The sequence below is a fragment of the Macrobrachium rosenbergii genome, chromosome 11, assembly GCF_040412425.1.
Source record: "Macrobrachium rosenbergii isolate ZJJX-2024 chromosome 11, ASM4041242v1, whole genome shotgun sequence".
Taxonomy (NCBI): Eukaryota; Metazoa; Arthropoda; class Malacostraca; order Decapoda; family Palaemonidae; genus Macrobrachium; species Macrobrachium rosenbergii.
Window position 1 is genome coordinate 21281318 of NC_089751.1, and position 65817 is coordinate 21347134.

The 65817-nt window shown below is 38.1% G+C and overlaps 1 protein-coding gene across 1 annotated transcript; it reads left to right on the forward strand.

Annotated features, from left to right (window-relative positions):
- Nucleotides 1-29116: 29116 nt before the first annotated feature.
- LOC136843222 (pantetheinase-like) lies at nucleotides 29117-49104 on the forward strand. Its single transcript, XM_067111301.1, has 6 exons — nucleotides 29117-29471; nucleotides 31553-31705; nucleotides 43250-43452; nucleotides 44242-44347; nucleotides 46651-46762; nucleotides 47944-49104. Exons 1-6 carry the CDS (start codon nucleotides 29154-29156, stop codon nucleotides 48429-48431), a joined length of 1380 nt encoding a protein of 459 aa, XP_066967402.1. The 5' UTR covers nucleotides 29117-29153; the 3' UTR covers nucleotides 48432-49104.
- Nucleotides 49105-65817: the final 16713 nt, after the last annotated feature.

Sequence of the window (65817 nt, forward strand, 5' to 3'; positions counted from 1 at the left end):
ATCACCCTCAACACTACACTGTACAGAGAATGGACAGGGTACTGTATGCTGAACACATTATAAGTAATTTAGAATAAAAAGGATAATCATGTATAGGTACAGTTCTGCATGTATAAATGGTCATTCCCCAGTCTAGGCTACTTTTCCTCAAACCCTGACCTAATGTTGTACTGTAAATCTGGGTATTCACCTGCTACATATCTGTGTATTGGATCACTGTGTATCAGGGTGGATGAGCAAATATTACATTGTTGAGCTTTAGTGTAATATAAAGATATGCAATGGGCTTGATTAGTCATTCATCAGTTTGTTGTTATGTATAAGATCAGAGGGATGGTGCGGTACATGCTGAGTCAGTGTGGATGCAAAGCAAAGAAACTGTGAGGTCCAGTTGTAATTGTGTGTCCTCTGTTTTGATGTCGCTATACTGTACAGTGATGATATGGAGAAGTTTGTCAAGTTTGTTGCACAGTATTGTACTAGTGATTGATAAACAATCATGATATGATACTTAGATATGCAATCAGTTTAAGCACAGCTCTTCTTTATACAGGTGTCATATTCGAACACCTGTGGCCGAGTTACCAGTCTAGATTACTACTACTACATTTACTATGGCTCCATTGAGCATCACAGCTCATGGTGTGCTCATAGCTTGTGCTGTTTAACACACCTCTCCCTCTTACATCATCTCAGCATTTTCTTTAATTCAAAATTCAAAGTATCTCTGATCCCTCTGTCTCCAAAGACTTCTGTCTTAGGCACTTTCTTCCAAAAGCCCCTGATGCACTGAGATACTTCATTTATGAAAGCTACGGTTTATGTACTTGGAATAATTCAAATTACTTTAAACTTGGTATTTTGCATTAGTGTACACCACACTTCAGAGTATTGGAGTTGTGCAAAAGAGGTCTATTATTGCTTTTTTGGGGGGGGAATTCAGCTATCATTTATTTTTAAAGAGGGGTTATTCAATGTCTTTTTCTACTTGTATGGGTATAAATTAAGTTAGAATGCCCTATTCAGGACCTCCACTTTGTAACTGAACAACAAGTATACCCAAGGATCCTTTTCAAGAAGCAGCAATGAAAGCTGTTGTTGATGTGCATAAATGGGCCATCTCTCTACACCAGGGGTCAATAACCCACGGCCCGCAGGCCACATCTGGCCTGTGAGGGATTTCAGTCTAGCCTGCCATCTTAACACCTGGACACTAATTATCTAACATTTGTTACATAGTTTAGGGAGTTAAGCAATCCTTATGGTACATTTGATATCAAGACCCTCCTCCAAGACACTGCGTAGCTGTCTAGCCCGCTCTCTCCAAATGGTTGCCGACCCCTGCTCTAGACCATAAAGGGAGCAGGATAACATACAAGCTATTGTAAACATGAGCTATTGTTTTATTATGAATATTCTGTTGAATCAAACTCTGACATAACCCAAAAACTGTTGCATTACAAGTTTGGGAATATATTTCTTCATCCAAAAAATAGTTTGAGGAGTATAATGCCTTATTCAGGATCTCCACTTTGTCAGTCTGTGATACCAGTCTATCACAAGGATCTGGTTCATGAAGCAGCAATGGAAACTTATGTCTCTTAAGTTGCTGGGCATAAATGGGCCATCCTTCTATACCATAAAGCTAGCAGGATAGCATAAAAGCATTATAAACACTGAACTTTGTTTCATTGTGAACACTCTGGTAAACTCTTTGACAAACTAAGGTTTGAGAAGAGAGTGGAACCAGGATTGTATTTGAATGCAGCAGCCACAAAAATGAGCAAATCGCATGAATCATCCTGTGTAAATAGAGTACTGTACAATATGAAATTTGAATGAAGTACAACACCTAGCAGGAGATATGGTACCTCACAAGATTCTTTCTTAGCCAATCACTCGCTGGTGCCCTCACTGATAGAGGCTACTGCATTCTGGAACTTTGCTATCTGAACCTTGTAAACTTAGAACTCTTGTTATATCCTCCCAGCATTTAAGTGATAGCAGCCATGCTCCAAGGTGATATAAGAAATTCCCTTCCAAGCTGCAGCCCAGAAGAAAATTGCCAACCTAAGCCAGTATCTATTAGTATTTTCCATAGACTATTCCTCACATTTAAACAAGTCAAACACCTTCATCATCATGTAACACCACCATCACTGCATCCTGAAGTGTCCTTTTGTAATGCCTGTCTGCTACTACTATTATTATTAGCCAAGGTGCACCCCTAGGTGGAATGCAACAAACCCAAGGGAGTAGGATAAGCAGTCCTGTTTGGCAAAAAGAAATAGGGGTAAAGAATAAACTGTAAAAGAACAAATAAAAAAAAAGTTAAAATAAATAACAAGACACAAAAGTAAGATAAAACCAGGGATTCAAATGCATTATTTGGGAAGATAACTCCAAATTTTGGTCACAGCTGGAAGATTATAGATACAACATCGTAATGTTGCTCAGCTGTTATCATGCTGTTGTTATGGTTAAGTGCACAGCATGAATACCACTTCACTATTTATTCTTCTACTGCATGTTGGAAAACGCAGTATAATCTTTCAGATATTGATAGAGATTACAATTTTTCAAAGAAATGTAGTATTAGTATTCAGAGACTAGGGGTTTATCACTATCCATATACACTATAGCAAAAAGACATTTATTATAGGTAAATTATTACACAACTAGTAATCTTTATTTTTTATGGAATCTACATTCCATTTATTTGTGCATATAAAATAGTACTGTACTAACTAACTCATAAGGTCAACTGATCTGAAGTAACTTAATTTGTACTATAGCCTGGCTATGAGCCAGGTAATAAGCATTTTATATAATTATTAAAATTATAGCTGATTATTGTAAATATGTAATTTTATGCAAACTGATTGTTGACTGTTTTGTAGTCCATGTGCATTAATGTTGTTGTGCTGTGTAAGGCTTTGCTATATTCTTATTTTTAACATTTATGATACTTTAAATGCTATCTAGTCTATAACAGTGGTAATGTTCTTATAAAATGTTCTGAGACATTGCTTTTAATTTTAGAATTTATATTGAAGGGCTTTCTTGTTGGTTACTGTCAAAAGGATAGCAATGATCTAAGAACTGTTTTTCTATTTGTACTTTAAGTGTTTTCCTTTAGAATTTAAGTGCAGTGTGTCCATGCTGGAGACAGATCTCATATTTCACTTGGGCATGACCAAATCAATGGTGCCTAATGCCCTAAAAGAACACATTAATTGTGCTTAATTTTCTACACATGGAAGACTGACAAACAAAGATCAGATAATGCTCTCTCAAAAAGTACTTATTATCATAAGGGAAACTCACTATCTTGAAACATATTTTTCCTCATTCAAGGTTTGGCTCACATAGTGAGTAGAACTCATTAACAACCTTAGCTCTTACTTTCTTATTGTTAAAGCTGGAATAGTGATTTGAGTTATGGCAATGGGAAGAAATTAAAGTGTTAGTACACCTGTAGTAGTTGAGAACTGTGCGGAGTGAGTGATGAAAAGCAGTACTGTTTATTTATTTTTTGGGGTAGGTGTTATGTAATTATTAACACAACTGTACTTTTATATTTAATAATCTTTATGTAATAGTTTTTAATCATGCATAGGTTACTTGGTGATAAGGATACCCATTTTTTTTTTTACAGAGTGGCCAGTCCTGTGATAGTTGAGAATGTTAATTCAAGTGTTCTTGTTACATTATTTTATTAATAGTAATTTCAAACTACATATTGCTTTACTGCAGTTGGCAGTGTTAAATAATATTTGTTTACTTGATTACAGTTGTACTCAAAATTCTATATTTACAAGTTGTTTTCTGTAGAGATAATATAGGTTTACAATATTTAAAGACATTCTGTTCACTGTTGTGAGAAAAGTATTGGATAAGGTAAGACAATAGGACATTTAACATCTGAGATTATTTTTATTATTATTCGTACTGTTACACACACGTATGAAACAAGCCTCCAGATTTTCCAAAGTCTCTAGCCCTCTCAGCAGAGGTGGAGGCAATGATAGCAAAAGGTGCTTGAGAAGTTGCAATGACTAGTCTCCAAGGTTTTACAATCTTTCCTTCCTGGTGGAGAAGGTTACTGGTAGCTGGAGACTGGTCATCCATCTTGAGTAGAACGAGTTTGTCTTACAGACTGGTTTTAGGATGGAAACAGCATGTTCTGTGTAAGATTCTATCAGAGGGGACAACTTCATGCTTTGATAGGCCTCCAGTACAAATACTTTCAAGTACCTGTCCACCAGACCTCCTGGAAATACCTCCACTTTGTCTGCAGTGGGACAGTCTACCTGTTCAAAGCCCTGTGCTTTGGACTGGAAACAACCCTTCAGGTGTTCGTCCAGCTGTTCACTTGTAGGGTATATGTTTGCTGCAATACCTGAGTGATTGATTGGTTCTGTAGCCCTCCAAGGCACAGTTGCTTTAAAACAGAGACCACCTCTTTTCATTTTGTCATGAACATGGGATTGTTGTAAACTGGGAGAAGTCAAATCGTATTTCCAGCTTCAGGCAAAGTACCTGGGAATGCTCATAGAAATGGCAGCTGTGAGAGCCTCTCCTTCTGAACTGCGAGCAAGTTTAGGGAGTTATTAGTGCAGTTAGCAGTTCCTTCTCAACAGGAACAGCCAACTCGGCCACCTGCCATTGTTGGAGAAACTTGTTCTGCATGGGGTATCTACCTGCACTCGTTTCACTGGCAACTGAAGCAGCACTGGTCAGCACCAACCTTGCTTGGCTGAGACAATCTGGATGCCTCTACCTGTGCATTGTTCAGCCTGATTCATCAGATGATCAACAGGATCTTGATCACCCTGTGTGTCTCAGGATGCCCCACTTGACACTCCAATGGCCACATGCTGAGTGGTTCTCTGATCTGCTGACCCTATTGGTCATGGTGCTGAGAGATATAACTACTTGGCCCACTCTCTTTTGTCAGCCACACATACAGAGGTACCACCAGCAAGTTCATTCCTTCCAGTTTCATGAGTGGGAGATATCTGGGTACCTCTAGCATTCTTCTTTGAAAATGTACCAAGGAAAGTGAGCCATCTTGTGAGACTGGTGTAGCAGAAGGGTTCTCTCTCTTGTCAGAACATCTGTTCAGCAGATTGCAGACTTCCTCGTTTACCTTTGCTGAAACAAGATCCCCTGTTCTCTGTGAGAAAAGGCTATCACTTTGTCTAGAACCAGGTAATCAGACTGATTGGGTTAGATCTCTTTGTCAGTTGAGTTATCTATGCTCATGAGAAATTTTAAGCAGTCTTGTTCTCTTAAGGAGCTTCTTGCTCCCCTAGCATCAGTTAAACCCTTAATTTATAGGGATTGGCAAAATGATGGGACAAATATACCCCCTCAAAACAAACTAAAACAAATTAAGAATAAAGTTAAAAGTGGCATTCTTCTACCCAAAAGCAAAGAGTTAATGAGGTTATTTTAACAAGACTCAGAATAGGACACTCCAGACATGGTCATCTGATGTCAACTCCGCACACAAACCCAATAACTTGTGAAAGATGTAACATCCCAATAACAATCAAACATATCTTGATTGACTGTCCCAGATGGCATCATGAAAGAAATACTTATTTACAAAATAAATAAAAAAAGGATATTCTAGCAGAAGGTAATAACTTTTCAATTAACAAAATAAATAAAAAAAGGATATTCTAGCAGAAGGTAATAACTTTTCAATTAATAATATCATTCTCTTCTTAAATAAAATTAAATTGATAAGTAAAATATAATCTTCCCCTTTTTTCCCTCCATTTTTTTTCTTTCCCTCTTAATTTTTTTTTAATTCCCCCCTTTTTTTTATTATTTATTTATTTATTTAACCACTTAATTTTTTATGTACTCTTTCCCCCCTTTTTTTTCCCAGCCCGAGAAGAACCCTAAAAGAGTTCAGAGGTCTGGTTAAACAAATCATTTATAACTAACTAACCCAGTGAGATTTGACTCTTGTTCTCTGCAGCCTAACTCAGGTACCATATTAGCCTTTGGGGGAATTCTTGGACCAAGGGCTCACATTCAAGACTGTCTTCTTACCAGCTTTAGCCTCAGCTAAGTGTATTTGGAAGTTACATTGTTTATCCCATCTAGTCAGGCACTTGAAGGACACAGGGAGATCATCAAAATATTGAAGAGCCTGCCCAGACAACATAAGGTCTTAGGCATTTGTTTAAATGACTGGAATTTTTGATAGTTGAAAATGGTCTCAAATCATACACCTTCAGACAGAAAGGATGGAAATCCCAATATCAGACAAGTTTATAATGGTATCAAACCTCAAGAATGAAGAAGAGAACAACCTTATATCCTGTGCAGTAGAGCTCTGAAAATCCTCTAATGGTGACAGGAAAGGAACAACCAATCTCCGTTTTCTTGCAGGGTTGAAGGGGTATTATGACAATGCCCAGTAGAAAATTTCAGATAATACCTTCTTAGTGGTAATTGCATCTCAAAGTACAGACAACATGGTGGTCAGTCTAATGTTATCGAGTGTCATACCTCAAATCAGACACCCTGGTTTATTACTCATTACTGGGAAAATGTAGTGTGTGTGTGTGTCTTTTGTTCACACTCGTTCTACCTATCATCAATAGTCTTACCATTCAGAGGTCTCAAAGTATGATAGTAGCACTGTGTTAGTATCAGTAGGAATGCTCCCTAGATCATCTATTGAGGCTTTCCAGACACCTCTGGGATTCTGCCATACTCAATAGGACATAATCAATGTGCCTCAACCAGGCTAACAGACAAAGGAGAATGTCTTCTCTTAACTACTGACAGTTCCATTTTACTCTTGGTGTCAGCATTCACCACCTATGTGAAGAGTCCTGAAAATCAAAGGATATAACTTGGTTTCCTTACATTTTGGTGGTATGTTCATGAGCTTAGACAGATGATTGCCTCACTTTTTTTTATGATCTTATCCTACAGTAGTGTTTCTAGCCTTTACATCTGACTATAAGATCAGTGACCTGCTTACAACAGGGTTGGTCATTTACTTAATACTTACTTGCAAGTACTGTCACCAAATCCCAGATAAAAGTGAGTGGGTCACAGCTCTATTTGGCTTTGTAGCAGAGGACAAGGATGATATCCTTATAGGCTTAATAAGGTGCTACAGAAATAACTGAGGAGGAATTTTGGAACATACTTGTCTTATAACAATTAAATAAGTCATTGCTAATAATAAAGAATTTATGGCTGATAACAGTCATTCATTCACTTTTAATGACTACCAATAATTCATGGCTATATCAGCCTACAATTCACAGCTGATAAATCATATGGGGCAGAGCTGGTTTAAGGCTCATATGATTCATGAGAATACCTCCAAGAATATATCTTCCTTATTCCCAAAGAAAAGGATCTTAAGGGCTTATAACTTGGTTAAAGAGCTAGACCATATTTTGCTATGATGTTCACAGGATTTTTTTTCTTATGTCAGTTCATACCTAATATCATAGTTTGTTGTTGTTGTCATCCTGTCACCCCTCACTTAAAGGTGTCACTCTTAAATTCATGGCTGCATTTAAATTTTGGCCAGTAATTGTCATTAAATAGGAAATTAGCCAACTTTACCTTTCCTTTCTTGAGTCCATTGGCAATAACTCATAATGGTCCTGGTAATTAAGAGTAGGAGTACCCTCAAGTGAATCTGTATTTTTTATCACCAGTTCAGATGAGTTCGAATATTCGCAGGCAACTATTGGAGGTGCTGTAAGTCTTTTAAAGTTTTATTTACATGTTACCAATATTGTAAGTCACCAGTCAGACAAGTGATCTGAAGTGGCACTATCATTACAGCCCTCTAAATAGTGATTCAACTTTTAAGGCATGCTAGTAAGTTTACTCAACTTCCAAAGGCATGTTAGTAAATTTGATACAAAAAAATTTCGTGACTTTCATGTTCCATAAATACTGTGCAGACCTCTTAACTGGATTGCTTTGAGCCCAGCAATATATAGGATATGACTACTGAAGCTTGTAAAGCCACTGAATGAGGAAGACTCAGAAGGTAATACACAAGGATCCCATATTGATATAAGTACTAACCTGAGAGAGCAGCTCCATTCTTTTATTTCTAAAGCAAGAACTTGTCACCAAGATTATTTTCTTTAAATATATTAAACAATGCTCTTGAGTAAAATATGAGATGTGTGTGTGTGTGTACTGAGCATTAAAATTATTGTACTTCTTGTACATTCGGTGAGATGGAATTAGATAATAAGAAAATGCCTAGACTGGTTTTGACAATTTTTTTTTATTTTACACAATAAGCTTGAGTAAAATAAGAGATTTGTATTTACTCATTTTTAAAATTACTGTATATTTTGTATATATGGCAGGATGGAACTGTAGATAAGGAAATGCCTTGAATGGTTTGGATATTTGTTATATGCATTGTCAAGAACTGAAGTTCATTCTTGCAGAGACGCTATTAGTTTTCTGTGAATCCTGCAAATATTGTATAAAGTTATATAGTTTACTTCTTCATGAGACAAAAGTTTTATTGTATAAAGTTTTCTTATGTAGTGTTCTTGACATATGGTTTATATGGCAACCTACAGTAGATAATAGCTGGAAATGGATGTTATTTTTTACAATCATGCACAGAAGAATTTACACTAAGAAAATAAATGAATTAATTTCACTTAATTAGAGTGCATTATAACCAATATGAGTGTTTATTGTAATTCTGATTTCCATATAAAATAAGAAAATACAATATCAAAAAATCTTTATGAGTGGCTACATCAAAGGATAATTATGCACTATTTTTGCATAAACTGTATCTGCAATCTCTCACTAACATATACATAGTCTTAACATTGCCAAAGTGATTTGTTTATATTAATGTTAGATCTTATAATATCAACCTGTACATATTTTGTACAGCATGGTATACTTTCTGTGATGTATGCTGGAAGTGATTTAAGCAATTACAGTATGTAATAATTTTAATGCTTTATATATTTTGTATTTTTTATAATGTAAATACTGTATTGGTATGGTAATGTTAAAAGTCCAGTAAGTTAACACTTAGATTTTCTTTTCACAGTTTGTTGACACTAGCAAAAAGAAATTGTGTTTATTTATATGATAATTTCTAGTTGTTTCATCACAAACCTATTACATGTAGTATATGTTATGTGTTGCCAAAATCCCATACTCACTTCATTCTGCTATGGAAAAAAAAATCAATTGGATCCAGTAGGATGGTGCATGTACAAAGGTTCCCCAGGTTTCCAATGGTTAACTAAATCCCTGTTTCTGTCTCTTACAACTGGTCAGCAGCTCCAAAGATTTCCAGACTTTGGAACTGTTTTTTATTACCATGTGTCCTTAATATGTTTCTATTTATTTCAATCTTTCTGTTTATTATTTTTCTTGTGCTATGTGATTTCTATAATTAATTTTCTGTAAACTTGTGCTATGTGATATCTATAATTAATTTTCTGTAAACATCAACTTAGATTGTGAATAACACCAAGATAGTTTTCTCCACTATTTCGGAGGTAGTTTCAGAAATTTTCTGTTACTACTTATCATTCTACATTCATGCACCAGTGCAAGTTCTTTTCCTTAGTTTCCAGAAATTTATGTAACTGTTCTTTAATAGTTTTGCAATACTTTCGTTTCCTAGTATTTGTGTCTTAACTAGCAACAAGTAGTTAGTTCTCTTTTTTAGTTTCAGGTAAATGACCAGTCATCCCCTACAGCTAATTTGGTATGTTTTTTTTTTTTATATATCTGAAACTATTGAGTAAAAGTTATGGGTTGACTGCTTATTGTTATGGAACTGTTATGAAGTGTTTAAGAAAAAGTCCTTGTGTGTACTTCTTGGTAAGCTTTGTTTCATTACAACTCATTACATACTGTACTTTTAGCTATCCTATTTATATATCTGCACAAATCCCCAGCATGGTAGTCAAGTAGAAAAGGGTCTTCCAAGTCCCCTTTTACAAATCACCTCACCTTTTGTGTGTGTTACCTGGGCAACAGCTAACAATTCTCCATAGACTGCCCACACTCACTCTTGTGATTATTTTTAGCATATACCCAGCCTTGTAATTATTTTTCTTCTGTTTACTGAAAGGTTACATTCTTGTGTTTTTCAGTTTTTCTTCATTCGCTTTTATTGGCTGGTAGTTTTCTTTGCTGGCAAAAAGTGGTTAGTAAAATACTCAGAATTTTTTGGCTCTGACATTATTTTTGTGGTGATTCAGTGCTTTTTACTTTGTTTCAAACAGCTGGCAGTAATAAAGTTATATAGTTGTAGAGGATTTACATATGTTTTTGCTTATACTGAATGATTATCCTATTATAATAGAATTTTTTAAAAGCAAATTAAATTTATCACTACAAACTTAAACAAAATTTTCTGCCTTCTGACCCCTAGCTCTTCTGCAGCTAGATTAAGTAAAGCAAAAACCAATTCAGTATTATAATCATTAGCAACCAGGACCTCTGTACATGATCCAATCTACTTGAGTCACGTTGATTCCTTTTTCTTATACAGTGTAATGAGGTACCTAGGATTTCAGCATTGATTTAATAGCTATGTGTGTCTAATGGGTTTTAAATTGAAAAATTTAGTTTACAAAAATTAATTTTTTTTATATAAAGAGCATTAGTGTTAAGATTACCAATAACAGAATGTATCCTCTGTTTGAATGTTCCAAGTAACTGCTGTAAACTTTCAATAGCACCTTTACTATGTTTATTCATTCTGACTATTGGCTCCAAGTTTGGTAACTTGTCTATAATTTTATACTCATAGGATTGAAACAGTTAGATTGTTACTTTCAGTTCTTTTGTGAATGAGGAATGCCAGATTATTTGAATTAGTTTTGATGTCAGAGTTTATGTACTATTGGAAAGGCAAAATTTTATCGTGCATTGCTGTGAGGTTAACACATCTTCAGTTATCTTTTATATTGCATCAGTAATGCGTACGTATATTTATGTGGTAGTTATTAAATTGAATTTATGTGCAAGGGAGACCTAGAGAATGAATTTATGTGCTTGGGAAACCTAGAGAATCTTAATACATTTGATGACTTTCATTATGTAGCTTTACAATTAAAATAAAAGAAGTTTTATAGTATATTCTGTCGATTATATTAATGCAGTAAAATATATTTATCGATTCTGTTCCATAATAATATTTAAATATGTTATAAAAATATACAATTATAATTTCATATACAAAGATATTCCTTGTCATGATTTTGCACATCTGACTTGCCATTATTTGAGACATTAAAAATCCTTTTATTCATTCACAATCACAAACCAGATATTTGCAAGTTTTAGTTTTACTCTTGAGGTAACTTTTTAAAATGACAAAATTTGGGACTTCTTAGAAAAATTGTATTCGTATACAGGTAACAGGTAAACTTCTGATTTAACAAGATACTGAAAAATACAGGTTTAGAACATTGTTCTTGTCAGACTAATGAATTATAACTACAGTAATAAAGTTAACATATTTTCCATAGATAATTATGTTTAATGTCCAAAAACTGTCTGTATACAAGCTGAAAAGCCAAATTGTTGTGTGTGCCATTTGTTAGTGCTTAGTTGTGATTTTTGTCTGAAGCCTGTGATAACACTGATAGTAATATTATATTAATCCTTTGAGTATGCATGTTATATTCAAAAGAATATTTTATATACTCATTTTTACTGGAATAAAGTTTTATATGGAATGCCAGTATTTTTATTTGCATAATTTTTTTACAAAAATTCTTTTGTAAAATAAGGTTTGTTCCCACAGGGAAAAACCATTGTTTTGTATATGTGGAATATCCTTCAGTGCAAACTGGAACAGTCACTGAATCTTTGTAACAAAGGAGTTAACTGGAGGAGATGGAGGTGAAAGGGAGGGGTAACCCATCACTCACCTCCCTCTCTCCACTTCATTCTTTCTTCAGCCAGCATTGCAAGGACACTTGTTTCCTTTTTCCCCTGTGCACTTGTTGGATTCTTTATTTGAGAGAGAGAGAGAGAGAGTGTTTGGGGTGACAGATGCTCCTGCTTGAGGTGCCAAAAGCATTGCCCCTGTGCCCCAGTCTCTTGTGTCAACCGCACATTTACAGGTACCATCAGGTAGTTCAGTCTCTCCGCCTTTGTGGGTGGAGGTTACCCAGAGTACCCTGCAAGAGGTCGGTTATTATTATTATTATATATATATTTTATTATTATTATTTAGACTGTGAACCCTTTTCAAATAGAACAAGCCCAAAGGGGCATGTGACTTGAAATTCAATATTCCAATAAATGTGGTGTCCATTTGAGAGAAGTAAAAGAAGGCATCAGGGAATACAGAGAGAAGAAATAAGATTTTAGAAAAGAAAAATAAATGAACAGATTAATGAATAAATTGCTAAAAATTTAAGTATATTATTTAAATAAAAGAATTGTTTTAGGGTAGTAGTGTATTGCATCTTCACTTGAATTTTTTAAGTTCCAGCTGCATGACATCCTCAGGGAGATCATTCCACAGTCCGATGGTGTGAGGAATAAAGGACTTCTGGAACTGAAAAGCTGGGACAGTGAGGCACATTTACAGCATATTGATGATGCTGTTCAACAAATCTGGTTGCTCAGCAGGAAACGAGGACCAGGGATCAATTGTGAATGTGAAAGATCTGTTAAAATACACCTTATGAAAAACTGACAAATGAGATCACCTGTGGATGGTCCAAGTCATAACTGCTAATGTTGGAAAACAGAAACCTACCACCACAAACCACTCTATCCAAGAGAGGCAAATCTCTGGCAGAAGCAGACATCCACACCAGAGTACAGTATTCTAACAAAGGTCAGACAAATGACTTAAAACTGGTTGCATTGATTTTACCTGTTATAAATACATGGGGCCTTAAGTACAATACCTAACTTCGTGCGGCATTTAATGACACTTTTATTTGATGTTTCTCAAAAGTAAGATGTGAGTCGAAAGCTACACCAAGAATAAAGCTTGAAACTCATTCAGCAGAGTCCCATCCACCTGAGGTAGAGGATGGGGTGCAGAATCTATACAAGATCTGCTAATCAATAGTATTGCAATACACTCCCTGAACACCTGAATTAGTGGTGATCACCGACCAGCCCGAACTATATCCCCATAATTTTACCCAAAGAGTGGGTAATTAACTGTCAGCATTACCAACGCTACAGGAAAAATCTTGTCAAATGAGTTACCCGAGGTACCGTTAACAACACTGCTGCAAATACCGGCCGACAGAGGCCGACATCCCCAATTGTTATTTGTTCGCCATGCTCTGTGGGTGTGTCCCACATCAGGCGAACGTTTGGTCATTTAGCCCAACCCCCATTTAAAGAATTTGGACATCAGATTACGATTTTGGACTGTTTTCAACGCCTTTTCTCCTGGATTTATACTTTATTGACTGGATTTGGAACTTCTCTCCTGGTTATAACTTTGGATCGTACTTTGGACTTGATTGGACAAGTCAGGCAAGATGTCGCCGTTTGCTAGCACTGCTGCTTCCACTTCGCCTACAGCTTCGACGACCATGGCTTCTACGCTGGAGATGCTGCCACTCATCAGTCCTGCAGGTCCTGCAAGCGTATGATGAGTACACGAGTATAGGTCTTGGTTAGTAGATCAAATGGAGGATTATTTGAAACAAAGAAAATCCTTTGCCTCGAAGAGTAAGCGTAGGTCAGGATCAGCTGTAGGGTTACAATCAGTAGATAAGGAAGCCTTAGATTTAGAGTTATTCAAGAAGTCAGAGGACAGTTTATTGTCCAGTATGTCTTGCCTATTTCTAGCCTTATGAGTAAGTTAACAGAGAATAGAGATATTGATTGTAGTAGCTTAGTTGATTCTAATCGTTCTTTTTCAGGACCCCTGCCTGTTCCAGAACCAGCCCTAACGGGTGCCGAGGGTCATGGAGAACCGCAAGCCTCTAAGGTAGGTTCTGCCATCCCCCCCCAACCCCCTGCGGAGCAGGCAGTGTTGGCAGCAGATTCCCCCGTTCCCACTCAAGGTGTAAGTTCTGAGGTTGATGTAGAGTTAGGTAAGACACAGACGAGTAGGGAAAATAGGTTAGGAAGTGTTCAGGAAGAGAAGTGGAAGATGCAGTCTTCTTTGGGTTCATGTTTGGTTGGGGTTTCTAGTGTGGCGACTTCGTCTTGGATCCATCTTCGGTTTTATTTCCTGCGCTGAGTTCTTCACAACAGAAGGTTTCTAAGTCCGTGGTTTGTCGTTCGGATGTGGTTTCAGGTCTGTCGGGTTCTGTAGTGTTGGAGAATGCTCATTCGTCCTCGAAGGTTCCTTTTCCTTCAGTGGATGAGTTTGGTTCGTCTTGCGGTGGTGGTAATTCTGGTGACAGGGTTTTCAATTTGGCTCAGTATAATGCAGAATTGTTGGGTTTGTCACAGGGTTATAGATTACTAGTTAGGCAATGTTTTCAATGTTGGGTTTTCCAATATTCACAATCATGTCTTGAAGAATTTTCCTGAGTTTGCCAGTGATGTCTGTCAAGATTATCAAGGGGGAACAGAGTAGCTCTAGTTTTCTTTCTCAAAAAAAAAAAAAAAAAAAACTGTGGCCTCTTCCGCTGCTTCTGAGTTTTCCTTTTTTTTTTCCAATTTCTTCTAAGCCCTCTTCCATTGTCATTACACAATCTTCTTCATCGGATCTCTCTTCGGAGTCTTCTCTCACTCATCCTGTTTTCTTTGCCATTAAGTCACCAGAGCAAAGAATTTTCATTGGTGCAATCCTGTAATGTTGGAGTTTTCAGCGGCTCCCTCTCTCTCTTCAGGGTTGAGGTAAGGTGTACAGCCAGCAGATTTACATTAAATGTAAATCTGAACTGGATATTATGGTCTTTGAATTGTGGGAGTGAGACGATGGCAGGCTCATGCGCTGAGCTGCTAAATGTTGTCTCACGTACTTTAACAACCACGAATTTTTTAATTACACTTCACTAATATAGGAATTGTACATTTCCTCTGCCGTTAACTGTTCATGTCTAACACATGCAATAAATCCCTGGCAAGCACTTCCTAATTCCTAAATATCAGTCTTCTGGCATCACAACACAGCTGCTATTCTTCTCACGATGCGAAATTTTGCAGGCAGTTATTCTGCGTCGCTAAATTAAGAACTTTTTTTTGCGCTCTCGCCTTCTTTGGTGGGGCTGTCTTCTTTAGCACCTTACACGGGTCCTGCAGTTTTCTCAGGCTTCTAGTATAGATGCTTCAGAGGCAGTTGCGGAGTCTTCCGCAACTCTGTATTTTCTTCCTTTACTGGGTTTAAAATGTAATGTGTCCACCGCGGTTCTTGCGGATACTACGGCACTTGGCGTTTCATCTGCGTCATCGTTGAGTGTATCAGTACTGACGGTGTCCTCAGCCTCGCTTTTTCACCAGAGTAGCTGGTAATTTCCTTCTTTGGTCCCCATTCGTTCCGCAGCTCGTGGCTTGTCCTGAGAAACACCTTTGAATACTGGACCAGTTGGTACGTTCTCCACCTGTCCAATGTTGGAGGTAGGTGCTCTGGTGGTTATTCTGAGTGTGGCTGCTTTCTTTTCTCTCCTTCTTCTACTTCTTTCTCAACTTTTCCTGCGACTATTTCTGTTCCTCCTTCTAAGGTGTTCAATGTGGGTTTGGCTTTGGTTCCGGGTCATCAGGGAGTCCTTTCTCCCTCTCCCTTAATCAGTGTGACTTCAGCTCTGGATACCCCTCCTGGTGCGGCGTTGGTTCATCTGGCATTGGGTGGATCAGGTGTTGCAACCTCTCTGCTCGCAGGGGTGGGCGTTTGTTGCCCAGGTATGGTCGGTCCAGGTGTTATGTCATTGTCGCTGGGTGGTGCGGGGTTTGTGCAGTCAAGTGCGTCTGTCACGAGTTTTGTTATCGGCTTTAGTTGGTACAGGGTTTGTGCAACCGGGTTATGGCTGGCTCAGGTATGATGGGGGTCAGGTATGTCAGGTGTTGGTCTCGTACATCCTGGTGTAGCGAGTTCTGGGTTATCGGGTGCAGCTTTTGCGGGTGGTCAGTCTGTCTCTTTTCCTGTCCTGGTTCAGTCAGACCAGTCTGACAGAGAATGCTCTTTTGAAGAAGAGGAGCCGGTAACAGGCATAGATTTTTTTTTTCTCCAGCGAATGAAAGCAAGTATAAGCAGATGGTGGACTTTATCCATTCCCTCTGTTCGCAGTCCAGGCTCCTGAGGAACCTATACAACCAAACCAAGCAATGTCTGAATCGTTGTATGCAACTAAACCAGTAGTCTCCCAAACATCAAGTAAATTGGTCTGGTTTGGCAGGGTTGGGCGGGTGTTGAGGGAGGTGGACTCTTAAGTTATTTTCTCTTATTGGGTCGGGTAGACAGGATTCAACCTTGCTTCCTAATCAGAAGGGGCTCTATAGGGTGGCGGGTAACCCTTCTGCCGGTGTCAGAGTTCCTATCAACAAATCTGTTGAGGCTCTTCTCTCTCGGGTTCCTTCGTCGAATCGTTTGGTAGCGGTTACATCTCGTGAGGCTTGTATTTTGGAGGACACTTCTCGCAGCCAGTCTGAGGCCTTGTCCCATTCTTTGTGGGTATTGTCTGGGTTGATGGGGGTTTCTCAATCAAGTTGGATACTCCTTCCGATCCTGTACTGTTTGACAACTTCCTCACTTCAGTTTCGATGGGGTTGGCATACCAGACAAACATTTCGGCTGGCTCTACAACGTTCTTTGGCAAGAAGAGGAGGGACTTTTTTTAAATCTTCTTCCACCTCACTATCCAGACATTCATAAGAGGGTTCTGTTGAGGGCACCTTTTTACACTCTGCAACAGTCTTTTTAGAGAGGAGGATGTTTCCTCCATGGTCAATTTCCTGTCGTCGTCGTCAGCAGTAGCGTCACAGGAGGCTATGATTCGTGTGGCTGCTCAGGGTTCAGGTGATGTGGCCAGTATGATGAACTTTGTTGCTTCTAACTCATGTCCTCGGTGTCGGCAATTATGGATCATTGAGGGTACAGAATGTTGAAGTATCTAGCCCTTGAATGATCCTTGCCTCCTCTTTACAGGAGCCAGTAAGGGCGAGGGACTTCTTATTGAATCTATGCAAGATACAGTACTAGGAATTTGTCTAATCTTTGCCAAGAGTTGCCTGGTCACAACACAATCTATAACCTTTCAGGGATGAGGATTTTCTCTCTTCCTTTGAGGTTTTTTCTCCCAACCCTGGAGAGGATCCAGTCAGTCCTTCAGGAAGTAGAGGTGTTCCTGTCCAACAGGGAACAGCTGGTACCAGTTTGGAGAAGCCTCTTAGGGAGAATGTCTTCTCTCTCTCCTTTAATTCCAAGATCTCGTCTCCGGATGTGTTTCTCTTCAGGTATGTCTCAGGAATCACTGGGACTTCCACAACGAGAACGCATTTATAGTCTGGAGCGATTCTTGCCTGTCGGATCTTCTGTAGCGTTCAGAAGTGCTTCTGACACCCGGAGAGTCTTTCGACTCCCCTCTTCCTGACGTTCATCTGTACTCCGATGCCTCAGATCAAGGTTGGGGAGCAACCTTGGAGGAAACCCAGGCTTCGGGCCTCTAGAGGGATCGGGAACGAGAGGTGTCAATAATCTTCGGGAACTCAGGGCTGTAAAGGAAGCCCTCAAGTGCTTTTCAGTCCTAGTGCACAACAGAGTAGTGGCTCTGTTTTGCGAAAACGTAACTCCGTGTCGTATCTGAAAAACTCATGGAATCAAGATCAACAGAACTCAATACTATAACACATGGAGTCCTGAGAAGGTGTGAAGAATGGAAAGTGTCTCTTCTTCCCCAACTTGTATCAAGGAGTCTCAACGCACTGGCCGACTCGTTAAGTTGCTCTCGTCAGGTGTGGGGGGAGAGTGGACTTTGGCTCAGGAAGTAGTATGTCAGGTTCTCTGGAGGTGGCCAGCATCTGTGGACTTTTTTGCGACGAGATTAAACCATCGTCTTCCAGTTTATTTCTCACCAGTGGTGGACCCCATGTCGATAGGCACTGTTGCGATGTTATAAAACTGGAATCACATGTAGGTGTATGCTTTCTGCCATTCAGTCTCATTCATCAGGTACTGTAATCAGGAAAATGCAGGAGAGTGTCAAGACGTCTATGACTCTATTAGCTCCTTGTTGGCCCTACGCCCTTGGTTTCTGGAACTCCTAAGCTCCTTGCGGAAGTTCTGATGTTCCTTCCCATGCAGAAGATCTTCTCAGACAAAAAACGTGCTGAACTTAGTTTCAAGGTGACTGCCGAGTGAGTAACTAGACAGACCGGACTCTCTAAAGCTGTGTCTAGATAGATTTCGTTCAGCTTGAGAAAGTCAACCCGTAAGCTTTACCAGGTCAGCTGGACAATGTATAGAAGTTGGTGTCATAAGGAAGGTCGTTCCATCTCTAGACCTTCCATAGCCAAAATAGCCGATTTTCTTTTATTCCTTCGGAAAGTCAAGGTTCTTTCGTATTTGGCGATTGAGGGCTACCGCTCAACACTTAGCAGTACATGTAGTTTCCATCTTCCCGAAAATTTCCAGTAGTAAGATCATCCATGATTTATTACGTTCCTTTAAGATTAAAACGTCTTGTCTTGCCAACTCAGGCTCCTCTGTGGGATTTGTCGGAAGTTCTAACATTAAGACAACTGATTAAGAAGATGTTTTTTCTTATGGCTTTAACTACAGCTAGAAAGGTGGGCAAGCTTCAGGCAGTTTCTAGGCTGGTCTCCTAGATGGGAAATGATATGTATTGGTCTCTTCTGGAATTCTTGGCGAAGTCTCATTCATTTAGGGTTCTTTATCGGCAAGAGTTCATTACCGGCGATCCAGCGGAGATGTCCTTATGCCCGGTGCAAGCATTAAAAGTCTATTTATCAGAGGTTGAGAAACTCTGTCTGCATACACTTCTCATCTCTCTGCGGAATCCTTCCCGTCCACTGTCAAAGAATGCGATTAGTTACTTTCTGAGGGAGATGATTTCCCAGGCTTCTCAGGGTTCTTCTTCATCGTCTTCTAGCTCTGTATTACCCCAAGTGCACAGTATTCAGAGTATGGCCACTTCATCTTCCTTTCTAAGGAAATGTTCAGTGTCTTCCATTCTGGAGGCAGCTACTTGGAAGTCCGGCTCAATGTTTACTTCCTTTTACTGTACTTAAGAGACCTTCAATTCGCCTCGTCGGAGGGTTATTCTCTTAGTCCGTGCATACCAGCTAACTCTATGGGTGCAGTCTTTAGAATCTTAGGCAGCAGTAATAGTATAATCACATGAACTTAGGTTTAGTATGTTTTTAAGTATCTTAGTCTTTGATAATTTCCCTAAGAGAGTCCAAGGAGATTCTCTAGTAGACTAGGCTCTTTCGTCTGCGCTGAGATACTTCTTCGCTTGTCGATCATCGGGCCTTATCCGGAGGACCAGCGGCTTGACACACTGCTTCATTCCCCTCCATGCATGAGAGGCTCTGAATAGCCACATGGGAGGTTCATTGTACTCCTCCATACATGAGAGGCTCATCGTACTCCTCCATACATGAGAGGTTCTGAAGAGCCACATGGGAGGTCGAAAGACCAAGACAGTACTGACCTGACTGACGATCAAAGTACTCTCCAGCATGTCTCTTCACCGAGAGCATTGATTGATATGGTGAGTGGATGACTAAACAGATATCCTATGCAGAGCAGATCAGTGAGGAGCTACCATCTCTGCGGTTGTAGAAAGGGGGCATGCCGCAACCTAGATGGGTCTCCCTCCAGCATGCCTCTTCACCGAAAGCACTGATTGATATGGTGACATACGTTTACACATAGTAGGTTGATAATGAGTTACCTGCTTATTCTCCGTTGACAGGTAAGGCTGAATTCAATTGATCCCACCTCCGTTAAAATTTTGTTAATCGGGTTAATTCAGGTGTTCAGGGAGTGTATTGCAATATGAAATTTTCATAATAAAACTAATATTGTAATACTTACCTGAACACCTGAATGATTCCCACCCTCCTCCCCACTTGAATTTTTGATAGTGAGTGACTCAATTGGGAATGTCGGCTTCTGTCGGCCGGTATTTGCAGCAGCGTTGTCAACGGTACCTCAGGTAACTCATTTGACAAGATTTTTCCTGTAGCGTTGGTAATGCTGACAGTTAATTACCCACTTTTTGGGTAAAATTATGGGGGTATAGTTCGGGCTGATCAGTGACCAGGGATAACCCAGGTGTTCAGGTAAGTATTCCAATATTAGTTTTATTATGAAAACTTCATTTTTGTTTTATGGGAGTTCAGCCTCATACCCCAATGACTACATCATTCACTAAACCTCATAAGTGGAGACTACTACACCCACAAGAGTTGCATCAACTGGCATACTGGACAATCTTGTTTTCCAGGCCAACAACCATATAACTTTATATACTAAAAATAACAGTGGACCAAGAATACTATCCTGTAGAACTCCAGACACAATAGGGCAGTGAGAGAGGTGTCTGGGTACCACCATCAGGACTCTGCAAATGTTTACCAAGGGAAGTGGGCAATCTCCCATGACTGGTGTCAACGAAGGGGTTGCTCACTGGTTGGAGTATCTACTCAGCAGATCACAGACTTCTCTACCTACCTTTGCCAAGACGAGCACCTCTCAGTTTTTGTAGTGAAAGATTACCACTTGGCCTTATCTCAGGTCTTCAAACTGAAGAGGTTGGATCTCTCTGCCTTGGTAGGGTTACCCAGGCTTATGAGAAACTTCAAGCAGTCTTGCCCTCATTAGGAGTTACAGCCCCCAGACTGGGATGTAACGTTAGGATTGCGAAGCCCTATGAGCCCTCCCTACATGCCTTTGTTAAGTTCCTTGGACAGACTTAACACTTTGTTGGCTTTGACCTCAGTGAAGGGAGTAGGGGAGTTACACCACTTGTCTTATCTTGTTTAGCATTTGGAAAGTGGGGGTGCCTCTCTTTCTCTCGCATCCCAGGGTTTGTCAATTCCAGAAGAGAGGTTTGAGAGTTTCTCCATCCCCTCCTTTCAAGACTTCTCTGGTGGAGAACAGGCTGAGATGGTCTGTGCACTTAAGTAACAACCAAAAAGAAACCTCTCCCTGAAGCCAGTGTAGGAGAATTTTCATTAGTATAGGTAAGTGCAAGAAGTTTATCTCTAGGAGCTTCTTTCCCTTCTGGCCTCAGGAGGCTATCTCGCTTGACAGTACAGAAAGTAAGGGGCATGGGACCTTCTCTAACCTTTCGGAAGAACTTGTGTTTCAGGTAATGAGGGAGAGGGTATGGCACAACCAGACCACCTTTACCTTTTTCTGCCTGAGGGATGTTGCCCACAAGTCCCTGGACACCTTCTCCCTGGAACCTGTGAACAGGCCCATTCCTTTCCTATTCCTCTTCCCTAGGCACATCCAGGCTGAAGTACACACTGGAATCAAATGTGATACAGGTAAGTACACACCAAGCACCTGTTCTAAGTAGTTTAGAATGAGTTGTCTTCTGTCCTTCCTCTTCCAACAAGAGAGAGGAAGGACAAGGTGAAGCTTTTTCTCAACCCATTACTTGGTAACAGCTAGAATAAAACTGCCCACTGACCTGGGAGATGTCATGGTTCTCTGAAATAGCTTTCATTACAATACTCAATTCACCAATTTCAAGTTCTCAGGCCCATAGCCCTATTTCTTTGATCAATATATTAAAAGCAACTACAAGATTAAGATTAATTATAAAAGAACAACAGTCTTTTTCTAAGCGAAGACTTTATTACAACGGGTAATAACCCCTCTTCCTTGGAAGACGGCATCATCAAATTTTGACCGCATTCCAGTTTCTATTGACAGTTGTTATTGTCAGTATAGTAAAGGCTCATTGGTATACATGTTTGTACCCTTTAGGGCCTGTAGAGGGGTAGTGCTGTCAATGCAACTCATTTGGTGCACTGTAGGCATTACTTAAGATTCTTTGCAGCATCCCAATTGGCCCCTAGCTGCAACCTCTTTCATTCATTTCACTGTACTTCTCTTCATATTCTCCATCTGACTCTCCACCCTCTCTAACTATTGTTTTGTAGTGCAACTGTGAGGTTTTCCTCCAGTTACACCTTTCAAACCTTTTTTCTGTACTGTACTCTCAATTTCCCTTTCAACACTGAATGACCTCATAGGTCCAGCACTTGGCCTTTGACCTAAATTCTATATACAATACTATATTCTCATTATCCTTTATGGTAATGAAATAACAACATCCAAAATGAGATTCAGTACAACATACATGTAATCTGTATTGGAGTACTGTAGCATAAAATACATTTGATTAGTATTTATCAAAATTAAGGGGGGGTGTTATTGTGTCTGCTATCAGGCAGCAAGTATTTTCTTAATACAAGCCTATTCAGGTTCAATCTTAGAGCAGTGGCCACTTACATTATTTTCATTACATGAATTTCGAGGACCTTACTAATGTTCAGGGTGGAATTCTCCCCTAGTTTTCAACGTCTCTATTTAAAGTCTTTAATGCCATAAGAATGATATTTATTTCTCTGTTATTATTTCACCGGCTGACATGGGTCCCCGATCCAGAAAAAGGATTTTGACAAAGGAAAAATCTATTTCTGGGGAGGGGCCCGTGTCACCCGGTGACCCACCCCTGTTTTTCATTCTCTCCCTCCCATGGTAAACATCATTCTAGTGGGGTGGGTGCTAACATGGAATGCGACTAGTATTGCCTTGTGTGCAGTCCGCGAGTAGTGCATGGGCTTGTATCGGCACCTCTCTCGTTGGGACTTTTGACATTGGGAATCTTTATAGGGCAGGGTCCCGTGATTGTGACAATCTCACCCTTTACCATATACGACTCCATTTCTTGGAGCTCGCTCTGGGGGTAGTAACCCCAGCTTTACATTTAGCTTTTCTCTGGTATCTAGCAACGGAATTACCTAGAAATAAGTGTTGAATGGATTATTTCACCGGGTGACACGGGCCCCTCCCCAGAAATAGATTTTTCCTTTGTCAAAATCCTTTTTTACATTAAAAATAAAGGACTGAAAAAAATAATAAACTATACCTGTGCGATAACGCATTGACAGTTGAAATTTTCTTACTTTCTAATCCAGAAGTAATGTAAATTTTTTCATGCACATTTTTCATTAACACCTTGCTTGTGCATTTGCCTCATACAGATCTCTTACATTGGTGGCACATGTCTGAAGTTTTATCCCTATTTGGCACTTTTTCTTAGTAACTATGGAAACTTCTGCTTCAGCATCAATATTACTTTTACTGCTATTTGCTGTGTTGCTATTTCTGAACATTTCCTGAAGTGCTTCAGCGAACTGAAAAAAGCAATCACGACAGGAGAGTTTTTGACCTGTAACTTCTCTATAAAAGAACTGATTCGTGAAGCTGCTTTATTACTGTATAACTGAGCCATCTGATCTACTATGTCAGTTCCGTACTTCGAAGAATCATAGTAATTTACAGTTTCAGGAATTATCTTTGCATCATTTCCAATGTTTGCAGTTCTGTGAACTCTACTAAGTATGAGTACATTTTTGTTTGGCATGCACTGATACGTCAAAGTGCATTGATTATTTTTCAATGCTTGTGAGCCGTACAGGTTGGCATGAGAATTTTTTATGCATGTGGGAATCTCCATTTGAATACGATTTACCGCAAGTTCTATTGAAGGCTAAAAATTACTAGCTGTCATATTTCTTCTTTTCCCAATGTATTGTTCTACTAGCGTCAGGCAACAGTAGTCACATATACCTCTTTAAATGTTATGCTCCAAAAGTCATTCTTCAATTTCATGCGAGCTTCAGTTGCAGTACAATTTTGTATGTGTTTGATAATGTAGTTGTCTATGAGTAATCTACAAGTAATTACAAGTTTTCCTTGAACAATTTCAAGTTTGGCAAACGATGTAGGTCCTGGCAATTCTCGTAGAATGTTTCGATTAGTAACTCTTCCGGTGTCGATATCATTTTGCTCAATAATTTCGCAGTGTTCTTTCCTTGCCTGTCAAATTGGAGTAGATATTCCCAGGCCTTTCCCCTTATACTTCATTTTCTTCATCAAAAGTATATCATTATCATCATCGGCTTCTTCACCAGAATCGGATGAGTTTTCAGAATTTGGGATTTGTTCTTCCTCGTCGTCAGATATTTATCGCAAGTATTTGTGAAAACCTACAATTTGATATAAACTTTATAAAACTATGTTACATGGGAACTAAGAATAAAATAAGTAAATTGGCAAAACGATTGGCAACCATCTTCAACGTTCCATTTAAGGAATGTTAAAAACCAAAAACACCCTTACATTAATCAGAAAGTTATAACCTAAAGTAAACCTTCTACATTCTACTAAATTCATCTAACTAGCAACCTCCCAATAAGAACCTTCCCACTTCCTTTTGATTGCGTGTGTGAATTTTGTGGTAGCTTGCATCATGAGGACACGTTTACATCATTCTAGCAAATGCAAGGCAACATCTTCAAGAGCTGTATTGAAGGCAATTTTGGTTGTTATTTTTCCCTATCTTGAACACTCCACCTACACTCTGTGAACTGAATGACTGATATGTGTAAAAAAAAATCATGTGAACTACTTCAAGCATGCTTTTATCTGCTATGCACCAAATTCATTGGTAATTTTTGTAAATGGGCAAAAAATGCATATGAGTTTTGAATTTTGCCTTTTTACAAAAATTACCAATGAATTTCGTATTTAGCAAATAAAAGCAAACTTGAAGAAGTTCTCAAGATTTTTTTTTACATATATAAGTCATTCAATTCACAGAGTGTAGGTGGAGTGCTCAAGATAAGGAACATAAAACCCAAATTTGCTTTTGATACAGCTCTAGGAATTTGCTGGAAGAGTGCAAGCATTGTGTGTGTGTGTGTACATATATGTTATACATTATATATATATATATATATATATATATATATATATATATATATATATATATATATATATATATATATATATATATATATATATTTATATATATATATATATATATATATATATATATATATATATATATATATTATATATATATATATATATATATATATATATATATATATATATATATATATATATATATATATATATATATATATATATAATGTATATGAGTATAAATATCTATATAATGTGTATATATATACACATATATATATATCTCACATATGTAGTATATGTTCAGTAATTACTGAGTGGTATAGCAGACCTGTCCATGAAAAAGTAACAGCACTGGCTGTGGCCAAGAGAAACATGGGACTAGCAACCTCATCTGTTGGTGATTCACTGAGAGCTGGAAGGCTCTCTTGTTCTGGTGACATTCACTCAAAAGAGGAAAAAGGCATATTCCGGTACATACATACATACATACATACATACATACATACATACATACATACATACATATATATATATATATATATATATATATATATATATATATATATATATATATATATATATATATATATATATATATATATATATATATATATATCTATATATATATATATATATATATATATATATATATATATATATATATATATCACTATCTAAAAACAGATGTATTTATGTGTGTGTGTGTGTTCCACATACACTCTGAAACACATTGAGCAATTTCAACCAAACTTGGTATACATAAGACTTACCATCTAGTAAAGAACACTGTGGGAGTAAGACATCACTGGCACCAAAGGGGGATGTGTGGGAAGGGGGTGCAAAGGGGAGTGAAATGTAAAAATAATCCAAAATGACAGATATTAGTGTCTAATCCATAGTTTTTGAGGTCGCTGAGATGAATAGTGACACTCCTGATGCCCTTTAAGTCTAAATTCAGCCCCGATAGGGAGGGGGGTGAGAAGGGGCGACATGTAAATGTAACTGAAAATGACATAGTAGTGTCTAATCCATTTTTTTTTTTGAGGTCACCGAGATGATTAGTGACCCTCCCAATGCCCTGTTAGTCCAATTCAGTCCTGATAGGGAAGGGGTGAGAACGGGGTGGGACAGGTATGACATCTAAAAATAACCCAAAATGACAGATAGTAGTGTCTAATCCATAGTTTGCGAGGTCCCTAAGATGAATAGTGACACTCCCAATGCCCATCAAATCCAAACCCAGCTACGATAGGGAGGGGTGAGAAGGGGGTGACGTAAAAATAACCAAAAACGACAGATATTAGTGTCTAATCCATAGTTTTCGAGGTTGCTTAGATGAATAATGACATTCCTGATGCCCTTTAAGTCTAAATTCAGCCCCGATAGGGAGGGGAGAGGGGGAGGGAAGGGGGTGAGATGTAAAAATAACCGAATTTATTATTTAATTATTATTTATTATTCTACGAAGAGGTAAGGAAGGGGGTTAGTAGTGAATATTTATAATAATATATATAGAGTATATATATATATATATATATATATATATATATATATATATATATATATATATTTATACAGTATATATATATATATATATATATATATATATATATATATATATATATATATATATATATATATATATATATATATATATATATATATATATATATATATATATATATATATATATATATATATATATATATATATATATATTTATTTATTCAGTAGTGAATATTTATAATATATATATAGTATATATATATATATATATATATATATATATATATATATATATATATATATATATATATATATATATGTGTGTGTGTGTGTGCATGTGTGTGTATACAATGCATGCACATGTCACAAAAATGTTCTTTATTCTTTGAAAACCACCACTTTTTACAGACATAATCTGTGGATCTTCTGTCAGAAAGTATTACATCGATTAATGCTTTATTTTGTTGTCTCAGTTAAGGGGATTTATCAGGACGAGAGGTGAAGCACTGGGTACTTTACTTTAATAAGTGATTATTGTGAAGCCATACCTCTTTGAGTGTAGCCGTTACGAATCAAGTATTTTATACCTCATTTTATAATTTTTCTTATATGATAAGCATGTTGATGAGAATGGGGTTGGTGCTGATATACTTGACATAAATATATGTGGACACGAAGTCAAAACTTATGTTTTTGAACTAAAGATTATTACAGTAATACATGAGGAGTTTTCAACGACAAGGAGAGGCCCAAGAAAAGACAAGACAATAACCTCAGCAACATTCATACTTAACTTCTGAATCCTGGAAGGACTTTTCCTTAGAAAACTTCCAGAACATTAGCAGTTTCATCTATATATATATGAAAATATCTGTCTGTATGTATGTATGTATGTATGTATGTATGTGTGTGTGTGTGTTTGTGTATGTTCCACATACACTCTGAAACACATTGTGCAATTTCAACCAAACTTGGTATACATATGATTTACCATCTGGGAAAGAACACTGTGGGGGCAAGACGTCACTGGCACCAAAGGTGGTTGTGGGAAGGGGGTGAAATGTAAAAATTACAGAAAACGACAAATATTAGTGTCTAATCCATAGTTTTCGAGATAAAGATGGTTTAAGTCCAAGTTCAGCCCTGATAGGGAGGGGGTGCAAAGAGGGTGACATGCAAAAATAACTGAAATGACAGATATTGTAATCTAATCCATAGTTTTCAAGGTCGCTGAGATTAATAGTGACACTCCCGATGCCCTTCAAGTCAAAGTTCAGCCCTGAAAGGAAGGGGGGTGATAAGGGGTGGGAACGTGGTGACATGTAAAAATTACCGAAACGGCAGATATTAGTGTCTAATCCATAGTTTTCGAGGTCCCTGAGAAGAATACTGACACCCCTGATGCCCTTTAAGCCTGAGTTCAGCCCTAGGAAGGGGGTGGGGTGGGAGGCTGGTGACATGTAAAAATAAACGAAACGACAGATATTAGTGTCTACTCTATAGTTTTCGAAGTCCCTGAAAAGAATAGTGGCACTCCCAAAGCCCTTTAAGTCCAAGTTCAGCCCAATAGGGAGGGGGTGGGAAGGGTTGGTAAGGGGGATGACATCTAAAAATAATCGAAAATGACAGATATTAGTGTATTAGTGTCTAATCCATAGTTTTCGAGGTCGCTGAGATGAATAGTGACACTCCCAATGCCCTTCAAGTCCAAGTTCAGCCCTGATGGGAAAGGAGGGTGTGAAGCGGGTGACATGTAAAAATGACCAAAAACGACAGATATTAGCATCTAATCCAAAGTTTTTGAGGTCGCTGAAAAGAATAGAAACACTCCTGATGCCCTTTAAGTCCAAGTTCAGTCCTGATAGGAAGTGGGGTGTGAAAGGGTGGGAAGGTGGTGACATGTAAAAATAACTGAAAACTACAGATATTAGTGTCTAATCCGTAGGTTTTGAGGTCACTGAGATGAATAGTGAAACTCCCAATGAACTTTAAGTCCAAATTCAGCCCCAATAGGAAGGCGGGGGTTGAGAAGGGGTGAAAAATAAAATGTCGAGAATGACAGACTTTAGATTCTACTCCATAGTTTTCGAGATCACTGGGATGAATAGAGACTCCCAATACCCTTCCAGTCCAAGTTCAGCCCCGATAAGGAACGGGGGTGGGGGGGGGAGAGGTGAAATATAAAATGTCAAAAATGCTGGGCAATGTAACTGAAGGAACTATCTTAAAATGAGAGAGAGAGAGAGAGAGAGAGAGAGAGAGAGAGAGAGAGAGAGAGAGAGAGAGAGTTTAACAGTTGTCATTCAGAGATTTCCCAGGCAGCACCGGACTGGTCAACTAGTACACCAATAAAGATGGTTCATTAACAGTGTGTCGAACACCCTCTCATTTTCCAAGGATCCTAATTTCTGGATGCTGAGGCCCTTCCTTTCCAGTGCATCTTTCACCCTATCTATCCAGTATTTTCTGTGGCTTCTCTCCTCCTTCCTGTAGCACTTCCATACAGTACACCACCAAATTAAATATATATCACGCTTACATACATACATATACACACATGCATATACATCTATGAAAACTTGTAACCTTGGTGACACATCCCTGTTCACAGAGCTTCTTTTTAAGTCCTTATCGTCTGTCCACAAAAAATCTGTCGAGACAATCTCACTGACAAGGCACTATAAAATCAATGTTGAGAGGCAAGACCCTAATCAATTCACGACTCAGCACAATGCTGAACTTTACCCAAGTTTTATTTATTGCCTGCGCTTCCAGCTTTCTAATAGTTGCTGGAGAGGTCGCAGGACAAAGAAAATATCCACACCACCAGGACGAATACAATTCCGAACCAAGTTCTCAAGCTGAACACCAATTCTCGAACTTTGCCAAGCCACACTCCCACTCCGATGGTACTACTGGAGAGTATATTGGGTATAGAGCGGCTGCTCTCCAATACCAATCCTTTGATGACATCAGAGGAGGCGGACTTGCAGCCCTGAAAGAAAATGCGAAAGAGTACATCAAGTACATTAAAGAGGCTTCGGCGGAGGTAAGGTTTGTCAAATTCTAGGTCGAAAACTGACAGAGTGAGGGACACTCGAATCTAACTTGACGTTCGTATCATCAGTTTGTCTTCCGCACGGCAAGATCTGATGGCGACCCTCTTTCCTATCTTAGCGCACTTTGTCATCCTCCCCTGCTGAGGGCATAACATCTGCTCTTCTTTATTCTTAATGAAGTTCTTCCTGCAGTTCCTATTTCTCACCAACACACTTTCTGTTCATTTATCAGTGGCTTACTTTAATCTGAATCTATCAAACAACAGACTTTGTTTTCCACTCCTTTTTGATGTTCAAAGGCTTTCTTAAAATGATGACTCTTAATTAATCGCCAATTCTGATCTTGAGAGTATTTCCGAGTCGAGAACTCTAGTTCAGTCAAGTTAGCTACCCAAACCACATCCCCTTCCCCCTCCCCAATCTCTCTCTCTCTCTCTCTCTCTCTCTCTCTCTCTCTCTCTCTCTCTCTCTCTCTACAACAACAGCGCTTTCCCCAGACGTGTAAGGAAAAAATACTTAGTACCTTATATAGTAGTAATGACGAATTTTTGTTACATATTTTTCATTGTTAGATTATGCAGTTTTTTATTTTCCTTCACTATAATGAAATCTAACCGCCAATCTGATTTGAACGTCTGAGGTTCCACACTGTTTTCATAACTGTTTCATAAAACCCAAACTTTTTTCTTGTTTGTTCTTCGTGGTGATATTTTATTATGCGTTTTTACTTTCTCGTCTCGAGTGCATTAATTGAAAGGCGATTAGTCAATAACTCTGACATTCCATTTCTTCTGCACCCTCTTTCTTTCCGCTGGCAGGTGTCCCCTTTCTCTTTCACAGGTGATGATACCAAAATAAGAGAGTTTATCTACCTTTCTGGCAGACTTGTAACTCCCGTCAGGTCATCATATTCTATATTTTCTTTGGGAAGATTATTCATTATCACACTACTCAGTTATATCGCAATTTTCCACTTTACAATCGAACCCTCTTCTGGTTTCTATTTTGCTTGAAACCCTAAAACCACCCTTGTTTGAGAGGCGGAATTAAGTCCCAAAGACGTTTAAATTTCCACCTTTCCTATCTGATCAGATCGTTCAGGCTCCATCACTAGAGGTTCGTATTCAAAACCCATGAGTATTTAAGCCATACATTTATATATATATATCTATATATATATCAAAACCCATCATGAGTATTTAAGCCATACTTTGTTTTATATAATTTGTATGATTTTCTGTTCCTTATCTCTTTTCTAGGCAGGCCGGGGGTGGTATAAAAGAAATAAGAAAAGCTGTTACGTTAACTGAAAATCATAAAGATTCATATATCCCCCAGACTTTACCAAAAAACGTAAGGCTTAAATACCCATGGAGGGTTTTAACCTACACAACAAATTCTTACAGAATATAGCTTATAAGCAAATCGAAATGGAAATGAAAAAAAAAAATTTTTTCGAATGGCAGCACGAAAATTGAAATGTCTAAATACAGTTGTGTTATATATGTCTGAAGTCCGAGACATACTAAAATTGTTAATCAGGCAATTATAATTATTAAAGCATTAGCAATGCATCATAAATTAATGACCAAAAATAATAAAGTCACAGTCACTGTAAAAAAAAAAAAAACCATTGTGAAAATATAATTCCAAAAACATCTTTTCCAAACGAGTAAGGAAGAAAAATCATATATCTTGTACAATACTAATGAATATTTGTTACATATCTTTTTTTAGATTCACATTACGCAGAGTACAGTCTCGCAAGGTATTTAAAAGTAAGACTAAAAAACTTATTTTTTGGCTTTGTACCAATGCGACACAATCGAAACAAACACACCCTAATGTCCTTAATAACGCGAAAAACTAATGAACGAAAACGCGGAAAAGAAAAATAAAGTTTGTGTCGCCGATGTCGGCAACGGGAAACAGGTTCTCGAAGCCTGACCGAGGAGAGAGAGAAAGTTTCCGAGCTGTCATTCCATTAGGGAATGGCTGACCTCAACAGCATCAACGGGAACCGTGAAAAGATGAGAAAGGAAACCTAATCTGCATTACCCGTTTCTTCCAGGGCGCCCAAATTTTCGTCTTCCCTGAGCATGGCCTCACGGGGCTGATTCTGGGCTCGACGCTAGGCGAGTACTTGCCGCAGACTCAAGTTGTTCCGGAACCTGAAAATAAAGAAGTGCCTTGCGACTACCTTGACGTTCCAGACTCAAGCCTGGTAAGAAATAAGAAGAATGTTTTGGGGAAGGAAAACTGGACATGAATGGAAGAGGGTGTGAGAGGAGGAATGTTTAAGGATTGCATATTAGCATCAATTTTAATCTGCTTTATGGGTGTCATACAAACACACTAGTTGCTCCATTTCAACGCATAAACCTTTCAGCATATCTATATGCAAAGACCCCTTCAAAAGGGGTCACACACAGCCGTGTAATTATAGGTGTAATTAAACGGCTGTGGGCCTTTTCGGGAATTAATATATAAAACAAAAGAGACACGTACTATCCCTCTGTTCTGGTCTGCCTATGGCTAACCCTTTGGCGCATTCGCACTTGACGCTCACGCACGAAAGAACGTTACTCCCGCGTTGCCTCATGCAACTCGTATCACACACACAAGACCACATAAACAAGTTGCATCCTTTTACCAAGAAGCATAACATCGGAAACTGACGAGCACTCAGCACAATACATCACACCACCACGAGTCAACAATGCTTTTGAACACGTTTTACATCATTATTAAATGGTGCAACACACTTCGAAGCTGCCATCAATCTTCGATTTCATACTTTTTTTTATTTCTCCTGTATCTCAACTAGTGTTATAGAAGACAGCCTGTCCTTTATAGAATTTCACAAAGGGATTTCTTAATCAGAGCATTTCTGGCACAACACAAACATATACTCAGAGCGCCACTTGTTCTCATCACATACCACCTACACAGATACACACACTCATGCACACACATATACACATACATACATACATATATATATTATTATGATTAGCAAGAATTCGCTAGCAAATTACCTCCCCCTCCTTTGTTGTTGTTGGTTGTTCATTTATTTGCCAGCCGGCCGATCGATAGACCATCTGTCTATCGACTTAAAAACAAGGGTTAAAAGATTAAAGGCGCTCCCATTTTTGATAAAGATCTTTCCTTCGAGGCAAAAGTAATCTGGCTTGGGCGTTTCTCCTACAGGCCAAAACCTCCCCTGCGGGCAGCAGGTGCAATGAGTCAAAGCATCTGTGATGGACGCCCCCTGCCCCATAGGAGGGGATAAAGGCAAAAACCCACGAGGTCTCAGACACACGCGGGCTGGAAGATATGGAGTGAACTTGTGAAGACGTCCTCAACACCTGGCCCCACCGATGCCCTTGCATCCTAACCACGTGGCCCTTCCCAAGTATACTTCTCCTCGTGCCCTTCAACCGTATTCCTCGAGCCCACACGCCATTGCTTGGAGTTTCGAGAGTCCCCATCGCCTTGCCGCTTTACGGAAGCCCTTGCATCTCACCACGTGGAAGAAACTCGCCTCGGAAATCGCAAGTCATCCACGGACCGCCTTCTACGCGCCTCGGAAAATCTGCTAAGGTAAAGTGCCCTGGAAGAGCCCCATTTCAGTCACGCTTTTGTCTCGTAATATTTTCTTAAAGAGAAAGCCAGAAATCTCCCTTGTCTAATGTCCGTGCGCCTCTTGCATCGGCAGTATTAATTCTTTATTACTCCTTTGGCACCCTCAGTGCAGCTTCAATTCATTATTCTTTTGTCTATTTTCATTACTGGCGTATAATGTGCATATCTCTCATTTCAGAGGATCCTATCGTGGAAGCTTCTCGGACTGTGGCTGGAATTCCCCAGTTTCATTCAATCTACTGAGTTCCTCTTTCCCGTACTAATGTCATTTATGTAAATACACTACTTTAAATGTGCCCACGTGTTTTACGTAATATTTCCCTCAGTAACCAGAGCCCTATGCTCATATGAAATTCTCCTTTGTTTTCCTCTTTTTTTACGTTTTCCCGTACCCACGAAGTCAGAATCACAAGGCTAAATTAACTTAAATTGTTGCTACCTGTCTCACAGAGCATATTTCAAACTAAAACCACGGAAAAACGTAAAAATGGCGACCTGGCCATAGATCTCGTTTTGCAGTTGCAGTTCCCTAGTGTTGCTTTATTGCATTTGCAACTTGCCAGATCAGCTATTAGCAAAGCTAAGCTGGGTACGAGACAATTACGAACCTTTTGTGTAAAACCAGCACACAGATCCAGAAAATTCCACGTAAGTAATGTGTTAATCTTAGCAAAACCTTTTTACAATCGTGACTGTTCTAGGAATTAGAAATAGGGACGCATGTAATCACTGAGAGAAAAGAACCGCCGTATTAGATTCGTTAATGCATGCCTTTCAGGATAGGTAGTTAGGAAATAACCAGTGCTAACCATCCTTTGCTTCGAGGAATAGTGCGAAATTCCTCTGTGTTAAAATCCTTGCCATATTCTTGCTTCGAGGAATAGTGCGAAAGAAATTCCTCTGTGATAACTTTTACTTCGCATTTCGAATTAGCGAACTGTTATTTAGGCGCGAATAAATTCCCACGTGGGACACGACGAAGTCAGCTTGCATTGCTGAAAATTCTCTCAGTGTAGTTAGAATTCGAGCTTAGGTGTTAGGAAAGCGAAATTTAAACTCCGCTTATAGGGAAAATTACTAGGCCGTTGTACTGTTATCCTCTCAGACGACTGGGAAATTCCCGGAATCCCAGACGGTATATAAATATACAGGTTCATTCACCCAGAATCTAAAAATACCTCCGGTGTTGGCCAGACGACCTGCACCCCCACCCGCCCATGCCCGCGTGTGTAGCATTTTTTTTATTTCCCCATTCATTTCCCAGCATACATTTTTCTTTGGGTTTCCCGTTAGTAATTTCTAAGTCCTAAGGGACGAATCGTATTTCCAAGTCCTAAGTGACTCCTAAAATTCTACGTCGCACGTGGCGAGAATTCTCCAAATTCAAATTCCACAAATTCCAAGTCCTAAGAGACTCCTAAAATTCTACGTCGCATGTGGCGAAATTTCTCCAAATTCCAGTCCTCAGAGACTCCTAAAATTCTACGTCGTACGTGGCGAGAATTTCTCCAAATTCCAGTCCTCAGAGACTCCCTTTTCTCCAAAATTCCAGTCCTCAGAGACTCCTAAAATTCTACGTCGCACGTGGCGTGGTCCTCAGAGAGAATTTCTCATTCCTGGGAACCCAAAATTAAGTCCTTTTGAGACATTATATAGTGTAGTTCATTCAACCCAAAATTAAGTCTAAGCACACACATCTAAGCCCTTACGGGACTGATCATTCTAGTTCGTTAGAACAACTCCTTAACTTCACGCTACAGCCGGCCAAGTCCGAGCGTGACAAAATCCAACTACGTCTTCCGAGACGCATATTAAAAATTCGTTCGCCAAGAACAACCAGTCTTTCAAGACATATAAAATTTTAACAAAGTCTTCTCAGACTTACTAATCACCTGTCTTATTCAGACAGATCCATTCGCCTGCAGTCTGAACAATTGAGTGTTTCAGATTCCTGCAATTGAGTCTTTTCAGACAAGATCATATACCCATTATTTCAAGATGGCTAATACCAGAGCCCAACAAAACGAGGATTTCAAATTCTACATGTCCGCTGGGAAGGACATGGGACTATCGGGGCAAGATCTGAGAGCATGGGTTCAAGAACGAGTGGACGATGCCAAGGCGGAGAGAGAGAGAGAACGAATTGCCCAAGAGCAGGAGAAGGAAAAAGAACGTGCAGAGAGGGAGAGAGACAGAATCGCCCAAGAGAAAAGGGAGGAACGAGAATGGGAAGATCGAGAATGAGAAGATCGACAGCGCCCCACGAGCTCCAGATGCTAGAACGACAGCCCGCCACCCCCGCCCCTGCCGCGGGGATGAGTGCCCTCAGCCAAGCTCACTCGTTCATGCCAAAATGGACCGAGTCCGAACCCGAAGTATGGCTTGAAAGGGCCGAACGAGTCCTGGAGTGCTGCGATCTCTCCCCGCGGAACTCTCCCTTGTTCTCACTAAATTCCTGGGCGGAAAGGCCCTCGTTGCCTACCACGCCCCTTCCCGCAGACGATCGGAAACTGGGAAGCCGTACGCCAAGCAGTTACTTCTGGCGTGCGAGATTACCCCCGAGCCGGTGGAGGAGACGTTGGAGAAAGCAGCCCAGAGAAGCAGGCCAGACTTGGTCCGATTAGGCGTACCATTCGGAGCGGGCGTTGACAAAATGGCTCGATTCGAAGGAGCCACTAACACCGCCGAGGTACTCGAGCGGTTTAAATTCGAGCATTTCCTGCGCTCGCCCCTCCTGCCCTCGCCACTCATATAGTGGAAAAAGCCCCAGCAACACTCACCGAGTGTTGCCGAATAGCAGACATGTGTGGAAACTCACCACCCTCAAGAAGGATCCATGGGGCGGAAGATAAATCCCCGTCCCTCCTCGGAGGTTCAAATTCCCACAAAAATGGGAACTCGGGCAAGCCCCTAACTTGCCATTATTGCAAGAAAACGGGGCATTCCTCCGAACAGTGCCGGAACAAGAAACCGGCTCCTCTCTCCCGGAAAACCGACAAATAACTCGCCTGCGCCCTCCACAGGGCAGCGCGGAAAGATTTTAGCCAGACCTTTTGCACGGCGTGCAAGGTCTATGGCCATTCTCCGCATGGGCGAAATGCCCACGCAATAATAAATCAACTACTCCCACCGTCGCCTTGGCCGTCACAGATCCCCAGTCATTAGGCCCTCCGCCGAAGGGCCTGTATACGTGGCCCCTCCACGAGGTAGCGAGCCCGCGCGCCGAGTCACTGCTTTCGAGGACTCGGGCGCGCGCAAATCTCCCTCATCCGAAGGGACAGAGTTCCCCACGGAGCTATCGTCAATAGACGAAAACTCGTCACGATCGAGGGAATAAATCAGTTCAAAATGATACTCCCCTACGGTCCAATTGAGAGTCACAAGACCTCACCAATCCAAAATTTGCAATCTTGCAGTAGCAAGCCATCTCCCCCTGGAGGCTATGACGTCATCCTGGGACAGGACTTTCAGTCCCCACCGAAATCACGACAATCTAGGGGTCCCCATTCCCGAATCATTCCCGCGGGCGCGAGTAATCCTCCCCGCTTCTCCCTCAGCCAAGACTGGCGCCCCTGGGTACCAGGAGGACGTGCAGTCCCCACCAGTGCCACCTGAGTACAATGTACAGTGGCCCCCGATCGGTTCCCGATCCATTCCAGTGCCCGGCCCTGCCTCAGTGCCAGTGCCAGGGCCCCAATCAAATCTCCCTTCAGGAGATGCCAAATTCCTGCCGGTGCCACTTGCATGCCCCGAGCAGGGCCAAGCTTCGTCCGTCCTGACCGACGAGCCCAAGAAACCTCTGATAGCGCCTGACTCTGCCCTAGTGCCAGCGCCAGAGCGCTACGCCGATCTCCATTCACGGGATCCAACTCAGGACCCCCTCTCTTCCCCCGGCCTGGCACCGCTACCAGCGTCGGTCAGAGAGGGTTCCTCCCGACCACCGCGGAAGCTCACCTGCAGGTGCGGCCTCGCAACCCGTGCCTGAGCTGGTCAACGTTACCTGCGAGCCGCTCACGCCACCCCCGACCGCCTCCTCTCTGCCTCAGCCCGTCGCCGACGCAATTGCAAGTCAGGATTCTGCCATATCTCACTTGGCCGATGAACTACAAGAGCCGCGACGGATCATGGTAGAACCCGCGACGGAACACTCCTGCGTCAGCTGTCGCATCAGCAGGCCCAGGTGGTACTCCGTGCCGCCCTCCGGTCGCGGGCCCTCCGCTTCCCGGCCGAGGACGACTGTCCCATTAAGAAAGACTCGAGGCGAAATTACCACGGGCGTGGGACATTCCAGGTAATTTACAAAGAGCTCTAGAGCTCCCATGGCACCTGTGCCACCATTTCATTTTCGAAGGTCTTGGCACCCCTAATCCAGAAGGGGATGTCAGACCCTCCTCTATCTTCTTCCGTTCCTCAGGAACTGCTATCTCTTACCATCCTCTACTAATCTTCCCTTAAATTATCCCCACAAGAGGCAATTAAATACGGGATACCATTCCCCACACAATGTATAAATCATTAAGAATAACAGAGTGAGAAGTGGCACGCCCTTGCGCCCATACCTTGGCACCGGGCGTGGTGTCAGCCCTCCTGAAGGAGTCGCGCCCTTGGTGCACTTTCCTCGCCCTGGGACTGAAGTGATAGTCGGGCCGTAATTTATAGGCGTAGGACGATAGATTCCCGCCTAACACAATAAAACCCTCACTCTTTTTCCCTTAGCTCTTCTGCCAATATCATTTACTTTCTTTTAGTCATTTAGTTATCTTTATTTTAATGAATCGCGAGTCATAAACTCTTGCCCTTGTGATTTAAATGCCCCTTTTCGTAAGCTCTGAGAGACGTGTCCCGCCTTTCATATGCGGTCAAGTTTCATTCGTAACGTCTTGGTAATTTTCCTTTTGTTATTATTATCCCTTTTCCCCCTTCCATTCCTTCCAAGATCGCTGTTTGTCCTACCCCACATCTTTTGTCTGCTCGCCCGTCATAACATTGAGTAGGCAGTAGACGCATAAAATTAGCGTAGTTTAAGGTTAGCGAATTAAAACCTCGCGAATACTCTCGCCCGCATACGACTGTCAAATTCCGGTGTGGGTCATCCCTCAGCTCGCGTTGAACGATAGCTGAGCCAAAATGCGTTAAAACGAAGATAAATTATCAATGCGAATATGTATAGTCATTACAGTATCGTGTAAAAGGGGATGTCATTTACAAAAATAAACGCTGTTTTTCATTTACACAGCCTCTTCAAGGCAGATTGTACTAACCGCATGCATTTTATCTAAAATTAAGTAACCGTGTATTTTAATTCTTGAACAATAACCATTTCTTTTCATTTGTTGGCCATAGCCTCATATACGTGGTCCTATAATCTTAATTAATTCACAATTGTTCGAGTCACTTTATAAAGTTACAGTGGGTAACCAAATCTAAAGTAATTATTCTTTTGCAAGTGTTTAAATCACTTTGCGTTCTGTTAACGAAAATTGTCCCAATGTGTTATTAAAAGTAATGTCTCAGCTTCATAAAACCCTTAGGAGTAAAGTTCATTGCAAGGCAGAATGTAGAGTAACGTAAAGCATTTGCCGCTCATTCTGAATATCGATGTACACACCCGAAGGAGGTATGTACATCATCTTGTATGGGGAGGTATTATGATTAGCAAGAATTCGCTAGCAAATTACCTCCCCCCCCCTCCTTTGTTGTTGTTGGTTGTTCATTTACTGCCAGCCGGCCGATCGATAGACCATCTGTCTATCGACTTAAAAACAAGGGTTAAAAGATTAAAGGCGCTCCCATTTTTGATAAAGATCTTTCCTTCGAGGCAAAAGTAATCTGGCTTGGGCGTTTCTCCTACAGGCCAAAACCTCCCCTGCGGGCAGCAGGTGCAATGAGTCAAAGCATCTGTGATGGACGCCCCCCCTGCCCCATAGGAGGGGATAAAAGGCAAAAGCCCACGAGGTCTCAGACACACACGCGGGCTGGAAGATATGGAGTGAACTTGTGAAGACGTCCTCAACACCTGGCCCCACCGATGCCCTTGCATCCTAACCACGTGGCCCTTCCCAAAGTATACTTCTCCTCGTGCCCTTCAACCGTATTCCTCGAGCCCACACGCCATTGCTTGGAGTTTCGAGGAGTCCCCATCGCCTTGCCGCTTTTCACGGAAGCCCTTGCATCTCACCACGTGGAAGAAACTCGCCCTCGGAAATCGCAAGTCATCCACGGACCGCCTTCTACGCGCCTCGGAAAATCTGCTAAGGTAAAGTGCCCTGGAAGAGCCCCATTTCAGTCACGCTTTTGTCTCGTAATATTTTCTTAAAGAGAAAGCCAGAAATCTCCCTTGTCTAATGTCCGTGCGCCTCTTGCATCGGCAGTATTAATTCTTTATTACTCCTTTGGCACCCTCAGTGCAGCTTCAATTCATTATTCTTTTGTCTATTTTCATTACTGGCGTATAATGTGCATATCTCTCATTTCAGAGGGATCCTATCGTGGAAGCTTCTCGGGCTGTGGCTGGAATTCCCCAGTTTCATTCAATCTACTGAGTTCCTCTTTCCCGTACTAATGTCATTTATGTAAATACACTACTTTAAATGTGCCCACGTGTTTTACGTAATATTTCCCTCAGTAACCAGAGCCCTATGCTCATATGAAATTCTCCTTTGTTTTCCTCTTTTTTACGTTTTCCCGTACCCACGAAGTCAGAATCACAAGGCTAAATTAACTTAAATTGTTGCTACCTGTCTCACAGAGCATATTTCAAACTAAAACCACGGAAAAACGTAAAAAATATATATATATATATATATATATATATATATATATATATATATATATATATATATATATATATATATATATATATATATATATATATATATATTTATACTGTATGTATATATATATATATATATATATATATATATATATATAAATATATATTATATATATATATATATATTTCTTATGCTGTGGTTTTCATAATGCAGTAATCTCCCCATGTTATGTGTGAGTTGTTGTATAACTGTATGGTTTTGTAGTTAGATACGCGTATACCGTAAAAGAGGTTGCAGTGATTAAACGCTGTGTAGTTTGAGAGGACGACGTATGCGTTGAGCTGAGCGAGACTAAGAGCCTTGTTCATTGTATAGGGACGCGATTTGTTTAGTCACTATTCAAAACTTGCTGAGATTAACACCTTCTCATATGACTAAATCCATTAACGTACAAGGCGTTATGGGGCCCGGTCAAAACAGAGGGGTGGGAAATTCCATTACGAAAGTTGCCGAACGTCACTGAGGAATGTTATGTGAAGCAATGTTTTCCATTCTTATTATAATAACTAGAGATTCTCTTGTTCTGAAACTATGTAATGATAAATATTAGTGTTAACTGTAATTCCACTTTGTCTCTAATTATCATTTTAAAGAGTTTTAAAATAAAAACATCGTCTGTGACCTGTCCCCGCACCCATAGGCTGTGCCCTGCTGCGTCTAAGATGCCTTACAAGGGGCCGACACTCAGAGACCAAAAGCGTTGCTAAAAGGAGATGCGTTCTCCCCTCTCTCTCGCTCGTTCTCGGGATTAAGAACGTCCCGTTTTAATGTAATTGATATTTTGGTAGACGATGGTCACTCATATCTTTAATTGTTTAATCCCTTAGTAAATGTGTCTGAGTTATCTGAACAGTGTATTTTATTAAGTGTGTGTGTAACGGCGCCTGGTTAAAAACACGAAGCAATTTGGTACCAAGGTATTGTAATATAATTATGGGTTCTCAGTGCACTGAAAATAATATCTGCAGTGGTTATATGTAAAGATACCTTTTCACTTTTTTAATATTTTTCGTGTTATATGTTTTATGCTTTATCTTTTGAAGAATTTTTTTATACATATATGTGGTGTGTTTGCTATTGCCTTAATTTTTGCTTTACATTTTTTATATCTAATCTTTTTGCAGAGTATATATTTCTGTGTCTTTTGTATCCACATTTTACATGACTGATTTATTTGCCTTATTTTGTTTAACACTTGGGAATTGAAGTTTTGTTACTCAACAATTTAAATTCTTCTTGAATAACCCTTTTGATTAATTAATAAATTAATTTCTGATTTAATTTTGACTGATGATTAATTCAGATTTAATCCAATTTTGTTTTATCTTGAAGTAATAATAAATTTCCCTGAGACTGTTAATGTCATGTATAATCTTTGAATTTAGAAATAAATTTTTGTATTTAAAATATATCAGAGTTTCATTCATTGACCCACCAGTAATTTTGATTTGAATTAGAGATAGAGTGGTAAGTGAGATGTTTTCCTTCAAGTAATTGAAGTGAGCTCGAACCAGGGAAATTAAATAAATAGAAATATTTGAACTTTTATAATGTTAATGGAGTGATGCCCTTAGATTTTACCTCACACCTGTTTAACGAACTTTATCTGCTTTCTTTCATGATTGATAAGTTTTATAAGAGATCACTGTTGCCTTTAGAAATCAGTCGTCTTGTATGTGTGATGAGGGTTCAGGTGTCTGGCTTTTTGTGAGGTAACTATAATTGTTGAATAAATGGTAAGTTTGGTAATCAAATATCAAGCACTTAGATACCAGGTTTGATTTAAAGAACAGACACTGGACACTCCGGGGTCACCATATATAAATGGTGCACTAGACTCCGGGACAAGCACTTAGATATCAGGTTTGATTTGAAGAACAGACACTGGACACTTCGTCACAATATATATATATATGCTGAGGACGTATGGTCTACAAGATTTATGACCTGGGAACAAAAACAAAGTTTCATGAAGGAAGTGAAGCGCCTGTTGGGATTTGTAGGGAGGACACTGACTGATTAGCTATACAAATGGGGATGTCTCCGTGGCAATTAGATATCTTAATGGACGCAAGGAGTTTGCATACGATACAATGCTGATTGTGGATAGTGAAGAAAAATTCCAGATTTTAGCGAAAAAGTTTTAAATTGTAAGCAACCGAAAAAGTTCAGAGTAAATCTCAGCTAGAGTAAGGTTCTGAAGATAAATAGACCAATGAATGTTAGCATGGGTAGTGGAAGAATGGAAGCATTAGATTTCTATGAGTATTTGGAGGTAGATATTTTGGATCGTGTTAGGATGAAAGAAGAGGCGAGTCACCGAACAGGAGAAGCAAGGATGGCATGTGCGCAAATGACTACGAGGAAACATGGAGTGTCGATAAAGTCAAGGTCTGGAAGTATGAAGAGATTGTTGAGTTAGCTCTCCTTTACGGAAGTGAAGTGTACATTATTGAATGCAAATGAAAAAAACAAAAGGAGTAAGCTTTAGAGATGACTTATCTTTCAGATGCTTTAGCCATGTGGAAGAAGTGAAGGATGATAGGCTGGTTAAAAGTGTACAATTTGGAAGCACCGGAGAGGAGACCCAGAAAGAACTGGAAATATGATGTGAATGAGTTGCTAGAAAGTAGGGGCTTCAACAGCTAGGAAGTGAGAGTGTGAACGAGACAGAGGAGAATGGCAGTGTATGCATGGGGCGTTTGATGCACTGCTGGTAAACCTTTGTGTAAGTGTATGAAGCGGCTAATGTTATGGAAGTTTTCTGCACAAAGGATTCATAAGCGATTCAAAAGTTAAGGTATATATTGGGCAATGTCCTTCAAAAGAAGGCATCGCGCTAACCCCATACAAATGGGAAAAAAGCACGTTAAAAGAAGAAGAAAAAGATCGTTGTTTAGTGTTTTTTGGAAGCAACTCTTTGTTCGGTAAAAAGGCTTCCGTTGGTAGAGGAAATGGCTTAATAATAAAAAAAGAACATATATGTATATATACATAAATACATACACACACATATATATATATTATATGTATATATACATAAATATATATATATATATATATATATATATATATATATATATATATATATATATATATATATATATATATATATATAGTGGTTTACTCTGACACCACATTTCTCCCAAAGGTCTTGTATCATCTAAGCTGTGTTGTATATATATATATATATATATATATATATATATATATATATATATATATATATATATATATATATATATATATATAAAATAATGCTTTCCTCTGACATCATTTTCCCTCTAAAGATCATGAAAAATCTAAGCTGTGCAGCCCTGGAGAACCACATTTATCTGGTCGTGTGCCTGGCTGAACAGTTCAATTGTTCCCAAGTTCTGTCAGAGGACGAGTCGTACCTTGAACAAAGTGTAGATGCCAACGTCATGCCCAATGGATGCGAGTTCTATGATACACAAACAGTGTTCGACGATACAGGAGCTGTTGTTGCAAGGTAGGAAATGATGTCTGGTTAGTTAGATCTCTTTTTCCTTACAGATGCCCCGTATATTCCAGAAATGCAAAGCTCGTCCCATTAATGTCTCATGAACCTTCAACGTCTAATTACTAATATTCCACTCGCTTTTTATAGGTATCTCGGTTCATACTGGCTCTTTCTTATACGTCTCATAATACTCATACTAAAAGAGTTTGTTTCGTTTCAATATTTTTGGTTTGTAATTACTTTCATATTGGGTTCTACCAAGAATTCATTTCCAAAGAGCAATAAATCTTAGTAATATAATAATAGTTTTAACAATGCACAGTTCTTCACACACCTTCTATTAAAGTTCAATTGCGTTACAAAGTCTTTATCATGTACGGTTTCCTTAAAGCTGTCTTAAAGGTTCATGGAACTTTCAAGTCATTTTAATAAACGACTTGTGATTCCTCCAAATGTCAAACACTAACTGGATACGATCACAAGTACATATATACATATACGCACACACATATATATATGTGTGTGTGTGTGTGTGTGTTTGTATTTGTTTGTGTGTCTGTGTGTTCCTTATTGCTCTCAGACTCTAAAATCGAAATAAATGTAAAAAAAAAAAAAAAAATGGAAGACAAAGAGACAGAATGTAACTGAATTCACAGAGCCTTTCAATAATTATTATGGTAATGATAGCCGTCCGGCATCTGAAAACTTTACGGAAAAGTCTATTGCTAAAAAGCCACAAGCGGCAAGCTTATGTTTAAAGAATACAGATTCCAAAGAATAATTCCATTTCAACTTGAGGTATCGGAAGAAACACCTGTTCATTGAGGACCATTTCATCGAAGGGACAGATCCAGATTCTTCAGCGATGTTCGCGACGTCCTTTGGAGCCACTTTCACTCTTATGGTTAGTAAGACTGGAGGCATTTGTCTCAGGAATTTTATTCGTAATTAGTTTGTCAATCTTAACTGAATATAAAACGTATACAAAAAATCAAGTAACTCACTAACTCACTCAATAGGCTTCAATGAAACTGAAAGCCTAGAGTTACGGAAGGAGATCCAAGCAAAACAGAGATAGAAATAAAATTAGAATTCAAAATGCATATAAATGAAATTAAACAACAGCTGAGGAATACATATACTAATAAATTACAGCTTCCTATAGTGTGTATATATATAGTGTATATATATATATATATATATATATATATATATATATATATATATATATATATATATATATATATATACACAATATAATATATATATACATATATATATATATATAAATGTGTGTATCTATATAGTATATATATATATATATATATATATATATATATATATATATATATATATATATATATATATATATATATAATAATAAATTATGACTTGAGTGGAGATGTTACCTGAAAATACATACATACGTGTGTGTGTGTGTATATATATATATATATATATATATATATATATATATATATATATATATATATATATATATATATATATATATACATACACACATATATATATATACACAGGGTGTTTCAGAAATTTGAGCCCCCCCCCTCTACAGTATAAACTAAAATTGCTATGGACAAAAACAAAAATAATTCAAAACAGGTTATTTATTTAAGTTTCTGAGTATTTAATATTTTGTGTGAGCTCCATCTGCCTGTACCACAGCCTGCATTCTTGAGGGGTATGATTCAGCAAATCGCAAAAAAAGCTGAGACTCAAACTCCATTTCCCTGAGCACTTCGGTCACCTCTCTTCGCAGGTCGTCGAGGCTTGGTGTACCACCAGAGTTCACTGTGTGCGCTTCAACACGATCCTTTAAGATACTACCAATGTTTTCACACACATTAAGGTCAGGGGAGCTACCTGGAAACTCACTTGACGAGAAGAAATCGAAGCAGCTCCTGTGTCTGAAGAGTCTTGAAACATGGTGCCTTATCATGCAAAAATGTGACTTCTTCAACAGATAACACATTTTCAGGATCTTTGAGGAAAGGAAATACTCCACCAGTAAGCACAGTTTCTCTGAAGTATTTGCCATTCCATGACTGTCCTTTTTCTTTGATGATCCACATTAACCGTTTGGCTGTGAAACTGAGAAAAATTCCCAAACATTCAGGAAATTTCACAACGTCATCGCTGATATCATCCAACTTTGCAGCCCAAATGATGCCATTTTTATGATTTGGCTTCCTGACTGTGTAAATGAAGAATTCATCTGATGCTGCAACATGGAGAAAGTCAGCTTCATCCCAATCTTTAAGAAATGAACCACAAAACCATGCACGGTCTTCTCTCTGTTGCTGAGTGATGTTGGGCTTGCTGATAACATGAAATGGCTTGATACCAGATTTTTTCAACTCATGATACACAGCACTATAACTTCTCTTCTTTCCCCGTTTTGTTTCTAGTTCAAGCGCCAATTTACGTAAAGACTTTCTTGGTCTACCCACTGCCTCAGCTATGATGTCTTTTCACTCCTGAGAAAGGACTTCACGCCTTCCAAGATTCTCACTCTTTTCCAATGACAGTCATATGGATTTTTGTTCCAGTTTCTTTTAAAAAAGGATTCATCTCTTAATGTATTTAGCTATCCAGGAACGTGAAATGAAGGATGCACCAGCATCCCTGGCCTCTCTGAAGGTTATAGCCCGGATTTGGTCAATCCATCTGATTTCCTCCGAGTCGTTAGCCATGGCCGTATCTAACTCTGTCAGTCAGTCTGAAATTACAAGAAATGTCAAATAAAAAATAGCTTAATAGAAACTTAAAATAATGTACTTGGAGATAGGCTATAGCAGAAAACCACATAACTTTCCGTTTGTTCTGTGGAGGGGGGGGGCCTCTAATTTCGAAACACCCGGTATATACACACACACAAACACTGTACAGTATATGTGTATATATCATTATCGGTGCTATTCTCAAGCATGTGGTTGATATGGTTATTGGAATGTTTATGAATACGTTCATCCTTAAGCAAACAGGTTACACCACCATCATCATCACTGCCTCTGAAATCAGCCATTCACGCCTTTCATGTGACTATCTTTCACAAACCTCAAATCTTGTAGCTCTGGGTCTTCAAACTCTTCTGGTGCCTTAGCTGACACTATCGCGTACTATTCTCCCTGGAGGAGGAAAATGAACTGATTAACTATCAAAAATAATATCAAATCTTTCCTGCAGATAAGCTTCGATCTTTTATTTTACGACCCAGCGGTCTCCAACATGGAAACCTTCGGGGTCAGAGACGTTATCACGAGCTCAGGTTGGATGGATCAACTTCCCTTTCTAGTGGGTAAGTTTGCTCTGTCTCTTTTTATCTTCAAAAGACAATCGTTTGTCATGGGAATAAAACGAATCTAATTTACACTGAGGTTTTGTTTCACAATTAATGATCTTGGAATTTCTTCGGCAGCATGAGACATCAAGCGTTTCTAATTTTTAAAAATATTAGTAAAATCATATAATTTCTTTCTGGATTAATCATACTAATTTTGCAAAGAAATTTCAGTTAGTTATAAGACTTATAACAAACTTGCTCTTTACAAATATTAGATCAAGACTCTGCCTTTTATCCGGAACAGATCAGTGGAGGTTTTTATGTATATTATATAGCAAATATTTCCTTTCTGTCTCAAAATATTTCTGCGGAATGCTAACAAATGTTCATTAACATATAATTTCTTTCTGTCTTCAGTTTGCCCAACATAATTATATTCCTATTTTTCCCATATGACCATTCTATGGTGTGGTATCACGCCGGGAAGTCAATTTCCTTTCCAGTTTATTTCACAATGAATTATTCTCATTCTCTAAAATCATAAAATAGCTTCTTAAAAGTGGGATTGCCTTGCCTCCTTAAAGCGTGGAGAGCTTTTACACTAACTAGCATTCTTATCACACCGTTTATAAGACAATATAAGAAATAAATATTGGTTAATTTACAAGAACAATCGACAACTTCCATAAGATATGTACAAGTCGCCAAAATAGCTTTTTCACATTTATATACTTGATGATCTCATCTGTGCTTTACTTTAGAACTTTCCTGCTTTCAATAACGTTCGCCACTGATTGAGGTGTTTTGTTAATGAAAAACTATTGTCTATAAATGCATATATTTACATTTTGCTGAATTAATTACTGATATTTATGCAGTCATTGTATGCATATTTCCATTATTTTCTTCTCTTCATGTACGGACAGTATGTTTTTGGAGGCGTGCTTAATACGATAACGGCAGCTCTGGGTAAAATGAGTACCAAATGTTTAATAATAATAATAATAATAATAATAATAATAATAATAATAATAATAATAATAATAATAATAATAATAATAATAATAATGAACTTATTCAACTCCCAAATAAATTTAAGATAATATCAATGAGGTTTCTGAGTCACTATCCTTGTACACACAGCAATAAAAATATATCAGCTATATCTAATTCTATGAATCAATTCCCCTTTTCAGCTCCTCAGATTTGGAAGGGCTTCTCCGAAGGGTACCACGCAAACCTCATAGCTGCAAATCACTACAATCCTATGGAAGGTTTTTTAGGGGCAGGGATTTTCAGGGGCGTTTCATCAGACCCTGAAGAGTACACGTACGACACTTCTTCTGGCACCAAACTGATCATTGGGGATGTTTTAACGCACACACCTGTTTCTCCCCGGAAGATTTCTACATCAAGAAGAAGTGAAAGGGCTCTGAGTCACAACACCGCCGGGCAGTCCTCAGTGCATATAATAAAAAACAAAGATTCAGTGAAGCATGATTCGCAAGAAATTGTGACAGGGAAAAGCACGAAACGCAATGAAAAAATGACTGAAGTCAATATGCATCAAAAATACAAACACGAGATTTTAGATCATTATGACTATGTCATTCTTAACAAGTCAGAATCAGCTGAACCTGTCCGGCAAACTTTAATAAACAGTCAGAATTTTTTGCTTGTATAGTGACCTACAGTTACCCTCCTGGGGGATCCGAGAACTTTTGTACATGCTCATATCATACACAGGATTGACAGAGCACGGCAATTTCACTTATTTCCTTTACAATGAAAACTGCGCAGTTGTCCTCTGCCTCAATGAAAACATCGACAGCTGTGCTCAGATCGAAGGTGCCTACTTAGGAGACTCTACCTTTAGACCATACGAGCTTCAGGGATATTTCAATGGTCATTATATCTATCCGGCCATCCTTACAGATAGTGTTCAACTTTTTAATCCTGCATGGTGGAACTATTCCCTTGTACAAGAGGAGAACAATTACCGAGCCACCATAACGATTCATGAGGAGGTGAACGACGTCTTGACTCTGGGCTTGTACAGTCGCTTGTTTTCTGAGGATCCAGAAACGATGCCGTAAGAGAAATATAAAAAATATAAAATTACTTCAAAATGTTCAATATTGGAAAAATGATCACTACAAAAATACAGCATCTTCCTGTTATTGCAACAAAGATTTTATATGATGTACAGTTACCTGCAGACTATAAATTTCAAGAAACTATTCCCATACGATAGAATATGACCACACAGTATTATATCTGTTGGGCCTTCCTCATGGTTCGGTACTTCTACAAGCTCCGTAAAACTGTTTGAGTATGAAATATACTCTGAGCTGAAATTCTTGGTTTTATTTACTTGATAAACTTGCGATGTTATTGCTAAAGTTAAGTATTACATTTTCCTTCTTGGTAGGAAAAACACAATCATTTGACATACACCTACTCTTCTCAAGATTAATTTATATATATATATATATATATATATATAATATATATAAAATATATATAAATATATATATATATATATATATATATATATATATATATATATATATATATATATATATATATATATATATAAAGATTGTAATCTTAGGAGGGTGGTTGGAGGTATTATTTTTCATTACAATATGGAAGCAAAAGTGAATGTAGAATGTAGGTTCAAATGTGGCTAATAATACAAGTAATAAAAATGCAGTTAATGGCCTAATTAGAACAGAATATAAAGAGAGGGTGCACTATTGGTAACAATTATGATGTGGAAGGTATTTATGAGGCGTATGTCAATCAGAGAATGTTCATGGAAATGACTTTTGAGTGTGTTACAAGGGCAGTTTAATGTTAGAATAAAATGCTCAAGATCTGACTGGAGGAGGAAAGAAACTGTGGTAAAAGTAATTGTATCCTATGTATGAGTCTCAATGTGATAAAGAAAAATGTAACAATTACACAGTACAACATCGCTTAGTATACCTCGGAAGGTGTAAAGTACGTTTTGACAGAGAAAGTATCACACAACTGAAATTTAAAAGATGAAGGAAATTTGAAAGATAAAAGGAAAATGTGTATATGTAATTTTGTAATTTGGACGGTATTAAGAATGTACTGTGTATATGGCAATTATCGGAGGGCAGTCACAAGTTTTTATCAGGAGAGCAAAGTTTGTGTTAAAATACGCAGACGTAAGAGTGACTTATATGATGGAAAAGTGGACCTGAGACAAGGGTACTATGTCTCCATAACTATATAATAATAAATCTTTATGAACAGGAGATGAAGGTGCAACATTGCATTAAAAAATGTAAAGTGGCTGATGAATGCTTATAAATGGAGACATCTGAAGGTCATTGTAAGCAAGAGAAAGGTATTGAAGCCAGGAAGATGGAGCAACGAATGTAAGTATGGATAGTGACAGAATGGAAGTGGATGATTCAAATACGTGTTTAGGAGTAAATAGCACAGGTGAAAGTAGGATGAGATAAGAGGTAAATCACGTCACAGGGGAAGTGGGAAGTTGGCAAGAATCTGTAAAATACTTAAAAACTAGAACCCTTAAAAAGTACATGGTAGAATATATGAAAGAAATCTGAACCAACAATGCAGTGTAGATTTTGAATGAGAGTGACAGCCTTATGATATCATTACTCAAATGACAGCTCAAAATTGTACAAACATTCGAAAACGATGTATTATCAGCTTAGAAGTTGAAATAAATTCAACGGCCGAAGAAAACAGAACATACGTAATGTGTAACTAGTGAATCATTAATTGGCAACCATATTTACGGAAGGCGGGTTGAGGGGTACATCCGGGCTGGTCGACCAGCTGAGTGGGAGGAGAAAACTCCCAGTAAGATGGGTATCAAGTGAAGCCTTAATTAATGAATAAAAGCAAACTTCCAGACGGAATTCTGCTATGTTTCTTGTCATCAGTAAAGTTACGCTTTTAATTCTGCTAAACACTCGGCTATGGTTGAGGAACGGCTCTTTATTTAATACCCGTTTCTATTTCTTACCACCACTGTTTGAAATTCACATGTAATTCTAGTAATCTTTCTCTTTCCTTATGTGTTCTACTTCCTCTTCTTGTTTTCATCTACGTTTCCGGCCTAGGCTACGTACGGGCATCAAGAGGACCATTTCATTTTAAAACATCCTTTTATTCCAAGTAATAAACGGGGATGTTCAATATATTTTATAATTTGAGTAAAAAATTTTTGCCGGTGATCTAAAAATAAATACTGAAAAATCAACTGGGGAGATAATTTACTGTTTCAAAACAAATCTTACCATCAGCAGTGAAGAAATATCTAGGTGTTGTGTTAAATGCAGACAGTTTTCTCTGCTAAGATAAAAAAAAATAGATCTGCGAAGCCTAAGTACAGTACCTTGTTTTCTTGATATTTCGTAAATATGTATCTAGCGAGTAAAATTCGAACGTGTAATTGAACAGATTACTGCTTCTGAAACATATAAATCGCATATACAATCTACTTCTTTCTCATGCAATTGCTAGGAGGACTATTTTATTATTGTTTCCCATACAATACTGTTGCTTTCACTCGTAGCTAAAATAGAAAATGGATGAGACGTCAAACATTGCCTGACTATTGCAAATTGACACTAATCAACTTTAAACATAAATAATGACAATGTAACCATATGAAATACCAAGAGGCAGTTAAAAGTGAGGAACGTTACTATTATACGAACGAGATAATTCGTACAGTACAAATTCCTTACACTGAGACTGATGACAACAAGTGCAATCGAAAGATACCTCATATTAGGAATAGGCCTATGTATGAGCTATATGTATTGATATCCTCTACGAATTATATTAAATACTCACTCAACTGAGCTAAAAGCGCTCGTTCTCTCTCTCTCTCTCTCTCTCTCTCTCTCTCTCTCTCTCTCTCTCTCTCTCTCTCTCAATTTTCTAAAATATCAGTACGTCTTTATAGTTCGACAAGTTGGGCAGATAGTATTCATATCAATATACAAATATCAAGAGAATACATGAACAAACACATCACAATAATAAAGTATTTCCAGACGTATAAATACATCCCCGATGTTACCAACTTGTTATACAAACTGACTTAGTCATCTAAATACACCCTGGACTGCTGATCATCGCTTTGAAAACGAAATTACTGCAATCTTTACGGCATGACCACGGAGCCTGGAAAAAAACCAGTGCAGTCTTCAGTGATAAAACGTACGAAGACGATTCATAATAAAAAAAGCTCTGTAGCCCTTGTTATTTTGAATTATATCTTTTTACGTAACTTATTATATGCGAATGCCAATGGCGATGGCAACCATGTGAGCTTAATTCTGAGTTCAAAACACCTCGTATTAATAAATAAAAAAATAAAATAATATGTGCGCCGAAGTTTCTTCGGCGCAATCAAGTTCTCTGTACAGCAGCCACAGCCTATAATCAAAGACACCGAAAATAGATCTATCTTTCGGTGGTTTCGGTATACTGCTGTATGAGCCGCGGCAAATGAAGCTTTAACCACGGCCCGGTGGTGGCCTATCCTATATCGTTGCTAGAAGCACGATTATGGGTAACTTTAGCCTTAAATAAAATAAAAACTACTGAGGTTGGAGGGCTGCAATTTGGTATGTTTGATGATTGGAGGGTGGATGATTAACATACCAATTTGCAGCCCTCTAGCCTCAGTAGTTTTTAAGATCTGAGGAAGGATAGAAAAAGTGCGGACGGACAGTCAAAGCCGGTACAATAGCTTTCTTTTACAGAAAACTAATAAAAAGGGTAAAGAAAGAAAATGACGAGTTCATCCTCGAAGGAAGAGAGACTGCCTTTTGAAAAAGAAAAAGAAAAAAGCCTTTCAAAAAGTGCTTGTGGAAGGAATGAGAGAATGAGTCATGAGATATCTCGTCCCCACACATTATACGAGGGGGGGAGGTGGAGAACCTGGCTGGTATTACGTGGAAGCCGAGAGGGGTGGGAAGAAACTCGCGCTTCTGCTTTATGGAAAATGACCTAAGATACTGTCTTTGAAAAACCCCAGGAACCAAGGGCAGTGCGAGAAAAGATCCTGAGCAGACATGAAAGGAAAGCCGACGACTAGAGAGCAAAATAAAATGGTACCAAAGGAAAAACTGTGGTTAGGTGATGAAAATCTACCACGGTGCGACTGCCAATATCATGATCAAAGCTCTCTTCACTTTTCAATTTATTTAAAAGCCTCTTTTTTTAAGACGACTTTTATTAAAGTCCCCGAAAAATACGCTAACACCTCCCCACTCTGATCTCAGAACTCTAATTTCGTCTACGCATCTGAGACACTGGGGGCATCATAATATGTGTCGACAAACTCCAACTAGTTTTGCGAGTAAGGACAGATGTGACTGCTCATAATATTATTGCAGAAGAATTTTTTGCCGCGAAAAAAACATGTTACTAAAAAACAAAACCATTTACGCACAGATCAGTTAGTTTTACAGTTTTCGAAGGCCACCAGAAAATTTTTTATGTAAAAATGTACAAAGAATTTACACATGCGCAATATATATATATATATATATATATATATATATATATATATATATATATATATATATATATATATATATATATATATATATATATATTATATATGTGTATGTATATACATACATACACATATATACAGACATACATACATACATACATACACACACACACACACACACACACACACATATATATATATATATATATATATATATATATATATATATATATATATATATATATATATATATATATATATATATATATATATATATATATATATATATATATATATATATATATATATATATATATAACCAAACCGACTCAAAACACCTCTGCTAGCCTTTAACTAGATAGTGATATATGTACTATACTGTACATTCCCACTATTTCAACTTTCTTTCGTCACGAATACTAAGGAAAAAATTCATCCGTAAGACATTATACTGTTGAGATTTTGTTTTTAATAAAATGACTACCAACAAACCCTGTAACTACCACGCACATAATAAAAAAAAAAAATATACAACTCATCACTCATATATGAATTTCCTACTTCCCAGAATTTCTGAGGTCACACAGCAAAGTATATCAAAAGATAAACTGAGCAAAGACGTCTAGATTTCCATCCCCATGACTGAAAAAGTCTTTCAGAAAACGAAGCGGCTGGATGATTCCGGTAACTAAAGTAGTCACAATCAGGATTACAGTAACTGTACATTTGAGAGTCAATTCTCAACATCTATGCTATGTGCTCTATCTTCCCTGCTTCCATTTACCTTCACAAAATTATATTTTTTTAAACGCGGATTTATTCTTCCAAAAGTCAACACAAGAGGAAAAGGTGTACTGTTGAAAAATAAGGTACATAATAATTCGAACTTACTTCGCTAAAAATGGAAATTCACCCAAAATATGAAATTAACAGCTTTCAACTCGTTCCATTTACTACGTTAAATAAACAGATGAACGACGTGTTTACGCACAAGCTCAAGAAATATAAATAAAACCTGTAAACAAATAAAATTTCATAAATTTCCAAAGTCGCTTCTCATCTCCAACCCATATGCATTACTCACTACTTGACTCTCCTCGCTTTTAAGAATATTTTTCAGAAACTCCTCAAATCCTTGTCATCACTACGATGAGTCACAGTGACTCATCCCTCCCTTATTCATCGCGGCCTCCGCGTCACTCCCTCTTCTCCCTCCCTTCTGGATTTTCGCACTTTTAATCGATCAGCCGAAATGGTGCCTTTCTTACACGGAAGAACTCCGGGGCTGTCAAATCCCAGATATTTTTCAGAAAACAATTTCTTAAATATTTGATTAATTTCTAACTTTTGTTCTCTCCGACTTTTTCACTCTTCTTATTTATCAGCATTTGGTTCTTGGTGTTTGGTTTTTACTTTCAGTGCGTTCGACATACAATATTCACGCGTGACATTTGTTAACATTTTCTGAACAATTTTTAGCTACGCTCCTTTCTTCCTGATTTTGTGTTTTTCAAAACAACTTTCCTATATTACTTTTATTTAATTTTATAATTTTTCGGAGATCTCGCTCCCGATTTCTTGTACCGGTCATTTTGGCTTATAATTAATTTTCCTTTAGTTTATCGTTTTAAATTTTCATTTCTTTAAGTTTTAATTATTCATCTCTATTTACTGTTTCTTTTATTTCAGTCTAAATCAAGATGATGGTGCAATAATAAGAGGAAAAACTGGATAAACATGGACAAATTCAAATAAAAAATGAGAGAGAGAGAGAGAGAGAGAGAGAGAGAGAGAGAGAGAGAGAGAGAGAGAGAGAGAAACATACATAAATCATCTGGGACGCAATCCTGAACTTAGGGGATTATCTGATATATAAATTCTTACACGTAAGTATTCATTTAAATAACTTCTTTCTGTAGAATTACTTTAAATATACTCACTGACATCTGAATAATACTTATTTTAGCGGTATTTACTTTACTTTCCTATGAAATACTGGAAACGACGATGGATTGATACCGACAACAATCATGCGTGGATTTACGTGAAGCCTCACCCAGGAGGGAGCGGTTTCAGAAACTCATGTTCCCCTTGTTCCAATGTCCTGTTGACAAAAAGAAAACCATACCTGCCAAAGACAATCTGTACACATCTATACCTAGGCTCAAGCTTACGTACATATAATCTATGTTCGGAAAGGAACTGTGAATTCCTGAAACCCAGCGCTGTCAGTCACACCGTCAAAACACTGGGGAGATATCTGCAGTACCATCTTGATTTAGAATTATCCACAGTTCTTAAAACTGAAGCATCGCTAGTCCCAGCCGATACAAACGATAGCATGACTTACTAAAAAGGAGGGAGTTAACAATGAGATTGCGAAGGAACACTGAAAAAGACTGAATCTAGGGGAACATGTGATCAGAGAGGAAGGCATGACCTACTGTATGTAAGCAGAGAGGGAGGCACGCCTTATGAAAACATGCAAAAGGGTATAATTATATCTAAATTATTCTAAGGCTCTCTGGATGTGCAATGTTTTTGCTTAACATTGCTGATGCTTAATTAGTCCTCAATCGTAAGCATTCTGGATTATTCTTTTCCTTTATGGAATTTTATATCTATATTTTCCTTCACAAACAAAACAGTCATTTGTACACATCTACATCAATTTTTCCTCAACATTAAGTCGTGTTCCTTGACATGGGGAGGAACCCGAAAATACTAGACAGTGATCACTGACAAATTCATTTAAATGCTGAACCTTGGATAAAACCGTATGCAGAAAACTTCCAAAATATTGGCTTCTTCATACAACTGCTTGGAAGACTTAGCAGCAGCGTATCGAAATCCCCACCCTATACACTTCACCATTCACCCCTAGCTTACAAACGCACTCTTATTTTCTAGACGTTGGGCTCTTCAAAGATCTGCCTCTCCTGCTTCCTTCCTCACTCGGACATTGCAACCTCTTTTAAACTGTCTGTCATCATCTATTCTTTCGACGTGACCAAACAATCTCAAACGCAAAGCTATTCTTGTCATCTATTCTTTCGACGTGACCAAACAATCTCAAAACGCAAAGCTATTCTTTCATCCAGAATAGCTTTGCGTTTTGAGATTGTTTGGTCACGTCGAAAGAATAGATGATGACAGACAGTTTAAAAGAGGTTGCAATGTCCGAGTGAGGAAGGAAGCAGGAGAGGCAGATCTAGAAACTGCCGGACTGACATTGGAGATGAAGAGCCCAACGTCTAGAAAATAAGAGTGCGTTTGTAAGCCTGAATCCTAAGTCCTCACAGTTGTATGAAGAAGCATTGCAACCTACTTTTAAACTTCAGTTTAAATGAATGTCATCACTCTATTCTTTCGGAACACGACTTAATGTTGACCAAAAAATGTAGATGTGTACAAATGACTGTTTTGTTTGTGAAGGAAAATATAGATATAAAATTCCATAAAGGAAAAGAATAATCCAGAATGCTTACGATTGAGGACTAATTAAGCATCAGCAATGTTACAAAACATTGCACATCCAGAGAGCCTTAGAATAAACGCACCCTTTGCATGTTTTCTATTCTGGATGAAAGAAGTCTTTTTCAGTGTTCCTTCGCTTCATTTTAACTCCTCCTTTTTTAGTAAGTCATGATTGTTTGGGCTGGGACAGCGATCGAAGAACTGAATAAATCAAGATGATGATATCTCCCAGTGTTTTGACGGTGTGACTGATGCGCTGTTTCAGGAATTCACAGTTCCTTTCCGAACATAGTTATATTGGCAGCCTAGTATGGTTTTGTCTTTTATGGTCAACAGGACATTGGAACAAGGGGAACATGAGTTTCTGAAACCGCTCCCTCCTGGGTGAGGCTTCACGTAAATCCACGCATGATTGTTGTCGGTATCAATCCATCGTCGTTTCCAGTATTTCATAGGAAAGTAAAGTAAATACCGCTAAAATAAGTATTATTCAGATGTCAGTGAGTATATTTAAAGTAATTCTAAAGAAAGAAGTTATTTAAATGAATACTTACGTGTAAGAATTTATATATCAGATAATCTCCTAAGTTCAGGATTGCGTCCCAGATGATTTATGTATGTTTTCCTCTCTCTCTCTCTCTCTCTCTCTCTCTCTCTCTCTCTCTCTCTTTCTCTCTCTAACCAATGCTACGTATCTCCACTTTTCTCACCCTTTCCATTCCCCTTATGCAAAATATACTAAACAAACAATTAACTTCTGCAGCTCCAACCCTTTCTTTCTTTCGAGACCACATCCAGACTTTATTCCCATAAAGGTGAGTTGGTTTAATAATTGCTTCATGCCCAAATTTAGCTCATTTGTCAAAAATAGCCTTTGGGATTGTTAACAGTTTCCCATCACTAACTAAAAAGAGAGGGATAGTAAACGGAATAGCTCCAAACTGGGATATACTGACTTACCAAGATCTTCCTCACGATGGCAGAATAGTCAGAAGTTCTGATAAATTAATAGCCGTAAGTCTCAAACATGGCAGAGTCACAAGTTAGAACTAGCTCCAGAATATTACTGGAATTATGTGTAAGCTCCACTAGCAGCTGGAGATAGTTACAAGACCAATATGACTCCTGAGCAGACCTGTCAGGCTGATCATGATTACCTACAACCCTTGGGGATGGGTTTCTAACGATTAATCAAATAAAAGGCCATTGCTTTTTTAATCATATGCTATACAATATTTGTTAAAAAACTATATAACAAAATCTGGTTTCAATCACATTCACAATTCCTGTACGGATTTATAGGAAGCACAGTAATTAGTCGTATCTTGGACACGTACTACGTTGCAACGGTAAACAATGTTAAGCCCGTGGTATCTTTAAATGACTGATTCCTAGATTTGTGTCTTGAGATAACTGTCTCTGATGTAAACATTAGGTAATACTTGGAAACATGACACTGAAAACTTGGGAAACATGACACTGAAAACTTGCCTTAAGGCCTCGAATATTAAAACAGAATACCTTACATTTCTTTCTGTTCAATGTGTTGTAGGGCTACTGTTCAATTCAATACGCCAAGCAAGAATCAAATTCATAAAAAGTGAACATAAAACATAATATAATCATTAAGAGATAAAATCAGAAAAGAAAAGAATTGAAAACTGACAACAATAAATGCACTAATAACATACCTGCTATCGATAAGAAATTTTAAAAAATATCTAAAAAAATCCGGATCATGCATTTAGAAACATGTAACAATAATAGGTAAATAGCAAGACAAATAACAACTGACCTAATTATAGTTGGGTGAGTGTTGCATAAGGAGTAAAATGAAAAATACTGGGTAAGACATTTAGTTTATAGAAGCATACGAGTCATAAATTCTGGGAGACATGAAGATAGCTGGGAAATGCGCAATTGTACAGGCAAAAATATAGTTAAGAGAGAGAGAGAGAGAGAGAGAGAGAGAGAGAGAGAGAGAGAGAGAGAGAGAGAGAGAGAGAGAGAACCACGGGACTGTGAGATAATGGTGTGTTTTTATAATGAAGTTAGATAGTTTTTGTTGTTCTTGCCGTTGCCAGGTTAACCGTACACCAGCATAGGTTCTTGCTCAAAGAGATCACAGAGGTATGAAAATTTATGATCAAAGACAAGGCATAATGATTAATTTATCTCATACTGTAATTAAGACACTAAAAGACTATTTGTCAACGCAACAGACAGAATGGCACGATGAAACCTTTGGAGAAAGCCACAATATAGCGTAAAAGACAAAGGTTGATGAGATACTGACGATAAGGGGCCGAAGATTTAAATATGGAAATCGAAGACATGAAAATTTAGGTCCAAAAACGATAGAAAGACTAGAATTGAGGAACTGAAGTAAGAACAATTGGTTGATGATGCTACTTACAGAAAAATCATGTCAATGACTGAGGAATACGAGTGGTTTAATGGATGTTTCCAATTTTCAATGTTATACTAAGAACTGACAATAAGAAAGACAAACATTTATAGAGAAAAACCACAGCACATGAAGAAAACAAGTCAGGACCAGACACCATTATCTCCCAAATCTCTGGAATGCTAACATTTAAGACCTGTTACTCTCACAGGCTATTGAATTCTCGCCAAACTTCACTTTTCCAAAGAATTTATCCCTCCTTCTTCAGAGGCAGATCCTTCACGATTAGGTCCCTCCCTCAATCAAATGTTTGTTATTTCTTTTTGTCCTTGATGCCTGAACTGAATAAAGAAATCTAGTTGTTCGTTCCGTCGATTTGCATGAAGGAAAATTATCATTTCATACAGAAACTGAGGGCCTCAACACGTAAGAACAGGATCACAGATTTCACGTAGCAGGGCAAGACGATATAAACATGATGAGATCCAGAAAAAATATAATATAATATATATATATATATATATATATATATATATATATATATATATATATATATATATATATATATATATATATATATCTTCGTTTTAACGTCTTTTTCCCATTTTTTAATGGGGTAAGCACGTTTTAACGTTTTTTCCCATTTTTTATATGGGGTAAGCACGATGCCTTCTTTTGAAGGGCTTTGATTTGGCGTTGGGGTAGGCCGTAGCCTCGATCGGCTGCCCTGCCTGACATCGCTTAGACCCCGGTAGCACATGTATATATGTATCATGCTAAATCCCCAGCTCCCCCTCTCCCAGTAGCGAAGAGACGTGAGTGGTTAGGCCGACAGTTCGAGACGTGTAAGGCGTCTGTTATGTTTTCAGACGATGTTGGAGTGGCTTTGTTTGTGTGTGTATTTGTCTGTAACACCCATTTACTTTCAGCACACCTATCCGTTGATTACATACATAATCCCAGGGTGTCTACACGGATAGCAAAGTGTCCGCCCTCCGACCGGCCGGCTGCGGATTTGGACCCGCAACACAGACTTCTTATGAAGTCCGAGTCTGTTACTCTACTGACCGAGCCATCGAGGCTCTATATATATATATATATATATATATATATATATATATATATATATATATATATATATATATATATATATATATATATATAGAAGAATCAAGGGCGCTAAGTTATGGATTATGAAAACGATCAGAACTATGAAACATCCAATGATACACTGGTAAAAATATGACTGAATTCAAAGGTTATGTGCCTCGTAACCAGAAATAATGAGGATGAGTCAGGCAACAAGTGACAGAAAACTATCAGGATAAATTGTAAAACTATAAAAAAGTAAGGATGAGTTATCGACAACATACAACCACAATGAGGACTGTAACAGAGTACTGACCTGCAACCAAAAATGATGACAATGATCCTTTGTAACATGAATCAGTAGCAAAAAGCACTGTCTTAATAACACAGTGGTAACAGGTTATTTGACTAAAACCAAAGTCCGTAACAGGTTATTTGACTACAACCAAAGTCCGTAACAGGTTATTTGACTAAAACCAAAGCCCGTAACAGGTTATTTGACTAAAACCAAAGCCCGTAACAGGTTATTTGACTAAAACCAAAGTCCATAACAGGTTATTTGACTAAAACCAAAGTCCGTAACAGGTTATTTGACTAAAACCAAAGTCCGTAACAGGTTATTTGACTAAAACCAAAGTCAGGTTATTTGACTAAAACCAAAGCCCGTAACAGGTTATTTGACTAAAACCAAAGTCCATAACAGGTTATTTGACTAAAACCAAAGTCCGTAACAGGTTATTTGACTAAAACCAAAGTCCGTAACAGGTTATTTGACTAAAACCAAAGTCCGTAACAGGTTATTTGACTAAAACAAGAGTCCGTAACGGGTTATTTGACTAAAACCAAAGTCCACGATTTAACTGACTTGATAACGAGAGGTAGAGTTAAGTAATCAGAAAAGTACCGATAAGCTATCTAACCAAAAGCCACGACGAACAGTGAGTAACGTAACGAAGGACAATGCCAATGAGTCATCTGCCGAAAAATACAGTGACAAAGTCAAGGAACAAGAGAGCTAAGACACGACTGGCGGCTAGACGTAATGATAACTTTTTTCTTTAACATTTGTCAATTACGGTGAGTTGCACAACAAAAATGAATATGGATGAGTCAGATGACCAAAAAACAATGGCAAGTAGCAACGTAACAGAAAGAGCGCGCACGAAGCAACAAGCAATAAAAAGGAAATACTGAGGATGAGTACTTATCCAGACAGAAACAATGTAGACAAAAATAATGACGACGACTCACAGCAGATGATATAAAAAACTAAAGTGAGTCACAAACCCAGAAACAGCCACATTTTATGTAACGAAAAACCGAAAAATCTTTTAACCTGGACGCGAAATTCTTTTCTGTATGATTCATTAAATAAAGGCATAATATGCTTACAGTTATGCTTACTTTATTATGTTTCATTTATTTCTTTCTTATACTGTTGCTGCCATATCAAGAGGCATGTTTAAAACCAGATGCAAATTATTTAAGGACTGTTTTAATAACCATTTTAATGCATATATATATATATATATACACATATATATATACATATATATATAGTATATACATACATACATACATACATATATATATATATATATATATATATATATATATATATATATATATATATATATATATATATATACGGACAATCATATTTACATATTTACTATATCGCCAAATAAAAAGCTAATCACACTTATCTCAAGCATGTGCATTCAATGCCGAAGGACCAATTTGACTTTTTTATTACATCAACTTTCATTATTTTCTCCATTTCAGTCTGGAAATTAACTATATCTTAATATGTGAAAAAATAAGTTCAAATGATAATTCATAAGAAATAGTCTGGGAAGTGAAAGAATCCAGCCAAAGATTTATCCAACATAAAATATAAATTCATCACTAAATTATTTATTTTTATATATAAATATATATACTTATACACACATACATACATCATACACACACACACACAAACACACACACACACACACACACACACACACACACACACATATATATATATATATATATATATATATATATATATATATATATATATATATATATATATATATATATATATATATATATACAAATAAATCGACAAAGCTCTGTGATACACGAGCAGGAAATCACTGATAATAATTTGTAAAGAGTGAAAATAAATATAAGCTAAGTCCATTTCACACTCCGATTCACTAGAAATCTGAAGCAAACAGAGTGAAAACTTGAAACAGTTGTTAAGACGTCTCTGGTATTTCTTTCTTCAGGTACAGAATTAATTTTGTGTGAATTCAATTAATCTTGAAGGTACTAAACTTTTCTTGTCAGGCTCTGAACCTCAGGTTCTGCGCCAAACCTTTATCTATGTTCGATTATCATCAAATTCGCATAATTCTCTCAAAAATCACGTCTGCTCTTCCGATATATAATTAGTGCCCTTATACAACAACATGCATGTACGATTATCTGCATAAGCATGTTTTTTTGATACTTGACTTAAAAGCATCCTCTAGTTATACATACATACATACATGCATGCATACACACATACATACATGCATACACACACACACATATATACAGTATATATATATGTGTGTGTTTTTTTGCTTTTCAGTCTGTGTCTGTGTGTAAGGTCACTGCAGAACATCTCTCACACTAATAATCACCTAAAAGTAAATTAAGCTGTCATTAAACAACAATATAATGAACACTGTAATCGATACATCTAAAATACACTCAATCCTTGACTCTGACGCTCGCTCTCCCGTGCATTCTAGAAGCCAGAAGGAAGAAAGAAAAAGTGATATTAGCGACTGGCACTTCCGACCCGGTCAGATTCTTGCACGCCTTGTCAACATCGGCCAAAATGCCAGCCATGCCTGAGGAGAGGCCAGAAACGAGGATCATTCCTCTCATTCACAATCATTCCTCCCCATTCCCCAATGCCCAACTAACCCTCCGGACCAATGCAGACTCTTATTTCAATTCCCTTCAGTGCAATCTATTATTCCCTTTCTTTAGTTATAAACGCCTACAAAGAAGGAATGATAAAAGAACTACGAAGAAAGATGTGAAAAATGAATAACTATCTTTTTATATTCACTGATTTTTTTGTGGTAATTTCGACGACTGTTGTGCCTTCACTTGAAGACTACGAATTATCATCTCATTAACATACATAAAAAATTATGTGATCATGAAATATTTTCCAAAATCCGTTTATAATTTTAGCTAGAGTAAATATATCCCAGCCTACTAGTTGTGGAAAGAAACTGTGAGCTACACAGAGAAAAAGCTAGCTGAATTTTTCCTAGAAATCAGTTCATTAGATTCCATTTGCTGATTAAATTTGATTCATTAAATTAACGCTTTCAAGCCAAGCACTGGGATACTTTCGGCAGGAAAAATTTACAGCAGTATAATGGGAAGATGGGCATGAGTCCATGTCAAATTCAGTGACATAATCATCAGCTGCACTCGCAGGGGACGTACCCCAAACGGACTCGAAACGCGACGGGATGCTCTTACTGTAATGTGAAATGGAGCTTCAGTCTATTTTGTGAACCAATCGAAGCCCGTTGTTTTTCCAGAAATATTTTATACAATTAGAAAGGCTCTGCTTATTTCATATTGAAACAGACATAATCTGTTGTAAATAGCTATTAAAATGAGCAAAGCAGTACAATCAGAGGTCCTTCATACCAATAAAAGCACGCATTGGCACTCTCTCTCTCTCTCTCTCTCTCTCTCTCTCTCTCTCTCTCTCTCTCTCTCTCTCTATATATATATATATATATATATACCTCAGGAATAACTTACACCCAAGGGGAATTATAATTGATAAGTTTCTCGTTACGAGTGGGATTCGAATCGCTTCCTGGTTTAGAAACAATGATGCACAGTGATTTCTGACCGATGAACCATCTTGATGGCCCAGTCCAGTGGGTGTAAGTAATTACCAAGGTATAGTGAACTGGATGTTAAACGATATTTGGGCCTTAAAGTGAACTGGATATTAACCGATATTTGTGGCTTACCATTTGGGAATATACAGTATATATATATATATATATATATATATATATATATATATATATATTTTTATTTATTTATATATATATATATTTATATTTGTGTGTGGGTGTAAGTGTGTCAGTTTAGTACATTAGCTAAAGACTGCTAATGCAGGCAACACAACCTGGCCATGGCTTAGGATACAAAGTGTCTTATGAAAGGGCGTGGACCCCATGGGGGATAAGTACTCCCTTTCATGGGAGGCGAGCCTCTACTCCTGAGCTGCAGTACAGCAGGGAAAGTGAAGGGTATGTAAAGTATGTCTGGATGACGCAAAGATTCCAAGGGAAAGGATGAAAGGAATAATTAATGATGGCAACAAGAGAAACTAAGAATTTTAGGGGGAAAATGCAACTTGGTATGGCAGTGAAAGAGCATGGTAGGGTTTGGACTGAGAACGTAAGACAGATGACAGAAGGAGTTATTGACAAAGAACAATAAGACTAGGAAAGGAAGATAGTATATTGATCAAGTGTTTGTTAAGAAACAGTTTCGTGAGAAGTTTGAGAGTAGAGGGAAAAGATTTTTATTTAACAGTTATGTGAGAAATTTCACAGTACAGGATAAAGCACTTGTGTGTCATACCTGAACCTAGGTAAAACTTATGACAGAAATGCTGTGCAACAATTTTTTTTATAACAATTAAAATTATTCCGGATATAGGTGAATCATGTAGCAGGGAGAGTCTTTGGTTTGGAGTAAAAGTTGGTTCGAGACAATGGTCTGTTGTGTAACCCAGGTTGTTTCATATCTTTATGGAAAGAGTAATGTGTGAAGTCAAGGAAATTTTATTGGGAAAAGGTGTAAAATTATGGGATAAAAATATGGGCCAAGAATGTATCGCGATGTCGCTGATCCAAGAATGTATCGCGAAATCGCTGATCTTTGCAAGTTTTATAATACTACTGATGTATAGGGAAGAGAAACTACTGACAAGTGAAATAGTTACGTGTTTGTAATAGGGCAAAATTCAGAGGAAATGTGAGCAAGAGTAGAGTTATGAGGATATCTGGGAACCATGAAGGTGGAGGAATGAATGGTGATACTAATAGTGGAAGAATGTGGTTTACGATAAGAAAAGAGTTGAGTCACAATGACGCAACTTTAAAGAAAAATTGCATGAAAGTAATACGAAAGAAATTACCTTTTTTCAACGGGAAGGACTTGGTTTGAAAAACTGACGCAAAATTATTGAAACTCGAAAAATAACGAGATATCTACAAGCAAAAACTTCTTATACGAAAACTGCCGTGAAATTAACGTGTACAAATGACGTGATATCATCGAGAAAAGAATTAGGTGTGAAAAAGCATAGTGAAATTAACGGGAAAAAATAACGTCTTATTTACATGACAGGAATTAGTTATGAATAACGCGAAATAAAAAAAAATCAACGCTACATTAATGAGCAGTAAAAACAAGATACGTACTTAAAAATGAAAAATATCACTCGATTTGAGCGGA

Excerpts from the sequence above, each read along its gene's own strand:
- LOC136843222 (XM_067111301.1), top strand. The coding sequence starts at position 29,154 with ATGCTGAACTTTACCCAAGTTTTATTTATTGCCTGCGCTTCCAGCTTT. Across the intron at positions 43,453-44,241 it reads ACAGGAGCTGTTGTTGCAAG|GTATCGGAAGAAACACCTGT; the intron begins GTAGGAAATGAT and ends TTTCAACTTGAG. Across the intron at positions 44,348-46,650 it reads GAGCCACTTTCACTCTTATG|ATAAGCTTCGATCTTTTATT; the intron begins GTTAGTAAGACT and ends TCTTTCCTGCAG.